This window comes from Pinus tabuliformis, chromosome X (genome assembly GCF_031772625.1).
Source record: "Pinus tabuliformis cultivar Carrire ecotype Pingquan chromosome X, CPIR1, whole genome shotgun sequence".
Taxonomy (NCBI): domain Eukaryota; kingdom Viridiplantae; phylum Streptophyta; class Pinopsida; order Pinales; family Pinaceae; genus Pinus; species Pinus tabuliformis.
In genome coordinates this window covers 1,042,949,435-1,043,021,523 of record NC_142308.1, presented here as the reverse complement: position 1 = coordinate 1,043,021,523, position 72,089 = coordinate 1,042,949,435, and the positions used below count along the sequence as shown (strand labels likewise).

Sequence of the window (72,089 nt, the reverse complement as noted above, 5' to 3'; positions counted from 1 at the left end):
CATGCGGCCCTTCACCAATACATTCGTGGTGGTGTATTTAGATGACATCTTGATCTTTAGCCAGAGTTGGGAAGAACACCTCCACCAGATTTGACAGGCCCTTCAAACCCTTCGACAACACAAGTTGTGTGCTAACTTGGAGAAATGCAACAGTTCCATTTGAACATTAAGTATAAGAAGAGCAGCGCCAATAATGTTTTTGATTGCCTTAGCAGACCACCGATCATGGCGTTGACCACTGTGCTCGACTCCTGTGGGCACGAGACATTGGGGTGGCCTTATGTTTACAAGAGTGATCCAAAATTCGGAAGCATATACAAGAGAATCCTAGAAGGGAAGAAAGTTCCAAATTTTCACCTTCAAGATGCACTATTATGCAACTTGGGACACATGTGTTCCTTCAAGTGAGCGTGCCAAGATGATTTGGGAGGCAGACTACAATTGGGTCGCTAGACATTTCTAAGTATAGAAAATAGTGGCGGAATTGCATAAGTATTTTTATTGGCCGAAGCTTTATCAAGATGTGGGAAGTACATTAGATCCTTCATTGCTTGTGCCATTGCCAAACCAACCATCAAGAAGCAAGACCTGTATACTCCTATACCTACTCCTAGCCGGCCTTGGGAATTTGTCTCCATGTATTATATGTCGGGCATACCTTCTACTAAGCACGACAACGATTTCATTTTCATGGTTGTCGATAGGTTCTTTAAGATGGTCATTATGGCATCCTACAAGAAACGTATCTTAGTAGAGGCCACTGTTAAGCTCTTCTTTGAGTGAGCGTGGGTACACTTTGGGATCCCATGGTCCATTATCTCAAATTGGGACAACAGATTCCTGAGTTCATTTTGGTCAAGTCTCTGGGCGATGCTGGGTACAAAACTCACTAAGTCCACAATTTTCCATCCCCAAAATGATGGCCAAATAGTGGTTGTCAACAGAATGATCGCACATGGGATGAAAGTCTCCCCTATGTCCAACACAGCTACAACAGATCTCTCCACAACTCAATAGGCCATAGCCCCTTTCAGGTAGGGTGAGGATTTCAGTCATTATGCCCCATTGATGTGGCCATATCATTTATAGCCACTCACGTAGATTCAGCTCACGTGCAGTATGAAGCTGAAAGGGCTAACAACTTCATTGAGCGCATTCAACACATCAGCCAATAGGTCCATGATATATTGGACAGATCCAAGGCTAAGTACAAGAAGTCGCATGATGAACATTGAGAGCCACACAAGTTCCAAGTGGGCAACAAAGTTTGGCTTCATTTGCAGAAAGAGAGCCTTGTTGGGTCCCATCGCAAGCTTCACCCACTCCGATATGGGTCATACACCATCACCAAGGCCATCGGTGAAAATTCCTTCAAACTCAGCATCCCACTGTTCCTTGGTCTGCACCCAGTGTTCAATAAGATCGCCTTCAGTCATACTTCCCACCATTGTTGGACACATTTGACATTGCAGAACAACTCACACCAACAGAGCTAAACCCAGACTGCATGGAACATGCCACCACTAATCGGATCGTGGATACACAAATCAAGAGCGCTTTCCAGCAGAAGATCCAACTATATCGGTTTGTCAAAGCTAGCCAACTCCTTCACCAAGTAAAGTGGCTCACCAGGCACCAAGTTAAGGATAAGTTTCCCCATCTCATGGAGGCACTCAATGTAATGGGGACCATTACTTGCAAAGGGGGGAGGAATGATTCAGGTGGATATCGGTGGCCACCTACCTATTCCACTTGGACCCCCAACACTGTCTTTTTCAGTTTTTTGGTTTCCTTAATTGTAGCATAGTTTAATATTTTGGCAGTTTTTCATGTCCTGAACTTTTGGAGCCATTTTGAGGCCCTAAATGGCATCTTTAGGGAAAATGGAGAGACCAAAATTGACCGAAACCTCTGTACTAGTTTATTTTCGGCCTTCTCATCAAGATCTTTGAAACAAGGTATTCTGATAGCCAAATGGAGATCGTATGCCAAAATTATGACCTCGGGAAGTTGATGTACCAATTTACTCAAACGGGGCCACAGTTTTGGTGCTTCATCTTCTAAGGTTAGGATTTTGTATGTTTAGGGTTTTCCATTGTTTCTCAATAATAAATAGGCCTTTGAGCCTCATTGTAGCACGATTCAAAGGCATGTAGCCACCACATCTCTCCTCATAAATAAGCTACCATCGACCGAGCTATCTTGTTTCCATTCTTTTTGTAAGCATAGTTTAGTATTTTTCCATTAATGAAATAAATTGTTTTTCTATCACATTTCTGTGTTTATGATTATATCTGTAAGTTGTTGCGTTCTTGTTTAAGTTTGGATAGTGGTATGAAAGCGGTCTGCTCTTTCTCTGTTTTTCTTTGCATGTCCCCAACTAGGTTAGGATGTTGGGAAGTACATTAGATCGTCCACCGCCTGTGTCATGGGCATACCAACCATAAAGAAGAATGGCTTATATACTCCTCTACCTACTCCTAGCCGGCCTCGAGAATCTATTGCCATGGATTATATGTCAGGACTTCCTTCTGCTAAGCACGACAATGATTGTGTTTTCGTGGTCATCGACAGATTCTCTAAGATGGCCATCATGGTAGCCTACAAGAAGAGTATCTCAGCAGAGGCTACTTCTAACCTCTTCTTTGAGCGAGTATGGGTACACTTTGGGATCCCATAGTCCATTATCTCAAATCGGGACATTAGATTCCTGAGTGCATTGTGGTCAAGTCTCTGGTCGATGATGGATACAAAACTCACTAATTCCATGACTTTCCATCCCTAAACTAATGGCCAAACAAAGGTTGTCAACAAAATGATCATACACATTCTGCGCATGTACAACTCGAAGCATCCATGCACATGGGATGAAAGTCTCCCCTATGTCTAACACAGCTACAAAAGAGCTCTCCACAGCTCAACAAACTACATCCCCTTTCAGGTAGGTCTTAGATTTTAGCCATTATGCCCCATTTATGTGGCGATACCATTTACAGCCACTCAAGTATATTCGACTCACATGCAGTCAGAAGCTGAAAGGGCTAACAAATTCATTGAGCACATTCAACACATTAGCCAATAGGTCCATGATATATTGGACAGATCCAATGTTAAGAACAAGCAGTGCCATGATCAACATCGAGTGGTGCACAAGTTCCAGGTGGGCGACAAAGTTTGGCTTCATTTGCGGAAAGAGCGTCTTGTTGGGCCCCACCGCAAGCTTCACCCACTTCGATATGAGCCATACACCATCACCAAAGTCGTTGCTGACAATGCCTTTGTGCTCAGCATCCCACTGTTCCTTGGTCTGCACCTATTGTTCAATTTAAATCGCATTCAGCCATACTTCCCACCATTATTGGACACATCTGACATTGTAGAACAACTCACACCAACAGTGCTAAACCCAGACTGCATGGAACATGCCACAACTGATCGGATCACGGACACATAGATCAAGGGCACTCGCCAGCAGAATATCCAACAATATCGGGTTGTCAAAGGTGGCCAACTCCTTCACCAAGGCAAGTGGCTCACCGGGGACGAAGTTCAACAGAAGTTTCCCCATCTCATGGAGGCACTCAACACAATGCGGACCATTGCTTCCTAAGGGGGTAGGAATGATCCAGGTGGATATTGGTGGCAACCGACCTATTCCACTTAGACCCCCAATAATATCTCTTTTAGTTTTTTGGTTTCCTTAATTGTAGTACAATTTACTATTTTGGTAGTTTTTCAGGTCCTGAACATCTAGAGCCGTTTTGAGACCATAAATGGTGTTTTTAGGGAAAATGAAGAGATTGAAAACATCCCAAACTCACTCACCAATTTTCTTTTAGCCTTCTTTTTGAGATCTTCGAAACGAGGTATTATGATAGCCAAACGGAGATTGTACGCCAAAGTTACGACCCCAGGAAACTGATGTACCAATTTACCCAAACAGGGCCCACAGGTTTGGCGCTTCATCTCCTAGGGTTAGGTTTTTGGATGTTTAGGTTTTTCCATTATTTTTGAATAATAAATAGGCTTTTGAGCCTCATTGTAACATAGTTCAGAGGCATGTAGCCACCACATCTCTCCTCAGAGATAAGGTACCATCACTGTCCGGAATAGGTATCCAATCTTATGGATTGATGACCTTCTGGACCAACTCAAGGGAGCCAAATATTTTAGAAATATTGACTTGAATTCAGGTTATCTCCAGGTTCCTATCGAACCCTCCGATGTGTGAAAGATTGCCTTCAAATCCAAGGAGGGCCTTTTTGAATGGTTGGACATGCCATTCTGATTGACGAACGCACCTCCAACCTTCATGAGACTGATGGATGACATCTTGCAGTCGGCCCTTCACCAATGAATTCGTGGTGGTGTATTTAGATGACATCTTGATCTTTAGCCAGAGTTGGGAAGAACATCTCCACCATATTCGACAGGTCCTTCAAACCCTTCGACAACACAAGTTATGTGCTAACTTGGAGAAATGCACCTTTGGCCTAACCCAAGTTCAATATCTTGGGTACATCATTGATGAGTAGGGTGTATGATCCAAAATGGATCTAGAATAGACTTCTAAGTCAGAAAATTTTTCTTGGAAAATGAAAGTCAAAGGATGCTCTTGGAAATAGTCTCATTGCATAGATCTCTCCATTCTAAGTCTGATGCAATTTGAATGGACCAAAACGGACTCTGGATGAAGGAGTTATTGTAAAATGAAAATTGCCCAATGTCCTTAGAAAAGGAGGCAATTTCATTAAACTTCAAACTATATTGAAAATGTCGATTTTTGGAATAGGCTCACGGGCCAATCCACAGCTGACACATGGCAGGCCGGGATTGGGCCACTTAGCCCTGTTTGATTGGTCAAGAAGGAAATCGGGCAATATCATACTGCATCGCAAATGTGCCAAAGGGAAGGACTTAACCATAGGCCTTAAGTCCTAGTGGAAAGGATCATGGACATAGATTTTTGAGATAAGTCATACTGCTAACCATACTACATTGCAAATAGCCACCACATATCTCCTCAGAGACAAGTCATACTGCATCGCAAATGTGCCAAAGGGAAAGACTTAACCATACTACATCGCAAATGTGCTTAGTAGAAGGAAGGCTCGACATAGAGTCCATGGTGACAGATTCTCTATGATGGCCATCATGGCGGCCTGCAAGAAGAGTATCTCAGCAGAGGCTACTATTAACCTCTTCTTTGAGCGAGTGTGGGTACACTTTGGGATCCCACAGTCCATTATCTCAAATCGGGACATCGGATTCCTGAGTGAATTTTGGTCAAGAATCTGGTCGATGATGGATACAAAACTCACTAAGTCCATGATTTTCCATCCCTAAACTAATGGCCAAACATAGGTTGTCAACAGAATGATTGTACACATTCTGCACATGTGCAACTCGAAGCATCCACACACATGGGATGAAAGTCTCCCCTATGTCCAACATAACTACAACAAAGCTCTCCATAGCTCAACAGGCCACAACCCCTTTCAGGTAGGGCTCAGATTTAAGCCATTATGCCCCATTGATGTGGCCATACCATTTACAACCACTCAGGTAGATTTGGCTCGCATGCAGTCCGAAGCTGCAAGAGCTAACAAATTCATTGAGCGCATTCAACACGTCTGCCAATAGGTCCATAATATATTGGACAAATCCAATGTTAAGTACAAGTAGCGCCATGATCAACATTGAGTGCCGCATAAGTTCCAGGTGGGTGACAAAGTTTGGATTCATTTGCAGAAAGAGCGCCTTACAAGGGCCCCGCCACAAGCTTTGCCCACTTCGATATGGGCCATACACCATCACTAAAGCTATCGGGTACAATGCCTTCAAGTTCAACATCCCACCATTCCTTGGTCTGCACCCAGTGTTCAATGTATATCGCATTCGGTCATACTTCCCACCATTGTTGGACAAATCTGACATTGCAGAACAACTCACACTAATAGTGCTAAACCCAGATTGCATGGAATAGGCCACCACTGATTGGGCATGGACACACAGATCAAGAGCACTCGCCAGCAGAAGATCCAATAATACCGGGTTGTCAAAGGTGGCCAACTCCTTCACCAAGGAAAGTAGCTCACCAGGGACCAAGTTCAGCAGAAGTTTCCCCATCTCATGGAGGTACTCAATGCAATGCGGACCATTGCTTCCTAAGGGGGAGGAATGATCCAGGTGGCTATTGGTGGCCACCTGCCTATTCCACTTGGAACCCCAACACTGTCTCTTTTAGTTTTTTCATTTTCTTAATTGTAGCATAGTTTACTATTTTTGGCAGTTTTGTGAGTCCTGAACATCCAAAGCTGTTTTGAAACCCTAAATGGTGTTTTTAGGGAAAATAGAGAGACAAAATAAATCCAAAACTTACTTCCCATTTTTTTTGTAGCCTTCTCTTCGATATTTTCGAAACGAGGTATTATGATAGCCAAATGGAGATTGTATGCCAAAGTTACGACCCCAGGAAATTGATATACCAATTTACCCAAACAAGGCCCACAATTTTGGTGCTTCATCTCCTAGGATTAGGTTTTTGGATGTTTAGGGTTTTCCATTATTTCTAAATAATAAATAGGCTTTTGAGCCTCATTGTAACACAGTTCAGAGGCATGTAGTTGCCATATCTCTCCTCAGAGATAAGCTACCATCACTGTCTGGAATAAGTACCCAATCTCGCGGATTGATGACCTTTTGGACCAGCTCAAGGGGGCCAAATATTTCAGCAAGATCGACTTGAAGTCAGTTTATCACCAGGTTCCTATCAAACCCTTCGATGTGTGAAAGATTGCCTTCAAATCCAAGGAGCGCCTTTCGAAGGGTTGGTCATGTCGTTCTGATTGACGAACGCACCTCCAACCTTCAAATGACTGGTGGAAGACATCTTGCGGTTGACCCTTCACCAATGCATTTATGGTGGCGTATTTAGATGACATCTTGATCTTCAACCAGAGTTGGGAAGAACACCTCCACCATATTCGATAGGTCCTTCAAACCCTTCAACAACAAAAGCTGTGTGCTAACTTGGAGAAATGCACTTTTGACCTGACCCAGTTTCAATATCTTGGGTACATCATTTATGAGCAGGGTGTACATGTGGACCCATCCAAGATACAAGTCATTCAAGATTGGCCAACCCCAACCACTCTAATAGAGCTCCGTACCTTTTTGGGTCTTGTGAATTTCTACCACAGGTTCGTGTTGGGGTTTTCTCATATTGCTTGGCCTTTAATTCAAGTCACCAAGGGTGGAGCAAAAGCAAAATTCTTTTGGTCGGAAACCCAGTAGCAAGTGTTCTCCGAGTTGAAGAATCGCCTTTTTTCTGCACTAGTTCTCACATTATCATACCTACAACAACCATTTGAGATTGAGATAGATGCCTTCGACTATGCTATTGGGGTTGTTCTTACTCAACATGGGCATCTAGTGGCTTACCGCAGTGAGACACTTTCAGACACTGTCCGAAAGTACCCCACTTATGACAAAGAAATGTATTCCATTGTGTAGGCCTACCTTTAATGGAAGCATTACATTCTCGGGAAGGAAACAGTCATCCACATAGACCACCGGCCTCTACAATTCATACAAACACAAGGGAAGTTGCAGAACAATTTCCATTAGAAATGGTCCACCTATTTGCAATAGTTTCATTTGAACATTAAGGATAAGAAGGGCAACACCAATAATGTCACTGATTGCCCCAACAGACCACCTGATGTAGGAGCATGAGACTTGGAGGGAAAAGACTTCAAACTTATTCCAAAAATACAAAAAAATATACAAGCAAAGGAGTAGGATCCTTTAGCCATCAATTTCCATGCTTTTCTAGTTAAACATAGAGATAAAATCTAGGAATAAATCATGATGCAATAAATGTTAAATAGTTAATCTATAGTGGAGGTTCTCAACGAGAATACCTCGCTGAATAGATAGGATTAGTTAGCATAGTAGAGGTTCTCGAGGAGGATGTCTCGCAGAACTGGTAGTTGCAATAAATTTAAGCCTCTGTTTTAGGATTTGGTTGTTAACATGAACCAGTATATATGTAATTTGGATGTTATTGTAATGGGATTTGGACCGCATGGTTTTATCGCATATTTCTTAAAGGAAGAGGGTATTTCTTTATTTATCGGTCGATCCTGGAGGTGTGGTGACCTCCAAAACCTTTTTGTGCATCTGAACTGTATTTGCCTATTAAACTAGTATTTATGCGTTTATTCGGCTTCGTTTTTTCTTCTGAGTCTTTATAACAGTGATTCGACCTTGTTTTCCAACTAATACTTTGATTGAAGCCTGTTGGAGTGTGTTTCCTTTATATCGGTGTGCCCGGATTCATTTATATGCATTGTTTAGTTATGCAGGAAAAACTCTAGTTTACACTAGAAACTCGTGAAAAACTTAGTCGGAACCGAGTTCCGAACTTGAAATCCTATTAAGTATGGCCGATACCCTTATCGAGTCCATAACCAATATCGCATCGCAATGTTTGAGCGAAAAGGGACTAGCCCTTCGAAGTGCCGAAGTCCGAAGTGCGGCATTAGGATTCGAAACATTATAAGGGAGGTTTTATAACATATCGGGTCTGTGGGGCTTATCGCATTGCAAGCCTTTAACGGAAGAGCTTAGCGAGTGTGTATTGGAATTTCTGATTGTGATTGTTGATAACACTACAGTGTTATTGCATCAGAAAGGGTCGTTATGTTATTGTCCTGTTCCATGGGAACTGCCGATAGCGATTGCCGATAGTGTTATTCCATTTTATGGAGTAAAGACCCTACCGATAGTGTATTTGTGTATCAATGCTTTCCTTTGGAAAAAAACCCCGCCGATAGTACAATTGCATGTTAACGCATCCCTTTGGGAAAAGCCCGCCGACAGTGTAATTTCATGTGAAATAGCATTATGGCAATAAAACTCCTCGATAGTGCATTTCCATGTATAATCACATTATGGTAGTTTGAAACCGCTGATAGTGTATTTTATACACAATTTCATTCATTCCATTCAAAAACCCCTCCGATAGTGTATTTTGTAATTCTCATGGAATTACAGCTCTGATAGTGGAAGAAAAGGCTATGTTGTGTAAATTGTTCTCGATAACAAGGTTTGGGGTGATTAATGGGAAAAGAGCGGTGATAGTGGCCAAAAAGGGAAGTTTATAAACAGTCAGTGTAGCAATAGATGATTGATACTCCGGTGGAAGAAGAAGAAGGAACTTCGTCAGATTTAGAAGAAATTTTAGCAAGATTTTCAAGATTGTCAATATTGCTTGCACCCAGGCCACCATTAGTGGTATCAGAGCAACCTTTTGACACTGAATTGAATCTTATAAGCAAAAGAAGGAAGGTTAATACAGCTTTCAGAGTTGGAAGAGGACGAGGACGTGATAGAAGAGGACGACCAGTTGCAAATGATGAGGTGATGGAAGCTGTGCAACAGATGTAGGCTAGAATGGAAGCATTAATAGCAAGGAGAAATATAGATGATGGAGATGTTAGTTAGCATAAGGTTGAAGCTGAAGGAGAGGAGGAAACTATAGCAGTTACTCCTGAGATGAGATTCTTCCAGTCAGTGTTGAGATCCACATCTAGACCAAAGACTGAGGTTTCAATATATGAAGGAGGACTGAATCCAGAAGAATTGGTACACTGGATTAATGGCATGGAGAAGTTCTTTGATTATGAAGAAACAGAAGATGAGAAGAAAGTACAGTTTGTTGTCACCAAGCTAAAAGGAAATGCAACACTTTGGCGGGATGGAGTGCAGGCAGAAAGAAAGAGACTTGGCAAGCAACCTATCAAAAATTGGAGTAAGATGCTAGCAAAGCTAAGAGGTAAGTTTCTACCAAGTAATATCAGCAAACCTTGTTTAGAAAGATGCAGAATATTAGACAGAGGTCTATGACAGTGAAAGAATACACAGAGCAATTCTATAAGGTAAGCATAAGGGCTAGACAAACTCAGGATACAGGTGAGAAGGTGGCTATATATGTGAATGGTCTTAGGATGGACATTCAAAATGAGATAAGTATATTGTCTCCTAAAACGGTAGAAGAAGCTTATCAGATGGTACTCAAAGCTGAAGGAAATTCATGAGGAAGCAGTCTGCTAGAGGGAGAGGTACTTTCTAAGGAAAGGGAAGTCAAGGTGGTAGAGGAGGATCTACAACACCTAAAGATGGAGCTAGCAGCAACTCAACTCAACATGCAACCACAGGAGGTGATGCAAGTGGCAGAGGGAGCTTTTCTAGAGGAAGAGGAGGAAGAAGTAAGACATTACAGATGTAACAAACTAGGACACAGAGCTTTTGAGTGCCCAGAGAATACAAGAACAACCCAGAGGAATGCAATTGTTTCTCAAGTTGAGGGAGAAGCAACAAAAAAAACAGTGATAGTAGAAGAAAATATACCAAGGAGAGGAGAATCTTTGGTAATCAATAAATTTTTGCTCAAGCCAGCAAAGGAGATCGTTGAACCATCACAAAGAAAGACTTTGTTCAGAAGAGTGTGTAAGGTTCAAGGGAAACGTTGTGAGATGATCATTGATAGTGGCAACACCAATAATTTGGTCTCTATAGAAGTGGTGGAGAAATTGAAGCTGAAGACAATGAAACATCCAACACCTTACAAGGTATCATGGTTACAAAAGGGACATTAGCTGTTAGTGAATGAACAGTGTGAAGTAGAGTTGCAGTTGGGAAAATATAAGGACAAAATTGTATGTCATGCGATGTGATGCCAATGGATGTGTGTCACATATTTCTTGGAAGACCTTGGCAATATGACAGAAGAGCTATGCATGATGGGAAAAGAAACACCGACAAGTTTGGTAAAGATGGTGTCAGTCATACATCGCTGCCTATGGTAGAAGAAGATGCATCAGGAAAGAAGACTGATCCAAAAACTCTATTACTGGGAGGAAAGGAATACTTGCAGCAGATTGAAGAGAATGATGTAAATTTTGCTGTAATTTGCAAGCCCAAGGTAATAATGACTTCTACTAAAGTTTCCGATTTACCCATTGAAATTCAAGAAATGTTGGACAACTATTGTGATATCATTGTTGATGATTTGCCTAATGGGTTACCACCCATTAGAAGAATTAGCCACCATATATATTTGATTCCTGGAGAAAATCTACCTAATAAAGTAGCTTATAGAATGACTCCCACAGAAAATGAAGAGGTTAGAAAGCAGGTTAAGGAATTGCTTGACAAAGGACTGATCAGAGAAAGTTTGAGTCCTTATGTAGTACCAAAAGTGTTGAGCCCAAATAAAGATGGAGGCTGGAGAATGTGTACTGATTCAAGAGCCATCAATAAAATCACAATCAAGTACAGATTTCCTTTACCTAGAATTGAAGATTTAATGGATTGTTTGAGTGGAGCAAAGTATTTTACAAAACTAGATCTTAAAAGTGGGTATTATCAGATAAGGATAAGAGAAGGGGATGAGTGGAAAACTGCCTTTAAGACAAATGAGGGATTGTATGAGTGGAGAGTAATGCCTTTTGGGTTTTCAAAGGCACCAAGTACGTTTATGAGACTCATGAGTGAAGTTCTTAAAGAGTTTATTAGTAAATTTGTAATAGTATATCTGGATGATTAATTAGTTTATAGCAGGTCTAAGGAGGAGGACATGAGACATCTGAATTATGTCTTACAAAGGTTACAGCAAGAGAAATTATTCTTGAATATGAAGAAGTGTTCATTCATGAAAGAGGAGTTAGTGTATTTGGGTTTTGTTATTTCTGCTAAAGGGCTCAAGATGGATCCAGAGAAGATCAAGGCAACCATGGAGTGGCCTTCACCTAAAAGTGTTTTTGAGGTTAAGACGTTTCCATGGTCTTGCTAGTTTTTATAGGAAATTCATAAGGAATTTTAGTAAGATCAATGCCCCTATTATTGAGACCATAAAGAAGGATAAACAGCCATTTGGATGGACTACTGAAGCGGAAAATAATTTTCAGCTATTGAAGAAGAAAATCACTGAAAAACCTATTTTGGTTCTACCTAATTTTAGTAAGCCTTTCCAAGTGAAGTGTGATGCCAGCAGAGAAGCTATTGGAGGTGTTTTAAGTTAGGAAGACAGACCTATAGCTTATTTTAGTGTAAAGCTGAATGATTCAAAGAAGAAGTATTCTTCTTATGATAAAGAGTTTTATGCATTTGTGCAGTCATTGAAGAAGTGGAGCCATTATCTAATGTCAAAAGAGTTCATACTTTATTCAGATAACCATGCACTACAGTATATTATGCAGTAGTCAAATCTTAGCTAGAAAAATGCTAAATGGGTAGAGTATCTTCAAGGTTTCCATTTTGTCTTGAAGCACATAAATGGCCAATCAAACAAAGTTGCAGATGCCTTAAGTAGGAGAAATGTATTACTTCAAGAGAGTCAAATTCAAGTGTTAGGTTTTGATTTTATTAAAGAATTATATGAGATAGATCCAGATTTTAAAGAGGCATTTGAAGCTTGTAAGAATCTTGTTTTGATGGATAGGAATAAATGGTTGGATTATTTCTTACAATATGGACTGTTGTTTAAGAGGGATTAGCAGTGCATACCAAAATGTTCTATGAGCGAGAACTTAATCAAAGAGAAACACAGTGGTGGACTTGCATGACATTTTGGTATAAAGAAGACTTATGAACAATTGAACAGATTTTATTTCTAGCCAAAAATGAGATCTGAAGTGGAAAAATATGTGAAAACTAGAAAAATCTGTCAATATGGAAAGGGAAGAAGCCAAAAGACAGGTTTGTATGTTCCCTTACCAATTCTAGATAGGCCTTGGGATATGGTAAGTATGGATTTTCTTTTGGGCTTACCAAAGACTCAAAGAGGGAATGATTCAATTTTTGTTGTAGTGGACAGATTTTCAAAAATGGCACATTTTATTCCATGTTATATAACTAGTGATGCTACTCACATTGCTAATTTGTTTTTCAAGGAGATAGTAAGATTGCATGGGTTACCTAAGAGTATTTTCCCAGATAGAGATTCCAAATTTGTTGGACATTTTTGGAGGACACTATGGAAGAATTTGGGAACTAAACTAAGTTTCAGTTCTGCCTATCATCCACAGACTAATGGACAGACTGAAGTAGTGAATAGGAGTTTGGGCAATATTTTAAGGAGTCTTACTATAGAAAATCCAAAACAGTGGGATCAAGTGTTGGCACAAGCTGAATATGCATATAATGACTCACTTAACAGGAGTACAAGATAGAGTCCATTCCATATAGTTTATGGAATGTTGGTGGGCTCCAGTATTGTAGCAATAATGCTACAACTCCTGGAGCTTCCTTCTTTAGTTTTATCAACCCGGTAGTTCGTAACAAACTTGGAAGCGACGGTGCTGTATGCACAAGTACTAGCTCTTGCCGCAGCTGTCACTTGGTCAGCTGGCACAAGTCCGCTAGGGGCTCAAGCCAACTTCTATGAGCTCTTATAAGAAGCTTTTTAACTGATGGACGAAAGCTAATCTCAAAAGAAGCTAATCTACTTGCAGAAAGGAACTGAAAGCCAACAAGAAACGCAAACCCTAGCAAACCCTAATTCTACCAGCTAGTCCCACTGATGTAGAGATGGGAATGAAAACTACTGAAAGCGATGCCATTACTTCTATGAAGGTGAAATGCATGTGTTTAGACTACCTCTATATGAAGAAAACACTTTTTGTGTTTTTGTTTCAATTATTAGAATTATCATGCATGTGCTTTTAACTAGTTTTGTACTTGTGCAGAGGTGGATCAAGGAAGAGGAAGGCTTGAAAAAGGTTGGGAGAGTTCAGATAGGGTCTAAGGGGTCCCTAACACCCTTCCAGAGAGTCTCACAAAGTTTGGTTCCCAAGAAACTGTGTTTATGAGCTTCTACAGGAAGTCTGCAGGGGTTCTACAGGATGTTTCAGAATTTCTACAGGGTGTTCAGTAATTCCTATAGGATGTTCTACAATCAAACTTTGGGTGATGGGTGAGTGGAAGAGGCTGCATGGGTGGATAGGGAGGTAGGAGAGGGGTTTGTAATGCCTTAGTGACTGAGAGATGGGATGATGAGGGGGTGTGCTAAGCTAGTTTGTTTGGAGGAGAGTAGATGGAATGGAAGGCCGAAAAGGGAGGATAATGTGGGCAGTAGTGTAGTTGAGAGACAAGGGGTCTAATTGGGAGATGAGTAACTGGCCTGGGCAAGGTTTAGAAGGATGAGAGGGTGAGGGAGTAGTACTGCATAGTGCAAACTGAATCAAATCATCCACGTCTTGCATATAATCAAAACATTCCTAACTGTTTAATGGAACTAATGAACAACAACATTATTCTTAAGGAAAAACCATGTATGGTACTGAAGCAAAGAACATTCCAAGAGGTCTGAACGCATGGAAAACTTCTACAAATGAAAATATTGCACCACAGATTGCATGAATTTGTAAACCAATGTTTTTGGTGGGTAGCACTGTCTGCAATTCCAGCCCCTAGAAAGAGGTGAAAATGAGTGTGCAGGCAACCCTTTTTTAGAACTCTTATCAACTCCAATCTCTTCACTCTATTCTAAACAGCTGAAGTAATTCTGTCTTATGAGAATGACCTACTTAACCACACCAAGAAATCTAACTCAGCAAACTGCGTTTCAAATGCATGTAAAGAAAACCATAATGTTGAAGGAAAAGCTAACAATACAAAGGAAGGAGGCCTTAGAATCTCAGGTTGGTCCCAACCCCGAGAGCTATGGCTCCTTTTAAAAACTCAGGAATGAGATCAAATAGGACTTCTTTCCATTAAAAAACAATAATCATCAGTCAAATTGCATGCCAATAATTGGCTACAAAAGAGCAAAACCAAACTAGCAGCTCGTAGTGTAGAATGTGCAACAATGTTTCAAAAGTCCCTTTCGAAGGCTAAAGCCTTAGCATTTATACATCACGAGGCCCCAAGCTGGCCTCCTAAATTAGTGGGACTCGGCTGACCAAACTAGGAGTGAACTGCTGCTTCCTCAAAATCCGTTTGGCTGCCTTCTAATCCGGTTGTGGTGGCTGTTAGAGCTTGGAGTTGGGGGTGAAGATCCCGAGGAAGGCCTTTTAATGCTGAACAACCCTCCTACGAATCCTCAACCCCATCTTGGCTGTCTCCTGGTCCTTATCTGCTCGGTTTTGTTCCAATCATGTGTCAAAAAACCTGAAATGAGCACGTGTTAGCCACCTAGGAATAATGACTGCCCTTATTCGTACAAATGACATAAACATACTAAAAAATGATGCATAAGTTATGAAAAATGAAGGATTGAGCAAAGGTAGTTAGGCCAAATGAGCCCAAAATGTTACCAAATTTGGGGCTCATCATCACCCCCTAGCTAAAATGATTGCTCATCCCTGAGCAACTAATCCAGCTCCTCGTCCTTCATTGCTTTCACCGCCACCCTCACATCCCAGGCTTCTGAAGTGGTCTCTTCCTCACTGGCATGGAACCCAACCTTCCTTTCCACCTCCTCCCACTGCTTATGCTCTTCTTTTTCTGTGCTGCCTTCCATCAATCCTAACAGCAGAGGTGGGCTTAGCTTGAGGCGAATCCAACTGGCTTAGAGGTTCTGTATGGACTTTTTGTACAGGGGAACCCATGCTAGAGCTTCCCTCATTCGAGTTGGAGTATGGTATTCTCTGATTTTAAGGCTGTGGGACAATGTGTTCCATCGGCGGGTGCAAGCATGAACACAGTTGTCCCCTAACAGTCGCTCCATATCCTCGAAATGTGCTATCGCCTGTGCCTGCTGATCCATGTATTTCAATAAAGTTTGAGGGTTGGTGGCTAAGTGTTGGTGGGCCGATATCAATGCAGTGGGATCCCCTGGCTCTACTCTAATCAGCAGTGGTTCATGTAATTCTCGGCCCATGACTTCTTTGACCTCTGCTGCCCTCTTTTCATCATGGTTCAACCATGAGGCAAATGCCATCAACTGCATATCCCCTACAACTGTGTTGGGATCCCATGTAGTCACATTTGGAAGGGCCAAATTATGGAGATAGAACTCTGAGAGTTTGGCCTTATCCTTCGATGAACTGCCATTACATAACGTTGTGAACTGCTGGGGGTCTTGGAGTTGGGAGATCTAGTGTTTCCTGTAGAGCGGCCTCAACATCCTGTAGCCGTGCTTTTGAAGCCAACTGGTCCATCCTCTCCTTCCAAGTAGTTATCTTCGGGCTCCCTCGCTCATAAGTGACCGATATCTTTGAGGGGGACCTCTCCCTTGGCGAGGTAGGGGTATCTTCTATAGTAATTGGGCTGCTGGATGGAGGTTGGGGCTTGCTCGTTTTGATTCTCACACTTCTCTTGGCTTTGAAATACATAGGGGTCTCCCTCTTCTGCTTTTCCTTCGGCTTAGGAGGTGTACTGAGGGTGGCCAGCACGACTGCTACCTCCCTTGCAAGAATTTCCGTTGTCTTCTCTTTTGGTTTTCCTTTCTCAGGGCTTCCTGTAGAAGGCCCTGTATCAGCTGATTTATGGCTTCCTGTAGAAGCCATTTTTGGTTTTCCTGTAGAAACAGGTGGCACCGTTTTAGCTTGTTTGGCTGAGGGTGCTTTGCTTTTTAACTTGGTTGAGGTTGCCTTCGAGGTGCCTTTACTGACGTGGACTTGTCCCGTCCTTTCCACCCTACTCTGTAGCCTTTTCTCTCTGGGTGTCAATGTGGATTTGTCACCCTCCTTTTCGGCAACCTGGGGTTTCTCTTGCCTCCCTTTTTGTTCTTTCTTCGGTGCTTTGGCCGCGGGTTCTTGGCCTTTCCCTTTCTTCTCTGTGTGTGCTGAATTCTTCTCCTCGCTGCTAGAGGAGGTGAGCTCCTCGGTCAACATTTTGATATCGCCATCCTTAGTCAGATTTTAGAAGGCTTCCCACGAGAGAGGGACTGTGTAGGTGTGGAGTGCATCCTCCACGAGGAGCTTAATGAGCCCATGATGGGCTACCTGGTCTGGCGTTCCCTCTCGTAATTTTGTGGCACATTCAGTCATGGACTGCAGAAGGAAGTAAGGAATACTTAGCTTGTTTTCTGAAGGTAGGTCCATTTGGTGCCTCAATTCTGTGAGCAGCCGGAAATGGTACCCATATACGATGCTGAATCGTCCTTCGCACGTTATATACTTCATGATTTGGAGGCTGACCTCACTCCAAAGCGGCTGTAGGCTAGCTCTGCGAACCCCATTCTTATCCTCTGAGAATTGCTCCTCTGGTGGAAAGAACTCTTTTTTAGCCTTTTGGCCTAATTTCCTTTCCTCCTTGTCCCATGGTACTCCCATTGGGAGGTCAGTGACCCTGTTGATGAATTGTGGGGTGAGTCTGAGATTCAAACCCCTGAAATTGACAATGGTTAGTGTTTTCGATTTTGGCTTCAAAGCTCGCAGGAACTCCTCTGCCACCTCATCATCATAACCTTGAAGTTTGTCGCAGAACGACATCCATCGCGCACGGGTGAACAATTCTACCACCTCCGGGTTTTCTCGTAGTTTCTTTGAGTCTGTCGGTTCCTTTCTGATGAATCCACCCGGCATGGTGGAAGCCTGCTATGTTAGCCGGAGGTGGCGGGTGCGTATCAAAAGATGGCCTTTCGGATTTCTTTGGGACGGAGCGCAGAACTACACCTCTGTCACGCACACAATTCGTGAATCCTCGGCTATCTACAGGTGAGCTTTGACAGAGCCTTAATTACGACCCGAATCCTATAGAAAACCCCGCATATACTACGACGACACTTTTCATGCAAAAGGAAGATGACGCTTGCAATTGTATGCTTAGACTATAGTTTTACATTTTTGAGGATGTCGACTTCGCCACCCTTCAAACCAATTGCATGGGAGGAACAGGTTCAGTCTTACCTTTTCCAATTCGCCACCTTTAACATGAATAGATCAATTTTCCTCCGTAGCGGCTAGCTTCCTGTAGCGCAGCTTCCTGTAGAAGTCGCGCACAGGTTCCGGAGATCACGGCAGTGGTTCTGCACCTTCTGTGCCACCACCAGACGTCTGAACGAGCCGAGGACTTGGAGTAACGAGCTTCAGAGAAATTCGGACGCTTACTCGACTGCAAAACGGCTGGTGATAAATGAGTGGAGTGACGATCTAGCCGGTGGATTTGAATCCCAGCCGAACTCGTGGCGCGGGGGTGAGCTGTCCCTGCCGGACCGTTGGACGACGTCACCTACTCATTTCACTATAAGTCTCCCTTACTGCCGCATCATTCCCTGCAAATCCACTGCTACCATTTCCGTTATATCGCCGCTTCTCCCCGACTGGACGCTTCTCATGTGTCCATTACCCGTTTTGCTTGCCACGACCAACACTTTCCAAATCTAACTAGACCATCTAACTGGTCGTGGTGGCCAGTTGAATGGCTACCCGACTGCTCAACCCATTCATTTCCACACTTGCAAACATTTCAAAGCATAGTTCATGTAATTTGGACGAAAAAAGGGTGAGGCACTTACCTGTGCGGCCGCGACGTCATTTTCTTGTTGCTGCTTCGTGCACAGGCACGGGGGTTCCTCCTCGCAGACTGCTGTTGGTTGCAACACTTATTACCTGGCTGCGGATGGTGCATGTGCCCGCTCTGTGTTTTGCAGGCGCCTTGATGGTGTGCACTCTAGCTGGATGAACTGCTACGGGATTCCTGTAGGATGTCCTGTAGCAGTTTCTCCTCCTCGGTTGCATGCTGAAACGGTGGAGATGGTGGCATCACGGTCACGATCGCAGGACCCTTGGAAGGCTTTGACAAGTAGTGCATGGTATCCCTGCATCTTCTTTTCCATTTGAGAATCGCTTCTTCTGATAATTTGATGTTCTAATTTGACTGTGCAGGTATCTCCACTGCATGGCAACTGGGGTGGTAGAAGGAGGCGACAACAGTGCGTGATGGAGAAAACATTAGCTTGCATGCCTCCGTGTTGGACCTCGGGCGTTAGATCTCCCCACACAGTCGGTTCTGGGTCGTCCAAAGCTTCTACAGGAAGTTCCTGTAGAAATATAGAACTTCCTGTAGAAAGTCCTATAGCTTCCTATAGGAGGCTAAACTGTGATCAAATCACGCCCAGACCTTGGAAGAGATGAGTGTTTCCGGAGGGAGTGCTGGTGAGGTCGCCTGGTAGCATAGTAGGGACCCTTGTCTTTGAGTTGAGGGGTCTCTTTTCCTGCATGGAATACCTGCAACCTGCATGCATTGCCACATCTTGAACTTGTTTTCCCTGTTTATTTTATTTTTTCTTTTTTGTTTAATTTTTTTTTTTTTGAAAGATAGCAGGGGTGCCTCTATGAGGTTTTCACCCTTACCATCTTCCTTGAGCATCTCAGAGAGGTTTTCACTCAAGGGTATTTTTCAAACATTTCCAGAAAGACAGCAGGGATGGCTCAATGAGGTTTTCGCCCCTACCATCTGCCTTGGGAGCCCCAGAAAGGTTTTCACCAAAGGATCTTTATTATCCTTGGGTACACCCAAAACAGAGGCAGAACCCTTCTCTATGACCAGTACTGATTTTTCCACAGTTTGGATGAATTCTTGCCTTGAAAGAGGTTTCCTGTAGATCTTTAGTCGATGCCCATTGACAAGCATAGGGATGGCCTCCTCATCAATGGTCTGAATAAGAACAGATCCATTGTCATTACATTTTTCCACTGCATATGGTCCCAGCCATCTGGTTCTTAGCTTTCCCTTGAAATCCTTATGCCTGGAGTCATACAACAACGCCCTATCTCCCGGCTGAAATTGCTTGTCATTGAGGTGTTGGTCATGCCACACCTTCCTCTGAAGTTGAACCACTTCTGAGTGGAGAAGGGCCTGCATTCGGTGCTCGTCCAATCCATTCAGCTGCAATAACCTTTCTTGTTGGGCATGGCTGAGATCCAGGTCCAGCTGAGCTGCCATCCTCAAGGTGTTGTATTCGAACTCAATTGATAGCAAAGCTCTCTTCCCATAGACCAGCTCATAAGGTGTGAAGCCGGTTGTGGTCTTCCAAGTGGTGTTGTAAGCCCACGTGGCCTCAACCAGGTGATCTGCCCAATCTTTCCTGCTGCTGCTCACCACCTTAGTCAAGATCCCTTCTAATGCTCTATTGGTGACTTCCACCTGCCCATTTGCTTGAGGATGATAGGGGGTGGAAGTCCTATGCTTGATTTTGTGATGAGCAAGTAATTAAGTTAGAGGTGAACTGGCTTCCTTGATCGGTGACTAGCTCTCTTGGGTAGACAAATTTGTAGAAGATGTTCTCTCTTAAGAACTCGGCCACCTTTTCTTCTGTCGCTGCTTTGATTGCCTTGGTTTCTGCCCACTTTGTCAGGTAGTCTGTGCACACAATGATGTAAGACCTTTGCCTCGAAGGAGGGTTGATTGGACCCACAAAATCCATACCCCACTTCTCAAATGGCTCAAGAGTCACTTGAGGTTGGAGAGGCATTTCATCCCTTGGAGTCAGTTTCCCCATTCTTTGGCATCGGTCACATTGGCTGATATACCTTCTGACATCTTGATGAAGCGTGGGCCAATAGTAGCCTGCCTACAAGATTTTGAAGACAGTCCTTTTGGCTGCAAAATGTCCTCCACAAGGTCCGTCATGACAGGTTAGGAGGATATCAAAGACTTCCTCCTCCCTTACACAACTCCTTAAGATCTGATCAGGGCCAAGCTTGAACAGGTTGCCCCCGATCCAAGTGAATGAGGCACTCTTCCGTATGATCCTGCTCTTTTCTCTGGAGGATAGGTGCGGAGGAAACTGTGCTGAGACAAGGTAGTTTGATATATCAGCAAACCATGGAGAGAGTATCGAAATAGCAAACAGATGTTCATTTGGCATCTGGTCATCCACTGTTCCATCCTCTCCTGTAGATAAATCCAATCTAGACAAAAAGTCAGCAACAACATTTTCTTTACCTGGCTTGTCAACAATAGTCAAATCAAACTGCTACAACAAAAGTAACCATCTAATAATACGAGCATTCACGTCCGGTTTATTCATTAAATATCTAATTGCAGCATGATCAGTATGTACAAATGTTTGATATCCAGTGATATAATGTCGAAATTTGTTCAGTGCATGGACCACGACCAAGAATTCTTTCTCAGTTACAGTGTAATTCAGTTCTGCCTTGGATAAGTTTTTGCTGACAAAGTAGATGGCGTATGGAAGTTTTTGTTCAACTTGTCCTAAGGCTGCCCCTATGGCTTTGTTCGAGGCATCAGTGTGGATGTGGAAAGGTAGGGCCCAGTTTGGACCTCTCAAGATTGGGGTGGACACCAACTTGTCCTTTAATTCATTCAGAGCCTTCTAACAATCGTCAGTCCATTTAAACTCAACATCTTTTGCCAAGATGCCAAACAATGGTGAGGCTAGCTTGCTGAAGTCTTTAATGAATCCCCTATAATACCCTGCTAATCCTAAGAAACTTCGAACATCTCTTACCTTCTGAGGAGGTGGAACCTTCTTGATGAGAGCAATTTTGTTAGGATCCACCTATAACCCTTGGCAAGAAATGGTATGGCCTAGCACGGTCCCTTCAGTCATCATGAATTCACACTTTTCAGGACTAAGGGACAGGTTCATCTCAATGCACTTGGTTAGGACTTTTCTTAGATTGGACAATGCTTCCTGGAAGTTGGACCCATAAGGAGTGAAGTCATCCATATAGATTTCCACCGAATCATGGACCAGCTCAGAAAAGATGCTCAAGACGGCTCTCTGGAAGGTGGCAGGAGCATTGCATAGTCTAAAGGGAAGAACTCGGTAAGCAAAGGTACCCCAAGGACAAGTGAAGGTGGTCTTATCTTGGTCTTCCAGGCTGATTTGGATCTGGTTATACCCGCTAAACCCATCTAGGAAAGAGAAAAACTTCTTCCCTTCCAGGCCATCCAACACTTGATCTATGAAGGGTAGAGGAAAATGGTCTTTCTTGGTGGCCTTTTTCAGTTCTAGGTAGTCCACACAGATCCTCCACTTCCCGTTTTTCTTGGGAACCAACACCAAAGGGGACACCCATTCGCTATCCGAGATGGGGTAAATGAATCCGGCATCCAACAGTTTTTGTAATTCGTCCTTGACGATGTCCTTAAGGGCTGGATTCATTCTCCTTTGGGGTTGCCTAACCAGTTTACAGTCTTCTTTGATGTAGATGTGATGGGTATAGACCGAAGGATGGACTCCTTTCATCTCCTTATAGCTCCAAGCAAAAGCATCTAGATGACTGGCCAACAGACTACACAACTCCTTTTCCTGGGAAGGAGATAAGGAGGAGCTGATCTTTAACGTTCTCTCAGGGCCGAACTCCACATTTTTTACTCTGGGAGTGACAGGGTTGGTCACACAAAGGTCCACTAAGGTGCTAGCTTGGGCATCCTCCACCAATTCCTCTAAGGATAATGCACTAGGAGGTGGATTCTGGATCAAGGTCTCAATCAAATCATCCTCGGTTGGGAGGCCTCCCCTAGTGGTGTCTAGGGTGCACAAAGGTGCTGAGTACACCTCATCCTCTTCTCCTTCCTCCAACCAAAGTGGTAAGTCATGCTCTAATAAGGGTTGGGCAGGAGGGTAAAGGACTAGTTGCTTGGACATAGGACCATTTTTGATGGTCACGTTTCCTGCACGAAAGCTTATGTAAGCATCTGCAGTGGCTAACCAAAGCCTTCCCAAAATAAGGGGGTATCCAGTAAGCTTTGCCTTTGGTTGCAAAACCAAGAAGTCCGCAGGGTACTCCCAAGAGTCAACAGAGACCAAGACATCCTCTACAATCCCTTCGGGAGTCACGGTGGAGCGATCTACTAGTTGTAGGACTGTCGAGGTCTTTCTCAAGGAACCCTGAAGGTTGAGTTTGAGCATGGTATCTCTGGTCATCACATTAATGGCAGCCCCCAGATCAATCAATGTGTGAGGTATGATGGTGCCATTGATGTGAACATCCACTACAGGACTCCCAGGATCCAAATACTTTGGGCAGATGGCCTGCCCCAACATAAGATCAGACAGTTGTCCTATGACGTTGATGGTTGAAGCATCTCTTTTTCGCCTGCCTGGGTGTCTGAAACACTTTTCCTTCACCAGTTTGTTGTATATCGGTACATCTTTGATGGCTTGGAGAAGTGGTATCCTCACACACAACTGTTTTAGTTCTCCCAGAAGCTCATCCTCCTCTGGGTTGGGTTGTGTGGTGGCCGTTAGTCTCTCAGGAAAGGGTGGAATAGCCTTTGGTTCACTTTCTGTTTATCTTCCTTGTCCTCTGGGGGAGGAGGTTGGCGATCTGGAAGAGTCTTTCCAGATCGCAGATTGATCTTCTGGATATCCACAGCATAGGTAGGGCATGATGTTTCCCCAGTATATACCTGCTAGGCCAGTCTGTTGTTGGGGTTCAGGTTCGGTTGAGTAGGCATTTGGGGTTGCCTTGGAGGAGCAAGAGGTAATGGTTGTGGTTGAGCTGGTGGTGGAGGCAAAATGGCGGGAGGAGTATTGTACTGGGGCCTCCACCCTGATTGAGGTGCATTCCACTGAGGTTGTGGCTGGGCATGTGAATGAAATGAAGGAGTAGTGGGCTGAGTATGGTACTGAGGCGGGTAAGACCATGGAGGAGTTATAGACCAGGAAGGATGAACAGGGGGTCCCCAGGAAGGCATAAGAGAAGATTGGTTGGGGCTGTAATAAGCTTGGGATGTCCCTTGCATCCCCTGTTGGTAAGGTCTGGGTCCATGTGGCCTCCTTTAGTTGAGGAAATAGATAGGTTCAGTGGGTGCTTCTGTCCCTTGATACATGGCTTTAAGCCCAGGTAAGGTTGGACATTGGTTTGTGGGGTGGTCCTCCTCACAGACAAAACATACCTCAACTGAATGTAATGGGCACTCGTTCTTAGGGTGTTTCCTTGTACACCTAGGGCAGAAGATAGCCAAAGCCCTCTCAGCTTCCTCCTTCTTCTGTTGGATTCAGAATGTATCAAGTTGCATGGCGATGGTCTGTCTCACCTCACTCTTGAGGTCCTCTAATTGATTTGCAAACTCATGTTTGGAGAAAGGAATACCAGCTGAGAGGAGGTTTCCTCTACCTCTTTTCCGGGCTGCCCTAGAGTGGTTTCTAAACACAGTCTTTATGTCCTCATAAGGTAGTTGGTAAATATCTCCTCCAGCTAGCATGTGAAGGGTATCTAAGAGGTCTTCAGGGACTCCTCGGATCAGGACCAACTTGAGGGATTCAGGGTCAAGTGTGCACCTGGCCCGTTTATAGCTGAGTTGGAACCTTTCCTCGTAATCTTCTAAAGACTCATCATTCCCCATGGTCATCCGAAAGATTTCTCCCTTGGTTTCCTTGGACCTACAATAGTCCCGGTATTTGGTATTGAAAGCTTGCTGCATCTAGGCCCAAGTGGTGATACTGTTCCCAGGTAAGCCCATGAACCAGCGTAGTGCTGCATCCTTAAGGGTAGAGGGGAAGAGTTTCAGTTTTTGCTCATCCTCGGTATAGTCATAGGTTCGAAAAAGGACGACAAACTCAAACAGGAAGGTATCAGGGTCTTCAGTAGTCAGTCCATGGAAGTGAGGTAAAGCGGAGGGGTTGATGTTCTTCATTTTCATGTCTCCATTGGTCTCTCGGATGGGGAAGGCACCTTCAATTCTCTCATCTTCTCCCCTATTGTCAGCCATAGCTTCAGATGGAGTGTTCTCTAACTCTTCTTCTACTATAGGATCTTCATATATCTCAGGAGGTTCACCTATAGGTTCTTCTGGATCACTGTCACCAAAGAAGAGAGAAGGGTGACTCAGTGATGTGGTGGGGGTGTTGGGTAAGAATTTGCCTGTTTTATCTCAATTTCTACGAGGCATGAAATGAAAAGACTTCTGATTGCTTTTGTTTTTTCTACTACCTACAAAGCTAAAATAGATTGAACTGCAACTACTATCTTGCTGAAATGGAAATGCGGAATTGAAATGAAAGCATGAAAGAACTAATCTATTTTGCTCAAATGAAATTGCAGGAATGAAATGTTAGGCTACGCTTGCGGAATTGAAATGCTAATCTACGCTTGCAGAAATGAAATTGCGGAATTGAAATGTTAATCTATGAAAGCAGGAAATGTCTATGCTACTTTTGCAGAAAGGAAATTGCAGAATGGAAATGAAATACTACTTAGCAGAAGGCGAGAGTATGAAAGTAGAAGAAAAGCAACAATCACTAATACTCTGACGCTTCCCCGGCAACGGCGCCAAAAAGATGGTGGGCTCCAGTATTGTAGCAATAATGCTACAACTCCTGGAGCTTCCTTCTTTAGTTTTATCAACCCGGTAGTTCGTAACAAACTTGGAAGCGACGGTGTTGTATGCACAAGTACTAGCTCTTGCCGCAGCTGTCACTTGGTCAGCTGGCACAAGTCCGCTAGGGGCTCAAGCCAACTTCTATGAGCTCTTAGAAGAAGCTTTTTAACTGATGGACGAAAGCTAATCTCAAAAGAAGCTAATCTACTTGCAGAAAGGAACTGAAAGCCAACAAGAAACACAAACCCTAGCAAACCCTAATTCTACCAGCTAGTCCCACTGATGCAGAGATGGGAATGAAAAATACTGAAAGTGATGCCATTACTTCTTTGAAGGTGAAATGCATGTGTTTAGACTACCTCTATCTGAAGAAAACACTTTTTGTATTTTTGTTTCAATTATTAGAATTATCATGCATGTGATTTTAACTAGTTTTTTACTTGTGCAGAGGTGGATCAAGGAAGAGGAAGGCTTGAAAAAGGTTGGGAGAGTTCAGATAGGGTCTAAGGGGTCCCTAACACCCTTCCAGAGAGTCTCACAAAGTTTGGTTCCCAAGAAACCGTGTTTATAAGCTTCTACAGGAAGTCTGCAGGGGTTCTACAGGATGTTTCAGAATTTCTACAGGGTGTTCAGTAATTCCTACAGGATGTTCTACAATCGGACTTTGGGTGATGGGTGAGTGGAAGAGGCTGCATGGGTGGATAGGGAGGTAGGAGAGGGGTTTGTAATGCCTTAATGACTGAGAGATGAGATGATGAGGGGGTGTGCTAAGCTAGTTTGTTTGGAGGAGAGTAGATGGAATGGAAGGCCGAAAAGGGAGGATAATGTGGGCAGTAGTGTAGCTAAGAGACAAGGGGTCTAATTGGGAGACGAGTAACTGGCCTGGGCAAGGTTTAGAAGGATGAGAGGGTGAGGGAGTAGTACTGCACAGTGCAAACTGAATCAAATCATCCACGTCTTGCATATAATCAAAACCATGTATGGTACTGAAGCAAAGAACATTCCAAGAGGTCTGAACGCATGGACAACTTCTACAAACGAAAATATTGCACCACAGATTGCATGAATTTGTAAACCAATGTTTTTGGTGGGTAGCACTGTCTGCAATTCCAGCCCCTAGAAAGAGGTGAAAATGAGTGTGCAGGCAACCCTTTTTTAGAACTTTTATCAACTCCAATCTCTTCACTCTATTCTAAACAGCTGAAGCAATTCTGTCTTATGAGAATGACCTACTTAACCACACCAAGAAATCTAACTCAGCAAACTGCGTTTCAAATGCATGTAAAGAAAACCATAATGCTGAAGGAAAAGATAACAATACAAAGGAAGGAGGCCTTAGACTCTCAGGTTGGGCCCAACCCCGAGAGCTATGGCTCCTTTTAAAAACTCAGGACTGAGATCAAATAGGACTGCTTTCCATTAAAAAACAATAATCATCAGTCAAATAGCATGCCAATAATTGGCTACAAAAGAGCAAAACCAAACTAGCAGCTCGTAGTGTAGAATGTGCAACAATGTTTCAAAAGTCCCTTTCGAAGGCTAAAGCCTTAGCATTTATACATCACGAGGCCCCAAGCTGGCCTCCTAAATTAGTGGGACTCGGTTGACCAAACTAGGAGTGAACTGCTGCTTCCTCAAAATCCGTTTGGCTGCCTTCTAATCCGATTGTGGTGGTTGTTAGAGCTCGGAGTTGCGGGTGAAGATCCCCAGGAAGGCCTTTTAATGTTGGACAACCCTCCTACGAATCCTCAACCCCATCTTGGCTGTCTCCTGGTCCTTATCTGCTCGGTTTTGTTCCAATCATGTGTCAAAAAACATGAAATGAGCACGTGTTAGCCACCTAGGAATAGTGACTGCCCTTATTCGTACAAATGACATAAACATACTAAAAAATGATGCATAAGTTATGAAAAATGAAGGATTGAGCAAAGGTAGTTAGGCCAAATGAGCCCAAAATGTTACCAAATTTGGGGCTCATCAAATGCACCCAAGAGGAGTATCTAAGTTAAGAAACTTGGGAAAAGATGAGATGAGAAGTGCAGAGGGAGAAGATTTTGCTTCAGAAATGTAAGCATTACATGAACAAGTGAAACAACAACTGCAGGATAGCAACATCAGGTACAAAACTAGAGCAGACATGAGAAGAAGAGAGGTGAACTTTGAAGTTGGATATTTGGTTTTAGCACACCTCAGAGAGGAAAGATTTCCAAAGAGGGAGTATAACAAATTAAAGTTCAAGAAAATTCGACCATGCAAAGTGTTAAGGAATTTTTCTGCAAATGCATATGAAATTGAATTACCCCCTGATGTTGGAATATCTCCAATTTTCAATGTTCTTGACCTATACAAGTATGAAGGTGAAACTGCAGATGATACAGAAGAAGATCAAGGGACACAAGAAATTGACTGGATAAAACAGTTACCTATAGCAAAAGCATTATAGCTAGAAAGGATTTTGGACAAGAAAGTGTTTTAGAAAACCAGAGGACATGAGTACTTTCAGTATTTGGTCAAATGGAAGGATCAGCCAATTGCTAAAGCTACTTGGGTAATAGAAAATATGCTACAGAAGCTGGGAAGTTTTGTAGAAGAACTCATGGATAGGAGCCCATGAAGAATTTTGTCCTTAGTAGTCTGATGTAGGAGCATGAGACTTGGAGGAAAGAGACTTCAAACTTATTCCAAAAATACAAAAAAATCTACAAGAAAAAGAGTGGGACACTTTAGCTTTCAATTTCCATGTTTTTCTAGTTAAATATAGAGATAGAATCTAGGAATAAATCATGATGTAATAAATGTTAAATAGTTAAGCTATAATGAAGGTTCTCGAGGAGAATACCTCGCTAAAAAAATAGGATTAGTTAGCATAGTGGAGGTTCTCGAGGAGGATGTCTCGTAGAACTGGTAATTGCATTAAATTTAAGCCTTTGTTTTAAGATTTGATTGTTAACATGAACTAGTATATATGTAATTTGGATGCTATTGTAATGGGATTTGGACCGCATGATTTTATCGCATATTTCTTAAAGGAAGAGGGCATTTCTTTGTGTATTGATCGATCTCGGAGGCATGGTGACCTCTGAAAACCTTTATGTGCATCTAAATTGTATTTGCCTGTTAAACAAGTATTTATGCGTGTATTTGGCTTCATTTTTTCTTCTGAGTCTTTATAACATGGATTCGGCCTTGTTTTCCAACTAATAATTTGATTGAAACCTGTCGAAGTGTGTTTCCTTTATATCGGCGTGCCCGGGTTCCTTTATATGCATTGTTTAGTTCTGCAGGTAAAACTATGGTTTACACTGGAAACTCGTGAAAAACTTAGTCAGAATTTAGTTCCGGACTTGAAATCCTATTAAGTATGGCTGGTACCCTTATCAGGTCCGTAACCAATATTGCATCATAGTGTTTGAGCAGAGAGGTACTAGCCCTTTGAAGTGCTGAAGTCCAAAGTGCGACATTCGGATTTGAAACATTATAAGGGAGGTTTTATAACATATCAGGTTCACGGGGCTTATTGCATCGCAAGACTTTAATGGAAGAGCTTAGCAAGTGTGTACTGGAATCGCCGATTTCAATTTCCAATAACACTACAGTGTTATCGCATTGGAAAGAGCAGTTACATTATTGTCCCGTTCCATGGGAACTGCCAATAGTGATTACCGATAGTGTTATTCCATTTTATGGAGTAAAGGCCTTGCTGATAATGTATTTGTGTATCAACACTTTCCTTTGGAAAAAAACCCCACCGATAGTGCAATTGCATGTTAACACATCCCTTTGGGAAAAGACCGCTGACAGTGTAATTTCATGTGAAATAGCATTACAGAAATAAAACTCCCTGATAGTGCATTTCCATGTATAATCACATTATGGCAGTTTGAAACCACGGATAGTGTACTTTATACACAATTGCGTTCATTCCATTCAAAAATCCCTCCGATAGTGTATTTTGTAATTCTCATGGAATTACAGCTCTAATAGTGGAAGAAAAGGATCCGTTGTGTAAATTGTTCCCGATAACTAGGGTTCGGGAAATTAATGGGAAAAGAGTGGTGATAGTGGCCAAAACGGGAAGTTTATAAACAGCCAATCTAGCAATAGATGATTGATACTCCGGTGGAAGAAGAAGAAGGAACTCCGTCAGATTTAGAAGAAATTGTAGCAGGATTTGCAAGATTGTCAATATCGTCTACACCCAGGCCACCACCACCGGTCATGGCGCTAACCACTGTGCTCGACTCCTGTGGGCACGAGACATTGGGGTGGACACATGTTTACAAGAGCAATCCAGAATTTGACAGCATATAACAGACACTCCTGGAAGGGAAGAAAGTTCCAAATTTTTATCTTTAGGATGCACTGTTATGCCACTTGGGACACATATGTATTCCTTCAAGTGAGCATGCCAAGATGATTTGAGAGGCACACTACAGTCGGGTCACTGGACATTTCGGAGTAGAGATAACAGTGGCGGTATTGTAGAAGTATTTGTATTGCCCGAAACTTCGTCATGATGTTGGGCAGTACATTAGATCCTGCACCATGTGCACCATTTCCAAACCAACCATCAAGAAGCAAGGCCTGTGTACTCCTCTATCTACTCCTAGTTGGCCTTCGGAATGTGTCTCCATGGATTATATGTCGAGCCTTCCTTCTACTAAGCACGACAATGATTGCATTTTCATGGTCATCGACAAATTCTCTAAGATGGCCATCATGGCGCCCTGCAAGAAGGCTATCGCAGTAGAGGCAACTGCTAAGTTCTTCTTTGAGTGAGTGTGGGTACACTTTGGGATCCCACAGTCCATTATCTTAGTTCGGGACAAAAAATTCCTGAGTGAATTTTGGTCATATCTATGGTTGACGCTTGATGCAAAACTCACAAAGTCCACGACCTTCCATCCCCAAACTGATGGCGAACAGAGGTTGTCAAGAGAATGATCAGACACATTCTGCACATGTACAACTAAAAGCATCCACACACATGGGATGAAAGTCTCTCCTATGTCTAACACAGCTACAACACAGCTCTCCACAGCTCAACAGGCCATAACCCCTTTCAGGTAGGGCTATGATTTTAGCCCTTATGCCCCATTGATGTGGCCATACCATTTACAGACACTCAGGTAGATTCGACTCATGTGCAATCCGAAGCTGAAAGAGCTAACAACTTCATTGAGCACATTCAACATGTCCATGGTATATTAGATAGATCTAACGCTAAGTACAAGTAGCACCAAGATCAACATTGAGTGTCACACAAGTTCCAGGTGGGCAACAAAGTTTGGCTTCATTTGAAGAAAGAGTGCCTTGCTGGGCCCCACTGCAAGCTTCGCCGGCTCCGATATGGGCCATAAACCATCACCAAGGTCGTTGGTGACAATGCCTTCAAGCTCAGCATCCCACCGTTCCTTGGTCTGCACCCAGTGTTCAATGTAGATCGCCTTCGGCCATACTTCTCACCATTGTTGGACACATCTGACATTACATAACAACTCACACTAATAGAGCTAAACCCAGACTGCATAGAACAAGCCACCACTAATTGGATCATGGACACACAAATCAAGAGCACTCGCTAGTAGAAGATCCAACTATATTGGGTTTTCAAAGCTGACCAACTCCTTCACCAAGACAAGTGGCTCACCAGGGACTAAGTTCAACAAAAGTTTCTCCATCTCATGGAGGCACTTAATGCAGTGGGGATCATTGCTTCCTAAGGGTGGAGGAATGATCCACATGGATATTGGTGGCCACGGACCTATTCCACTTGGACCCCAAACACTGTCTCTTTTAGTTTTTCGGTTTCCTTAATTGAAACACAATTTACTATTTTTGACATTCTTTCGAGTCCTGAACTTTCAGAGTTATTTTGAGGCCCTAAAGAACGTTTTTAGGGAAAATGGAGAGGCCAAAAATGTCCCAAACCAATATTCCCATTTCCTTTCATCCTTCTCTTCGAGATCTTTGAAACGAGATATTATGATATCCAAACAGAGCTCGTTTGCCAAAGTTATGACCCCAAGAAGTTGATGTACCAATTTACCCAAACGAGGCATGTTAGGGTCTTATAATTTTTATAGGATTACTTGATTATAGCTGATAATTATTATGTTTGAGATGTTGGAAATAATATTTCCTCCTACAAATTATTTCCAAAGCAACACCAAGTACTAAGAGTTAGGGATATTTTTACATATAAATGTTTGGAACAGATCAAACTGCAGGTATTTTCATCGGAAAGAGATCAGAAGAAGTTTTCCAACGTTATATTATTCACTCAAATCCCATTCCTGGATTGAAGGAAAGAGCAAGTTGAAATGTACACCTTATAACATATAAGAAGGCATAAGTGACAAATAATTTATTTTGAATTATTAAAATAAATTCAAAAATAAGTGAATAATTAAAACTTTAAAAATACATGAAAAATTCATTTATTCAAAAGTCCAAAAGTCAAATGGCCCACCCTTGTGAGTTACAGATGTCAACCTCAAGTAATTTTGGACGCCCTTCTCCTAAACCTCTTATTGCCCTACCCCCTTCGAAATCCATTTACTGTTTTGGTTTGGATTTTTTTAGATGGTGGGAATGTATTTGGTAGGCTAAGATGGAAGGAAAAGGAGTTAAAACAATTTTACAGGCACACATAGTAAAATAGTTTATAGCTACACGAAAAATAAATTCATGGGTGCAGGAAAATAAATACATGAGAAAAAATAAGAGGAAGATTTTGCAATAGTATGCTCATGAAAGTAATGTACAGGTGAGGAAGAATAAAGAGCTTCATGTAAACTAGTTTTACATATAAGAGGACAAGTAAAAATGAGTTTTTACATTGCAATAGTATGCTCATGAAAGTAATGTACAGGTGAGGAAGGATAAAGAGCTTCATGTAAACTAGTTTTACACATAAGAGGACAAGTAAAAATGAGTTTTAACATAGAAGCAAAATAATAATTTATAGCTACAGGGAAAAATAAATTCATGGGTGCAGGAAAATAAATACACTAGAAAAAATAAGAGGAATATTTTGCAATAGTATGCAGGAAAATAAATACACTAGAAAAAATAAGAGGAATATTTTGCAATAGTATGCTCGTGAAAGTAATGTACAGGTGAGGAAGAATAAAGAGCTTCATGTAAACTAGTTTTACACTTAAGAGGACAAGTAAAAATGAGTTTTTACATAGAAGCAAAATATTTTTGTTTTACAGGGATAAAAGTGTTTTACCACCTATGGATTTACAAAAAACAACACATGGTTTTGGAAATTGCCCAAATATTTATAGAGTAAAAAGGAAATTTACATGGTTTTTGAAAACAACTCATGGATTTTTGAAATTATAAATCATTCTAATAAATACTTTGAATTAGGAATTTAATTTAAATATTTGGAAATATTAATTTAAATATATTATTTAAATCCAAATATTTTGTGACAAAACAAGTATTTAAAAGATGAAGGATAACACAAGGCACATGACAACAACAAGATAAGCAGACCCAACATTTCAGAACAGAATAAAACAAAAAGAGGGACAACACCCAACAAGACAAACAACATTGCTCATTATGCCCAAAAACAACAGATTGCAAGCAATCAGTAAACCAATTCCAGATTGGAATGCACATTACTTACCGGAGGTTCAGAGTTCCTTGCAAGAAAATTAGAGATATTATCTTATCTTTAGTTTATTATGTAGGATTTCTCCAGAAATAGCCACTGTGGGCAACAATTCACTTTAAAGATTGAACTTAAGATCAGAAATAGTATAGACTTTCTATTACTTAGTTGTATTTTGGGAAATATCTAAAGGTTTTTGGTAGATATTGTTTGTAATAATTTTTATTCAGATTTTCCTGAGATTATTAGAGAATATTTTGAAAATCAATTCCGTTTTTGAGATTTGATATTAGTTTAACAAAATATCTCAAGATATTTTTTAATTATTAGTTTAAATACTTCATTCATTGGAAGTATTGATGGTTGGTACGTGAACATTGTAACTCTTTCTATCAAGCACTGTATTTTCACGATGCTGGAGCACCATTAATGAAAATAATTTTCACAGGATACCTGTGTTATGAAATACTGGTGTTGTTTTTCCTACAGTAGTTTTTCCTACTGTAGTTGTGTTTTCATTGTTATTCTTCTTATGTTATTCATCTGAAATTGGGGATGTGAAAAATAGGATATGTTTTTGAAAACCTTATTTTTTCCTACTGTAGTTTTTCCTACTGTAGTTGTGTTTTCATTGTTATTCTTCTTATGTTATTCATCTGAAATTGGGGATGTGAAAAATAGGATATGTTTTTGAACACCTTATTTGGACTGCGTTTACAATATATATGTTTTCTTCTAAGGTCTGATTGAGAAATTATTAAATGATTTTCAATCCATGATGAAGTGTACCTTTTCTCCATCAACCAACCAACCAACCAAATTCAAAACAAACAACCAAGCTTAATCATAACTATCCTAAAATCAACTTAAAAACCAAGTTAAATCATACAGAGAGAGCCCTCTCTGAAGTTGGCAGGGTTAGATCCCAACTTCAAAAGTGGTTTGATGTTGTCCAATGTATAGTGGCGACCATACTGGGGAGGACATTTTATGTTCCTCAGAAAAGTGTATCAAGTTCTAGTTTTATCTTCCTCAGAAAAGTGTATCAAGTTCTAGATCTGATTGTTGATGGTGAACAATGATCAGACATAAGAAGGCTGAATTATTCACCTAGCGACTCCATGTTCAAAGTATCCAAAGCTTCAAAGTTTTTAGGGTGACTCCACTGTCAAATAATCTAGGTTTTAGAGCATTCATGGTGACTCCACTACACGTTGATGAGATTTCTTTCTAAACAAGATGACAGGGTATTTGGCAAATCTTCTATCTTGTGAATTTTTAAAAGGAATCAGGAATGAGTTAGTAGAATTTCAAATTGATGAAGCTTTTTTAGAATCGAGAAAATATCCTTGTGAAAGTAAAATTAGTTTTCTTGGTTAGTTGCTGAAATATTTGAGAAAGATATTGAACTTTTGGATCTTCGGATTTAGTCCTATAGTTTCCAATATCCTAAAATATTCTTGGAAAATATTCCTTCTCTAAAACAAGAGGAGATTCTATTGCCTTTTGATTTGCATATTGAGAAAAATTTTGTTTTAGAATACGAGACTGAAAATCAAGAGTTGAAATTAGGGTTTAACCTTGAGGATACAATGGATGAGATCATCCATGATCTACTGGTCATTGAAGGGCTGCAAGTTAATTTAGCTAATCATGCCTTTATTGGTGTTGTAGCAGACGACATAGAGGTTCTTTTTAGGTTAAGTGTTCAACCATGTTTTCATTATAAGGACAAGATCCATCTGCACTTACCATTACATATTACAGCCTTGATTTTGGGGGCAAAAAGTAAAGCTATCCATTTGCTTTTGCTAATAGGTAGTAAAACAGTCCACTTGTTTCAGCAACTACTTACTCGCTTCATTGTTATTTTTGTATTATTTGAGTCAGCATGATTTTCAGCAGTGTAGGGTAGTAGTCCACTTGTTTCAGCAACTACTTAGACTCACTTCATTGGAATTTTTGTATTATTTGATTCAGCGTGATTTTCAGCGGTGTAGGGTAGGTAGCAGTGTGTAGATAAGCTTAGTACTTAGAGCATTTTTCCAATCATTCTTTCCAGTTTCAGTTTTAGTTTAGTGTGTTTCAGATTTCAGTTTGTAGAAAAGGTTTAATTTTAGTTTGATATTTTCAGTCACAGAGATTTTATGGCAGAGCACCTTGTAGATTCATGATCAGCCCAATGGATCCAACTAGGAAGTGCCATCCCTAGCTGGAGCCCCTATTAGGGTCCTATAAGTTTTATAGGATTACTCAATTATAACTGATCATTATTATGTTTGAGATGGTGGAAATAATATTTCCTCCTGCAAATTATTCCCAAAGCAACACCAAGTACTAAGAGTTAGAGAGATTTTTGCATATAAATGTTTGTATTAGATCAGACTACATGTATTTTCACCATAAAGAGCTCATAAGCATTTTTCCAATGGTATATTATTCACTCAAATCCGATTCCTGGATCGAAGGAAGGAGCAAAGTGAAGTCTATACCAGAAAGCATATAAAAAGACATAAGTGAGAAATAATTTATTTTAAATTATTAAAATAAATTAAAAAAAAAATGAATAATCAAAAATTTAAAAATACATGAAAAATTCCTTTATTCCAAAGTCCAAAAATCCAAAAATCAAAAGGCCCACCCCGCACTCATGCAATAAGTCCCCATAGTTAAACGCATAGGGATATGTGCATATTATAAATCTATGGTAACAAATAGGTTTCACATTCCCCTAGCCCCTCCAAAATTTAGCCCGAGGGGGTCTGGAAAAGTGGTTTTCAATTTTACTATAAGTTACACATGTCAACCTCATGGGTCTGCAAAAGTGGTTTTCACTTTAACTGGGTCCAGAAAAGTGATTTTCACTTTAACTGTCAACCTCATGTAATTAAGTGGTTTTCACTTTAACTGTCAATGTCAACCGCATGTAATCTCGGAGCCCCTCTCCGTAAACGTCTCACTGCCCCTCGTTCGATTGAAAAATATGGCGGGAATGGATTTCATGAGATTGTGAAACAAATTTTATGTGGATGGGAGGCTGAATGTAATTCAATGCGACTATGAAGTAAATTCTATGTGGATGGGAAGCTAAGTTAAAGAGATCATAAATTCTATGTGGATGGGAGGCTAAGTTAACGAGATCATAAATTCTATGCGGATGGGAGGCTAAGTAGCGAGAAAGTTTGGATGGAAGGCAAATGAGTTAAACAATTTTACAGGCACACAGAGTAAAATAATTTTACAAGAAAAGGAAATTCATGGGTGCAGCAAAATAAATACATGAGACCAAATAAGAGAGATATTTTGCAATAGTATGCTCATGAAAGTAATGTACATGTGAGGAAGGATAAAGCGCTTTCATGTAAACTAGTTTTACACATAAGAGGACAAGTAAAAATGAGTTTTTATAGAGAAGCAAGATATTTTTGTTAATAGGGATAAAAGTGTTTTACCACCCATGGATTTACAAAGAAATACAACACGTGATTTTGGAAATCCATCCAAATATTTACAGGGGTAAAATGAAATTTACAGGGGAAGGTAAAAGGAGAAACATGACATCGTGTTTGAAAACAACGCATGGATTTTTGAAACAGTTTTTATAAATAATTATAATAAAAACTTTGAATTATGAATTTCATCTGAATATTTGGAAATTTTAATGTAAATATATTATTTAAATCCAAATATTTTGTGACAAAACAAAGTATTTAAAAGATGATGGATAAGACAAGAAACATGACAACAACAAAATAAGCAAGGACAACAATGCATATGCAACCCAACATTTCAGAACAGAACGCACTAGAAAGAGGGTCCCAGAAAAAACAAATTTCAAGAAGTTAGTAAACCAATTCGAGATTAGAATGCACATTGCTTGCAGGAAGTTCAGAGTTCCTAGCAGGAAAATTAGAGATATTATCTTATCTTTAGTTTAATATGGAGGATTTCCAATTAGAAACAATTCACTTTAAAGGCTGAACATAAGATCAGAAATAGTATAGACTTCCTATTACTTAGTTGTATTTTGGGAAGTTTTTGGTAGATATTGTTTGTAATAATTTTTATTCAGATTTTCATGAGATTATTAGAGAATATTTTTTAAATCAATTCCTTTTTTGGGATTTGTTATTAGTTTAACAAAAATATGTCAAGATATTTTGTAATTATTAGTTTAAATACTTCATTCATTCAAAGTATTGAGGGTTGGTCCGTGAACATTGTAACTCTTTCTATTAAGCACTGTACCTTTTTCACGCTGCTGGAGCACCATTAATGAAAATAATTTTCACAAGATACTTGTATTATGAAATACTGGTGATGTTTTTCATACTGTAATTGTGTTTTCACTATTATTCTTCTTATGTTATTCATCTGAAATCTAATTGTAAAACAGGATATGTGAAAAATAGGATATGTTTTTGAACACCTTATTTGGACTATGTTTACAATCTGTATGTTTTCTTCTAAAGGTCTTATTGAGAAATTCTTAAATGATTTTCAATCCATGCTGAAGAACACCTTTTCTCCATTCCATAATTTAATTTAAAAGATCCAGTAAATCTAGCTAGCTTGCCCTATGATTACTCCTTTGAAATTTTGATGTAGTATTCCAGTTTTATTTTACTCCATATCCCAATGGAAAGGAAGTGATTTGATCAGATCAACCAACCAACCAACCAACCAAATTCAAACAAACAACCAAGCTTAATCATAACTAGAAACTAGCCTAAAATAAACTTAAAAACCAAGTTAAATCATACACAAAGAGCCCTCTTTATAGCTGGCAGGGTTAGATCCCAACTTCAAAAGTGGTTTGATGTTGTCCAATGTATTTACTCCCACAACCTCAAAAATGCAGAATGATAACAGGGCCCACAATTTTGGAGCTTCATCTCCCAGGGTTAGGTTTTTGGATGCTTAGGGTTTTCCATTGTTTCTCAATAATAAATAAGCCTTTGAACCTCATTGTAACATAGTTCAAAGGCATGTAGCCGCAACATCTCTCCTCAGAGATAAGCTACCATTTCCCGGGCTATCTTATTTCCATTCTGTTTGTAAGCATAGTTCAATATTTTTCCATTAATGAAATGAAGCGTTTTTCTGTTGCATCTCTATGTTTATGATTAGATTTGTAAGTTGTTGCACTCTTGTTTAAGTTTAGATTAGTGGTATAAGAGAGGTCTTCACTTTCTATGTTTTTCTTTGCATGTCCACAACAAGGTCAGGGTAAAAGGAATTAGGGTTTGATCTAGTTGAACCATTGCAAGATAAGTCTCACAAAACCTGACGACCTCCCATGGCGAAAGAAAAGAAAGATGAAGGGGCAGAAGATCCTTTCAAAATGTTGCTCAAAGAAGCTCTCGAGCGACAAAGGGACGTGATGATGGATAAATTTTCCCAGATCCTTTAACGAATACCCACAGGTGATGCATATTCATCCAGCAACAAGTTTGGAGGCGCCACTCCTTTTAAGGTACAAGTTAACTTTGATATTCCCATATTCGAAGGCCTAATAGATGCAGACATCGTAGATAAATGCTTAAATCTATTGGAAGGATATTTTTCAGTTCAAGACTTTTCCAATTGGGAAAAGATTACGTTTGCACTTCTCAAAGCCGCCCCTCATGTCAAGGACTGGTGGGAAACCTACTGTGAACAAAAGGACGAGAGTGAAGCCTCATTGTTGTCAGCTGCATCCACTTGGAATTCTTTCTGAGACACCTTTAAGGAACAAAATTACCTTGTCGAGAGCTATGAAGATAAATACATAAAGTGGACCACGCTACGACAGGGAAGGGACCAAGATGTGCCGGATTTCACAAATACTTTCCATACCCTTCGCACAAATCAAGGATACTGAGCGGCGTTTGGTACTCAAGTACCGTGGTTATATACACAAGTACATCCATGACGAGATGGAGTTCCTAGACATTTCCTCGCTCGGCACGACGTATCGGTACATTGTAAAGATTGAGAAGAAGTTTAAATAGAAGAAGCGGAACTTTGGAGCTGTGAATCGAAAGCAAGGGAAAGGTACCCCCAAACCACAGAACAAGGGACCAAGCGAAGGCAGAGCTACCTAGGACAACTTGCCGAAGCCACAGGCAAAGAAAAACACCATGAAGACGAAGAAGGACACAGAAAAATGGTGTGGGTTCTATAAAAGTTCCACTCACAATATAAGTGAGTGTCGAGCCAAGTAGTCACTCGTGACCAAGTTGAAGGCATCCGAATCAGATGCAGGTTTCGACTTTGAATCAGAACTCGATAAGGGGATTGATAAAGGGAAGTAGATCATTGATGTGAAGCCCAATGCCACCATGGACACCACAAAGATCCGGAAAATTGATCCTGAAGACCCAGAAGAGGTGGAATGCCTCTTCCACTCACACATGTGGGTGAAGTGTTCTCCGATGTAGTTCATTGTCGACAGCGGGAGCCAAAAGAACCTCATTTTAGTAGAAGTCTTGAAGCGACTTGGCCTACATATTACATCACATCCACAACCGTAGGCCATTGGATGGCCTCACCAAGGACGAGATCTTCATGTCAGCCAGGAGTGTCACCTTCCCTATAGAATCAAGCCCTTCACGGGTGAGGTATCATGTGATGTTTCTCCTCTTGAATTTTCTGATGTATTGTTAGGAAAACCATACTTGTGGAAGCGACATGGTGAATATGAGTATGGACCTCGCTATGTGATTATTACTTTGGCTAATAAGTTGTACAGGAGACCAAAGGTAGCCCCACCTACCACCATCTCTTTGATAATTGTAAATAAATGCAGTAAGATTATTTCACAGACCAGGAAATTTGTATTGCTTATGATTCACCCCCCAGCCAAGAAGAAGGTTGTGGCCACGACTTCTAGGCAAGGCTCCTCTACACAGCAGCAACAGATGGACAAGGTCATGGAGGAGTACATATGCATTTTCTCCTCACCCACAGTGGTACCTCTACACTGTCAGGTCAAGCACTCTATCGATCTAACCCTAGGTGTGCCGCTTCCCAATGGACCAATTTATCGATGCTCTATTTTCGAGAATGATCAGATCAAGAGGCAGATTCAGGAACTACTGCAGAAAGGGCACATTAGGGCAAGCTCATCACCCAGTGGTAGCCCGATTTTATTGGTACAAAAGAAGGATGGGACATGGAGACTCTGTATTGACTATCGGGTGCTGAACAAGATCACTGTCTGAAATAGATACCTAATCCTGCGGATTGATGGCCTTCTGAACCAGCTGAAGGGGGCTAAATATTTCACCATGCTTGACTTGAAGTCAGGTTATTACCAAGTACCTACCGAACACCCTAATGTGTGGAAGACCGCCTTCAAATCCAAGGAGGGCCTTTTCAAATGGTTGGTCATGTCGTTCGAATTAATGAATGCCCCTGCAACCTTCATGAGACTGATGGAATACATCTTGTGGCCCTTCACCAATGCATTCATGGTGGTGTATTTAGATGAAATCTTGATCTTTAGCTAGAGTTGGGAAGAACACCTCCACCATATTCAACAGGTCCTTCAAACCCTTTGGCAACACAAGTTGTGTGGTAACTTGGAGAAATGCACCTTTGGCCTGGCCTATGTTCAATATTTGGGGTACATCATTGATGAGCAGGGTGTACTTGTGGACTCATCCAGGATACAATTCATTCAATATTGGTTAGCCCCAACCACTCTAACAGAGCACCACAACTTTTTGGGTCTTGCTAATTTCTACCACATGTTCATGTTGGGGTTCTATCATATCGCTTGGCCTTTAAGTCAAGTCACAAAGGGTGGAGCGAAAGAAAAGTTCCTTTTGTTGGAAACCCAGTAGTGAACGTTCTTTGAGTTTAAGAATTGCCTCTGTTCTGCACCAGTGCTCACATTACCAGTCCTAGAACAACACTTTGAGATTGAGACAGATGCCTCTGACTATGCTATTGGGGCAGTTCTTACTCAACATGGGAATGCATTGGCTTACCACAGTGAGACACTTTCAAACAGAGTCTGAAAGTACCCCACTTATGACAAAGAAATGTATTCCATTATGAAGGCCTATCGTCAATGGAAGCATTACATTCTGGGGAAGGAAATGGTCATCCACATAAACCACAGGCCTCTATAGTTCATACAGACACAAGGGAAGTTGTAGAATCATTTCCATAAGAAATGGGCCACCTATCTACAACAGTTCCATTTGAAAATTAAGTATAAGAAGGGTAGCACCAATAATGTCGATGATTGCCTTAGTAGAAAACCACTCATGGCGCTGAGAACTGAGCTCAACTCCTGTGGGAATGAGACATCGAGGTGGCCACATGTTTATAAGAGCAATCAAAAATTCAACAGCATATACCAGACACTCCTGGAAGGGAAGAAAGTACCAAATTTTCACCTTCAGGATGCACTATTATGCCACTTGGGACACATATGTGTTCCTTCAAGTGAGCGTGCCAAGATGATATGGGAGGCGCACTACAGTTGGGTCACTGGAAATTTCAGAGTAGAGAAAATAGTGGTGATATTGCAGAAGTAATTTTATTGGCCAAAACTTCATTAGGATGTTGGGAAGTACATTAGATCCTGCACCACCTGCACCATTTCCAAACCAATCATCAAGAATCAAGGCCTGTATACTCCTCTACCTATTCCTATCCAACCCTCGGAATCTATCTCCATGGATTATATGTCGAGCCTTCCTTCTACTAATCACATCAATTATTGTGTTTTTGTGGTCGTCGAGAGATTCTCTATGATGACCATCATGGTGGCCTACAAGAAGAGTATCTCAGTAGAGGCCACTACTAATCTCTTCTTTGAGTGAGTGTGGGTACACTTTGGAATCCCACAGTCCATTATCTCAGATTAGGATAGAAAATTCTTGATTTCATTTTGGTCAAGTCTCTAATTGATGCTGGATACAAAACTCACTAAGTCCATGACTTTCCATCCCCAAACTGATGGCCAAACAAAGGTTGTCAACAAAATGATTCTACACATTCTACACATGTACAACTTGAAGCATCCACACATTGGATGAAAGTCTCCCCTATGTCTAACACAGCTACAACATAGCTCTGCATAGCTCAACAAGCCACAACCCCTTTCAGTTAGGGCTGGGATTTCAACCATTATGCCCCATCAATGTGGTCATACCATTTACAACCACTCAGGTAGATTCAACTCATGTATAGTTCGAAGCTGAAAGGTCTAACAACTTCATTGAGCACATTCAACATGTCCGCCAACAGGTCCATGATATATTGGATAGATCCAATGCTAAGTACAAGTAGCGCCATGATCAAAATTGAGTGTCGCATAAGTTCTAGGTGGGCGAAAAAGTTTGGCTTCGTTTGTAGAAAGAGCGCCTTGCTGGGCCACCCAAGCTCAGCATCCCAACATTCTTTGGTCTGCACCCAGTGTTCAATGTAGATCGCCTTTGGCCATACTTCCCATCCTTGTTGGACACATCTGACATTGTAGAACCACTCACACCAACATAGCTAAGCCCAGATTGAATGGAACATGCCACCACTAATCTGATCATGGAAACACGGATCATGAGCACTCGTTAGTAGAATATCCAACTATACTAGGTTGTCAAAGCTGGGAAACTCCTTCACCAAGGAAAGTGGCTCAACAGGGACCAATTTTAGCAGAAGTTTCCCCATATCATGGAGGCACTTCATCTCTTAAGGTTAGGTTTTTGGATGTTTAGGGTTTTCCATTGTTTCTTAATAATAAATAGGCCTTTGAGCTTCATTGTAACATAGTTCATAGGCATTTAGCCACCACATGTCTCCTCATAGATAAGCTACCATCACCTAAGTTATCTTATTTCCATTCTGTTTGTAAGCATATTTCAGTATTTTTCCATTAATGAAATGAAGTGTTTTTATTCTACATCTCTGTGTTTATGATTATATCTGTAAGTTGTTGCATTCCTGTTTAAGATCAGATTAGTGGTATCAAAGCGGTCTTCTCTTTCTCTGTTTTTCTTTGCATGTCCCGATGAGGTCAGGGTATCAAGAATTAGGGCTCAATCTGGTTGAACCATTACAGGATCAGCCTCACAAAACCCGATGGCCTTCCATTGCAGAAGAAAAGAAAGATGAGGGGACAGGAGATCCTTTCAAAATTTTGCTCAAAGAAGCTCTCGAGTGACAGAGGGACACGATGATGGATAAATTTTCCTAGATCCTCTGACGGCTACCCATAGGCAATGCATCTACATCCAGTAGCCACTCTGGAGGTCCCACTCCTTTTAAGGTACAAGTTAACTTCAATATTCCCATATTCAAAGGCCTGATAGATGCAAACGCTGTAGATAAATGGTTAAATGTATTGGAAGGATATTTTTTAGTTCATGACTTTTACAATCAGGAAAAGATTATATTTGCACTTCTCAGAGCCGCCCACAGGTCAAGGACTAGTGGGAAACCTACTGTGAACAATAGGATGAGAGTGAACCATCGTTGTTTTCACTGCACCCACTTGGAATTCTTTTTGAGACACCATCAAGGAACAATATTACCTTGTTGGGAGTTATGAAGATAAATACATAAAGTGGACCATGCTATGGAAGGGAAGGGACCAAGATGTGCCAGAGTTCATAAATACTTTCCATACCCTTCGCACAAAGCTCAATATCAAGGATACTGAGCAAAATTTGGTGCTCAAGTATAGCGACTGTCTACACAAGTACATCTAGGACGAGATGGAGTTCCTAGACATTTCCTCTCTCAACATAGTGTATCAGTACACTGTAAAGATTGAGCATAAGTTTAAACAACAGAAGCAAGACTTTGGAGCTGCGAATCCAAAGCAAGGAAAAGGCACCCCCAAACCACAGAGCAAGGGACCAAGCCAAGGCAGGGCTACCTAGAACAACTCGCCGTAGCCACAAGCAAAGAACAACACCATGAAGACGAAGAAGGACATGAAAAAATGGTGTGAGTTCCATAAGAGCTTCACTCACAATACAAGTGAGTGTCAGGCCAAAAAGTCACTAGTGGTTGAGCTGAAGGCTTCCAAATTAGACACAGGTTCTGACTCTGAATTAGAACTCGATAAGGGGACTGAAAAAGGGAAGAAGACCATTGATGCAGAGACTAGTGCCACCGTGGCCGCCACAAAGATCCAGAAAGTTGAGCCTAAAGACTGAGAGGAGGGGGAATGCCTCTTCCCCTCATAGATGTGGGTGAAGGGTTTGCCGCTGCAGTTCATTGTCGATAGAGGGAGCCAAAAGAACCTCATTGTAGAAGAAGTTGTGAAGCGACTAGACCTAAAGACTACAACACATCCATAGTCGTACACCATTGGGTGGCTTCACCAAGGATGAGATCTTCATGTTAGCCAGCAGTGCCGACTTCCCTATAGAATCAAGGCCTTCATGAATGAGGTATTGTGTGATGTTTCTCCTCTTGAAGTTGTTGATGTATTGTTAGGACAACCATACCTATGGAAGGGACATGTTGTATATGAGTCTAGACCTCACTCTATGCTTATTACTTTTCCTAATAAGTTGTAAGGATATTGGAGGTAGCCCTGCCTACCATAATCTCTTTGATCATTGAAAAGTAATGTAGTCAGATAATTTCCCAGACCATGAACTTCGTTTTCCCTATGATTCACCCCCAAGCCAAGAAGAAGGTTGTGGCCACGACTTCTAGGTAGATCTCCTCTACATAGCAACAACAAATGGACAAGGCCATGGAGGAGTACAGGAACATTTTCTCCTCACCCACAGGGGTACCTCTGCACTGTTGCGTCAAGCACTCCATTGATTTGACCCTAGGTGCGCCGCTTCCCAATGGACTAGTCTATCGACGCTCTATTCTAGAGAACGATGAGATCAAGAGGAAGATTCAAGAACTACTGCATAAAGGGCACATCAAGCCAAGCTCATTACCATGTGGGAGCCCGATTGTATTGGTATAGAAGAAGGATGGGACCTTCGATAACACAAGTTGTGTTCTAACTTGGAGAAATGCACCTTTGGTCTGACCCAGGTTCAATATCTGGGGTACATCATTGATGAGCAGGGTGTACATGTGGACCCATACAAGATACAAGTCATTCAAGATTAGCCAGCCCCAACCACTCTAACAGAGCTCTGAAGCTTTTTCGGTTTTACCAATTTTTACTGCAAGTTCATGTTGGGGTTCTCTCATATCACTTGGCCTTTAAGTCATGTCACCAGGGGCATAGCGAAACCAAAGTTCTTTTGGTCAGAAACCCAACAATGAGCATTCTCCGAGTTGAAGAATCACCTCTGTTCTGCACCATTTCTCACATTACTAGACCTGCAACAACCATTTGAGATTGAGACAAATGCCTCTGTCTATGTTATTGGGGAAGTTCTCACTCAACATGGCCATACAATGACTTACCACAGTGGGACAATTTCAGAAATATTACGAAAGTACCCCATTTATGAAAAATAAATTTATTCCATTATCCAGGCCTATTGTTAATGGGAGCATTACATTCCGGGGAAGGAAACGTTCATCCACACAGACTACCGGCCTCTAAAGTTCATACACACATAAGGGAAGTTGCGAACAATCCCCATAAAAAATGGTCCACCTATCTGCAACAGTTCCATTGAAGCATTAAGTATAAGAAGGGTATCACCAATAATGTCACCGATTTCCTTAATAGACCACCAGTCATGGCATTGACCACTATGCTCGACTCCTGTGGGCACGGGACATCGAGGTGGCCGCATATTTACAAGAGTGATCTAGAATTCAACAACATATACCAGACACTCCTGGAAGGGAATAAAGTTCCAATTTTCACCTTCAGGATGCACTGTTATGCCACTAGGGACACATATGTGTTCCTTCAAGTGATCATGCCAAGATGATTTGGGAGGTGCACTATAGTCAGGTTGCTAGACATTTCGGAGTAGAGAAAACAGTGGCGGTATTGTAGAATTATTTTTATTGGGAAAAACTTCATCGGGATGTTAGGAAGTACATTAGTCCTGCACCACCTGCGCCATTGCCAAACCAACCATTAAGAAACAAGGCCTGTATACTCCTCTACCTAATCCTAGCTGACCTTGGTAATATGTATCCATGGATTATATGTCGGGCCTTCCTTCTACTAAGCATGACACTGATTTTATTTTCGTGGTCGTCGACAGATTCTCTAAGATGACCATCATGGCGGCCTGAAAGAAGAGTATCTCAGCAGAGGCCACTGCTAAGCTCTTCATTGAGCGAGTGTGGGTAGACTTTGGGATCCCACAGCCCATAATCTCAAATTGGGACAACAGATTCCTGAGTGCATTTTGGTCAAGTCTCTGGTCGATGCTGGATACAAAACTCACTAAGTCCACGGCTTTCCATCCCCAAATTGATGGCCAAACAGAGGTTGACAACAAAACGATCGTACACATTATACACATGTACAACTTGAAGAATCCACACTCAAGAGGCCACGATCCCTTTCAGGTAGGGCTGGTATTTCAGCCATTATGCCCTATTAATGTGGCCATACCATTTATAGCCACTCAGGTAGTTTCGGCTCACATGAAGTTCGAAGCTAAAAGGGATAACAACTTCATTGAACACATTCAACACGTCCGCCAAATCGATATCACTCACCAGTAGAAGATCCAAATATCTTGGGTTGTCAAAGCTGGGCAACTCCTTCACCAAGGCAAGTGGCTCACCAGGGGCCAAGTTCAACAGAAGTTTCCCCATCTCATGGAGGCACTCAACACAATGGGGACCATTGCTTCCTAAGGGGGGAGGAATGATCCAGGTGGATATTGGTGGCCACTTGCCTATTCCACTTGGACCCCCAACACTGTCTCTTTCATTTTTTCGGTTTCCTTAATTGTAGCACAATTTACTATTTTTGGCAATTTTTTGGGTCCTGAAGTTCCAGAGAGATTTCGAGGCCCTAAATGGCATTTTTAGGGAAAATGGAGAGACGGAAAACATTCCCAATATACGTGCCCAATTGTTTTTGGCCTTCTCTTAGAGATATTCAAAATAAGCTATTATGATTGCCAAACGGAGACTGTATGCCAAAGCTACAACCCAGGAAGTTGATGTACCAATTTACCCAAACGAGGCCCACAATTTTGGCACTTCATCTCCTAGGGTTAGGTTTTTGGATGTTTATGGTTTTCCATTGTTCCTCAATAATAAATAGGTCTTTGAGCCTCATTGTAACATAGTTCAAAGACATGTAACCACCACATCTCTCCTCAGATATATGCTACCATCACCCGAGCTCATATTTTCATTCTGTTTGTAAGCATATTTCAGTATTTTTCCATTCTACTACATATTTGTGTTTATGATTATATTTGTAAGTTGTTGCGTTCCTGTTTAAATTTGGATTAGTGGTATTATAGTGTTCTGATCTCTCTATTTTTCTTTGCATGTCCTTAACGAGGTTAGGGTATAAGGAATTAGGGCTCAATCTGGTTGAACCATTGTAGGATCAACCTCACAAAACCTGATGACCTCCCATGGCAGATGAAAAGAAATATGAGTGGGCAGGTGATCCTTTCAAAATGTTGCTCGAAGAAGCTCTCAAGCGACAGAGGGACGCGATAATGGATAACTTTTCCCATATCCTGTGACAACTATCCACAGGTGATGCATCTTCATCCAGCAGCCACTTTGGAGGCATCACTCCTTTTAAGGTACATGTTAACTTCGATAATCCAAAATTCGAAGGCCTGGTAGATGTAGACGTCGTAGATAAATGGTTAAATCCATTGGAAGGATATTTTTCAATTCATGACTTTTCCAATCAGGAAAAAATTACATTTTCACTTCTCAAAGATGCCCCACACATCAAGGACTGGTGGGAAACCTAGTGTGAACAAAAGGACGAGAGTGAACCCTCACTGTTTTCAGTTGCACCCACTTGGAATTATTTCCGAGATGTCATCAAGGAACAATATTACCATGTCAGGATCTATGAAGATAAATACATAATATGGACCACACTACGGAAGGGAAGGGATCAAGATGTGTCGGAGTTCACAAATAATTTCCATACCCTTTGCACAAAGCTTGGTATCAAGGATATTGAGTAGCATTTGGTGCTCAAGTACTGCAACTATCTACACAAGTACATCGAGGACGAGATGGAGTTCCTGGACATTTCCTCACTTGGAACAACGTATCGGTACACTGTAAACATTGAGAAGAAGTTAAAAAAAAAGAAGCGGGACTTTGGATCTACGAATCCAAAGCAAGGAAAATGCACCCCCAAACCACAGAACAAGGGATCAAGCCAAGGCGGGGCTACCCAAGAAAACTTGTCGAAGCTGCAAGCAAAGAACAAGACCACGAAGACAAAGAAGGACATGGCAAAATGGTGTGAGTTCCATAAGAGATCCACTCACAATACAAGTGAGTGTCGTGCTAAGTAGTCATTGGTGGCCGACATGAAGGCTTATAAATCAGACGCAGGTTATGACTTGAAATCAAAACTCGATAAGGAGAATGACAAAGGGAAGTAGATCATTGATGTGCAGCCCAGTGCCACCATGGCCACCACAAAGATCTAGAAAGTTGAGCCTCAAGACCCAGAGGAGGGGAAACACCACTTCCACTCACAGATGTGGGTGAAGGGTTATCTGTGCAGTTCATTATCGACAGTGGGAGCCAAAAGAATGTAATTTCAGTAGAAGTCATGAAGAGACTGGGCCTAAAGACTACAACACATCCAAAGTTGTACACCATTGGGTGGCTTCACAACCAGCAGTGTCGCCTTCCCTATAGCATCAAGCCCTTCATGGATGAGGTATTGTGTGACATTGCTTCTCTTGAATTTTTTGATGTATAGTTAGGAAAACATACTTGTGGAAGCGACATGTTGTATATGAGTCTAGACCTCGCTCTATGATTATTACTTTGGTTAATAATTTGTACAGGATATCAGAGGTAGCCCTGCCTACCACCATCTCTTTGATCATTACAAAGCAATGTAGTAAGATCATTTCCCAGACCAGGAAATTCATTTTCCTTATGATTCGCCCCCAAGCCAAGAAGAAGGTGATGGCCACAACTCCTCTGCACAACAACAACAGATGGACGATGTCATGGAGGAGTACAAAGGCATTTTTGCCTCATCCACAGAGGTACCTCTACAATGTCAGGTCAAGCACTCCATCGATCTAACCATGGGTGTGTTGTTGCCTAATCAAATGATCTATCAATGCTCTGATCTAGAGAACGATGAGATCAAGAGGAAAATTCAGGAACTACTGTAGAAAGGGCACATCAAGCCAAGCTCATCACCCTGTGGGAGCTTGATTGTATTGGTACATAAGAAGGATGGGACCTGGAGACTCTGTATTGACTATCGGGCGCTAAACAAGATCAATATCTAGAATAGGTACCCAATCCTAAGGATTGATGACCTTCTAGACTAGCTAAAGGGGGCCAAATATTTCAGCAAGATTGACTTGAAGTCAAGTTATCACCAGGTGCCTATCGAACCCTCTGATGTGTGGAAGATTGCATTCAAATCCAAGGAAGGGCTTTTCGAATGGTAGGTCATGCTATTCAGATTAACGAACACCCCTGCAATGTTCACGAGACTTATGAACGACATCTCGCCGCCCTTCACCAATGTATTTGTGGTGGTGTATTTAGATGACATATTGATCTTCAGTCAGAGTTGGGAAGAACACCTCCACCATATTTGACAGGTCCTTCAAACCCTTCAAAAACACAAGTTGTTTGCTAACTTGGAGAAATGCACCTTTGGCCTAACCCAAGTTCAATATTTGGGGTACATATTTGATGAGAAGGGTGTACATGTGGACCCATCCAAGATACAAGTCATTAAGGATTGGCCAGTCCCAACCACTCTAACAGAGCTCCACATATTTTTGGTTCTTGCCAATTTCTACCACAAGTTCGTGTTGGGGTTCTCTCATATCGCTTGGAATTTAAGTCAAGTCACCAAGGATGGAGTGAAAGAAAAGTTATTTTGGTTGGAAACCTAGTAGTGAGCAATCTTCGAGTTGAAGAATCGTCTCTATTCTACACTAGTGGTCACATTATTAGACCTGCAACAACCATTTGAGATTGAGACAGATGCCTTCGATTATGCTATTGGGGCAGTTCTTACTCAACATGTGCATCTAGTCACTTACCACGGTGAGAACTTTCAGACACAGTTCGAAAGTACCCCACTTATGAAAAATAAATGTATTCCATTGTGTAGGCCTGTTGTTAATGGAAGCATTACATTGTGGAGAAGGAAACGGTCATCCAAACAGACCATCAACCTCTACAGTTCATAGAAACACAAGGGAAGTTGCAGAATGATCGCCATCAGAAATGGTCCAACTATTTGCAATAGTTCCATTTGAACATTAAGTATAAGAAGGGCAGCACCAATAATGTCACTGATTGCCTCAGCAGACCACTAGTCACGGCGCTGACCACTGTGCTTGACTCCTGTGGGCACGAGACATCGAGGTGGCCACATGTTTACAAGAGCGATCTAGAATTCGACAGCGTATACCAGACACTCTTGGAAGGGAAGAAAGTTCCAAATTTTCACCTTCAGGATGCATTGTTATACCACTTAGGACACATGTGTTCTTTCAAGTGAGCGTGCCAAGATGATTTGGGAGGGGCACTACAATCAGATCGCTGGACATTTCGGAGTAGAGAAAATAGTGGGGGTATTGCAGAAGTATTTTTATTGGCCGAAAATTCGTCAAGGTGTTGGGAAGTACATTAGATCCTGCACTGCCAGCGCCATTGCCAAACCTACCATCAAGAAGCAAGGCCTATATACTCCTCTACCCACTCCTATCCAGCCTTGGGAATCTATCTCCATGGATTATATTTCGGGCCTTCCTTCTACTAAGCATGAAAACGATTGTGTTTTCGTGGTCATCGATAGATTCTCTAAGATGGCCATCATGGCGGCCTGCAAGAGGAGTATCTTAGCAGAGACCACTGCTAAGATCTTCTTTGAGTGAGTGTGGGTACACTTTGGGATCCCACAGCCCATTATCTCAAATCGGGATAGTAGATTCTTGAGTTCATTTTGGTCAAGTCTCTGGTCTATGCTGGATACAAAACTCACTAAGTCCACGAATTTCCATTCCCAAACTAATGGCCAAAAAGAGGTTTTCAACAGAATCATCATACACATTTTGCGCATGTACAACTTGAAGTATCCACACACATGGGATGGAAGTCTACCCTATGTCCAACACAACTACAACAAAGTTCTCCACAGCTCAATAGGCCACAACCCCTTTAAGGTAGGGTTGGGATTTTAGCCATTATGCACCATTAATGTGACCATACTATTTACAGCCACGCAGGTAGATTCAGCTAATGTGCAATTCGAAGCTAAAAGGGCTAATAGCTTCATTAAGCGCATTCAACACTTCTACCAACAAGTCCACGATATATTGGACAGATCCAATGCTAAGTACAAGCAGCGCCATGATCAACATCGAGTGCCACACAAGTTCCAGGTGGGTGACAAAGTTTGGCTTAATTTGTAGAGAGAGCACCTTGTTGGGCCCCACCGCAAGCTTCACCCGCTTTATATGGGCCATACACCTTCACTGAGGCAAGTGGCTCACCAGGGACCTAGTTCAACAAACGTTTCCCCATCTCATGGAGGCACTCAATGCAATGGGGACCGTTGCTTCCTAAGGAGGGAGGAATGATCTAGGTGGATATTGGTGGCCACCCCCCTATTCCACTTGGACCCCCAACACTGTCTCTTTCATTTTTTTGGCTCCTGAACTTCCGGAGCCATTTTGAGGCCCTAAAAAGTGTTTTTAGGGGAAACAGAGAGACCTAAAACATCCCATAATGACCCACGCATCTTTATTTAAATTTCTCTTCTAGATCTTCAAAACGAGGTATTGTTATAGCCAAACAGAGATCGTATGCCAAAGTTACAACCCTGGGAAGTTGATGTACCAATTTACCCAAACAAGGCCCACAAGTTTGGCGCTTCATCTACTAGGGTTAGGTTTTTGGATGTTTAGGGTTTTCCATTGCTTCTCAATAATAAATAAGACTTTGAGCCTCATTGTAACATAGTTCAGAGGCATGTAGCCACCAAATCTCTCCTCAGAGATAAGCTATCATTGCCCAAGCTATCTTATTTCCAGTATGTTTGTAAGCATAGTTCAATATTTTTCCATTAATGAAATGAAGTTTTTTTATGCCGCATCTCTTTGTTTATGATTATATTTGTATGTTGTTGCATTCCTTTTTAAGTTCGGATTAGTGGTATCAAAGCGATCTACTCTTTCTCTGTTTTTCTTTGCATGTCCCCAACGAGGTGAGGGTATAAGGAATTAGGGCTCAATCTGGTTGAACCATTGTAGGATCGGCCTCGCAAAACCAATGACCTCCCATCGCAGAAGAAAATAAAGACGAAGGGCAGGAGATCCTTTCAAAATGTTGCTCGAAGAAGCTCTTGAGTGACAGAGGATGCGATGATGGATAACTTTTCTGAGATCCTTCGACGGCTACCCACAGGAAATGCATCTTCATCCAATAGCCACTTTGGAGGTGTCGCTCCTTTTAAGGTACAAGTTAACTTCGATGTTCCCATATTCGAAGGCCAGATAGATGCAAACGTCATATATAAATGGTTAAATATATTGGAAGGATATTTTTCAGTTCATGACTTTTCTAATCGGGAAAAATATTACGTTTTCACTTCTCAAAGCTGCCCCACACGTCAAGGATTGGTGGGAAACCTATTGTGAACAAAAGGATGAGAGCGAACCCTCGCTGTTTTTAGCTGCACCCATCTGGAATTCTTTCCGAGACATCATCAAGGAACAATATTACCCTGTCAGGAGCTATGAAGATAAATACATAATATGGACCACACTATAGTCGGGAAGGGACCAAGATGTGTGGGAGTTCACAAATACTTTCCCTACCATTCGCACAAAGCTTGGTATCAAGGATACTGAGCAAAATTTGGTGGTCAAGTACCACGACTGTCTACACAAGTACATCCAGAACGAGATGGAGTTCCTATACATTTCCTCGCTCAACACGACGTATTGGTATGCTATAAAGATTGAGCAGGAGTTTAAACAAAAGAAGCAGGACTTTGGAGCTACGAATCCAAAGCAAGGAAAAGGTGCCCCCAAACCACAAAACAAGGAACCAAACTAAGGCAGGGCTACCCATGACAACCTGTCGAAGCTGTAACCAAAGAACAACACCACAAAGACAAAGAAGGACATGGGAAAATGGTGTGAGTTGCATAAGAGCTCCACTCACAATAGAAGTGAGTGTTCGGCCAAGAAGTCACTAGTGGTCGAGATGAAGGCTTCCTAATCAGATGCAAGTTTCGACTCTCAATCAGAACTCAATAAGGGTACTAACGAAGGGAAGCAGATCAGTGATGCAGAGCCTAGTGCCACTGTGGGCACCACAAAGATCCAAAAAATTGAGCCTGAAGACCCAAAGGAGGGGAAACACCTCGACCACTCACATATGTGGGTCAAGGGTTCTCCGCTACAATTCATTATTGACAACGGGAGCCAAAAGAACCTCATTTCAACAGAAGTCATGAAGTGACTGGGACTAAATATTACAACACATCCACAACCATACACCAATGGGTGGCTTCACCAAGGACAAGATCTTCGCGTTAGCCAGCATTTTTGACTTCCCTATAGCATCAAGTCCTTCATGGGTGAGGTATTGTGTGACATTGGTCCTCTTGAAGTTTATGATGTATTGTTAGGACAACCATACTTGTGTAAGCAACATGTTGTATATGAGTCTAGACCTCACTCTGTGATTATTACTTTGGCTAATAATTTGTACAAGATACCGGAGGTAGCCCCACCTACTGCCATCTCTTTAATCACTGCAAAGCAATGCAGTAAGATCATTTCCAAGACCAAGGAATTTGTTTTCCTTATGATTCGCCCCCAAGTCAAGAAGACGGTTGTGGCCACGGATTCCAGGCAGGGTTCCTTTGCACAACAACAATAGATGGACTAGTCTCAAATTGCAAAAGGATAAATTTGTCCACTAAAATATTGTTGGAAAAGATTTCTCCATTTAATAAAAAATTATATTCTTTTCTTATGTTGTGACACATTCATTGTGTAGTTTATGTTCAATTTTTTGGTAGATATATATGTTTTCTCTCTTTTTTCTCTCAATATTTATGGTTCCTAGATCTTAGTGCCTAAGATATGATTTATATATAGAGATCATCTAGTCATTATTGAGGCACATGTATTTGGATGTATAAATATATTGGGGTATTTGGAGGAGTTTCTTCTATTATTTGAGTTGTTGTGTAACTCATCTCCCTTATCTATCTTGGAATTTTTCTCCACACTCACTTGTTAGACATAAATTTGGGATTATATAATTTATTAAGGAGATTTAGAAAAAAGGGAAAGGGAAATACTAACAAGGGATGTAGGAAGATGATGAGTAAAGGGAAGAACTTAAAAAGAAAGATGAATATGTAGATTACAAAATCATAATAAAAGACCACTAGTTGAACTCAAGATATTGAAAGAAGAAAATAAACATTTTCAATATCAATAAAAACCAAAGATCTTAAATGGAGAGACTACCAAAATGCACAGAGAATAATTTTGAAGAAAGTTGAGGAATAAATAAATATTGATGAGATAAAATGACAAAAATGTTATCTAGATTAAAAAATTGTCAAATTGTAGGTTCATAAGGGGAAACAAGATAAGACTAAATAAGGTCCGCATAAAATAATTGTAGAAGTTGAAATGGATCTAAAGGATGTACATGTCAAATATGATGGTATTATCTCCAAGGCTATAGTAATAAAAAGCCAAACGAAGAGGATAGAGGATGTTATTGTCTTAAGAAATGAGACAAATGTAATGGGTGTACAAAATCAAAGAAACTAAAATATTTCAAAGACAAAGAATTCGTATCAATAACCTTCTTACCAAAAAATATTTCAAGAAAACTAAAAGATTGGCACCAACATTCTCTAGGAAGATGGAATAACCAACAATCTTCATGGAACATGGTATCACAAAACCCTATCCAATACGATATTATCAAAGATCATCAACTATACCAAATTGAAGAAGTCACAACAATAATGCACGGAATGAAAGAAAATAAGATTACTGAACAATTACATAGGATTAAGAACAAAAATAATCAAGTTTGGATGGATTGACCATCATGGATGGGAACAATAATGTAGAAATATAATAAGATCATATTACCTATTTTCATCACATGTAAGGCCTTTAATTGCAATTTTTTTAGGACAAAGCTTCTTAAAAGACGGTATTATGGTTTAACCCTAGGGGACATATATTGGGTTAAAGGTATATTGTGATAACTTAATTATTTAACTCATAACACTTGGCATGGGAGAACTTTGTATAAAAAGGCTCAAAAATTAAACCAAGGAAATCGCAGCAAAGGGATGTCATAAAGGATGAGTTAATGGAAGAATTAAAAAACAAAGATAAATAAATATGTAGATTAGAAAAGTAGAATAAAAACACTACTTGATGAAGTCAAGAGATGGAAAGAAGAAAATAAGCATTGTCAAAATCAAGGGAAAATAATATATTTTGGATGAAGAGACTATAAAAAATACTTGGAGAAAAAAGTTGTGATAATCACGAGGAATAATTAAACACTAATAAGGTAAAACTAGAAATGCAATCTAGAATTGAAGAAGGTCATTACAATCTAATATATGTGTTCACATTAACTTCAAAAGGATAAATAAGACAAGATTTAAGAAGGTAAATAGAAGATATTTGAAGAAGTTTACCTACAACTAAATGATATACATGCAAATATGATAGTAATATATCTCAAGGTTAAAGCTATCAAAGATACATAAAAGAAAAGAAAATATAGGATTCTTTTGCTTTTGAAATAAAGACAAATATAATGGGTGTGTAGAGTAAAAGTAAACCATCATATGTAAAGTCATATTGACACACTCAGTACCAAAAATACTTTCAATGAAAAACATAAAATAAACATTGACATTATCAAAATTATAGAATAATCAACAATTTTCCTAGACCATAGCATCACAAAACCATTATTCAACCACATATGATGAGAAAGACAATAATGCAACAAAGGATTAATACCAAAGGAAATAGAGTTTGGATGGAATGATCATCTTATATAGGAACAAGAAAGTAATAATATGAGAAAAACATATTACTTGGTTTCATCATCTTCTACAAGGTCTTAATTACAATGCTGTAAGGACAAATTTTTTTAAGGTACTATGGTATGATTCCAAAAAGAAAATATATAAAGTTAACTGTAAATGCTAAGACTTATATCTCAAGAGTAAATGTATATGTAATAGTGGCTGAACTCATAAATGGGCCATTACTAGTAATGTTTCAAAATCAAATAAGTCAGTTTCATTAAATTAGAATACGTTTGGTGTTGCCTCATTCTTTCTCTGTATTAGTGGTGTTTATCAACTTAAATATCAACCCTTTGGAGAAAAAAATGCAGACATTGACGTACACAGGGAATTAAAACCTCTAATATGTCCCATGATAAACTATAAGAATCAACCAGAATAATAACTACAATAGGTAAGCTTTGATCAAAATATTTAATCCCACATGTCTAGGTTCGTCCTGCAGTAATATGACTTTACCGGATTGCACGCATAAAGAGAAAATTACGCATCAATGTCAACTATCGTAAATCATCCTTTTCAGCTTTTCCAATGGTATGATTATCTGCCATGAATATGTATGTATTAGTATGCATTCAAATTTGATGCCCTATGGACTTTGTTATGAAGTAATAGGTAAAGTATGAAATTTAAAGTTAAAATTTGAAGAATTAGGATTAAAAAATTGATAATGTAGAAATTAGTAAATTTTAAAAATAATTTATTAAATTTATAAACTCTAAAAATAAATTATTAAATTTAAAATGAATTATCAAATTTAAAATGAGTAAACTCTAAAAATAAACTATCAAATCTAGAATTCCTAAGGGTTAGTTCAATTGGTCAAATAAGTAGCTTTTCATTTTTTTCGAAATCATAGGGTCAATTTTTCCGGAAGTTCTTGGGCTTAGACCTAGGGTCAATTCTTCCCGAAGCCCTTGAGGTTAGGCCCAACTATTGGCAGCAGGGCTTGATACCCTTGATCAAGCTCAAATATTTTCGTAGCCCTTGAGGTTAGGCCCAACTATTGGCAGCGGGGGTTGATACCCTTGATCAAGCTCAAATATTTTCGTAGACTTAGCGGCCACCCAGCAACCACTGTGTCCAGGGGCTTGATACCCTTGATCAAGCTCAAATATTTTCGTAGACTTAGTGGCCACCCAACAACCACTGTGTCCAGAGACTTGATACCCTTGATCAAGCTCACATATTTTCGTAGACTTAACGGCCACCCAGCAACCACTTTGTCTAGTGAACCACACGGGAAAAAAAAACATCAAAGCCAATCGTAACATACCTGAACCAGAAGAAAGACAAACAAAACTACGGCTCCTCCGAAAATGATGCGTGTGCGAACACTGGAATCACGTCGATTCTTATACCTAAAGATCATGATAGCAGCGGCGGTCATGATCGCAGACTCCCTTGCCCACTTCCCTGTTTCGTTCAATATATTTCTACAGTTATTTTGCATTACTGGTCCATAATTCAAATATGAGCAAATGGGAGAAATCAGAAACCCACCATTCATAAGAGCACATATTAATCCAACGGCAAAGCTGCTGGAAATGGTAAATACCACGGGCACTAGTTCTCCTCTGTACTTCTTTATATAGTAGTAATGTGCAACTGCCAAAGCCGTGAAACATAAATATTAGGTATCATTGGCATTAAATCCCATATACATTGGATTGGGAATGTCAATAATATATAACAAACATAGCAACTTACATATCAAAGGGGCAAATGCATAGTACACATTGAATGCTTCATCAAGCAACCATTGCGAATCTATGAAGTTCGAGAAAGCTGGAACGCGGGCTTGAAGGGCAAGAAAGACATGGATGAAGAAGAGATGCAGAACGAGACTTAGAATAATTAAAACTAATTCGCAGGTTTTAGAGGTTATGACGGCCGCCTCAAACCCGTTAGCAAAGTCCATAATTTCTTCTTTGAGGGATTTAACCGTGGAAGTACCCATCTCCAGGTCCAGAAACTCTTCTTTGAAGCTTTTAACGATTTCCATGGAGCTCTGTTTCTGTCAACACTGTGTCCGATCAAACACTCTTAATCTTTCAGATAAAACGAGTTGAATGGACGATCGATATCAAAGCAGGATAGACTGAGAGAATATATATTTATAGAGAGAGAAGTTGATATTTACCAACGTGGGGATCGATCTTCAATTTGTGGGCTCTTATCAGCGCTTATCAAAATACCTAGGAGTCTTCGGTTATAAGCAAGTTTTATAAAGATTTGGTGACATAATGGAAGTGTACAGGGTCATGGCGTGCGTGACTAAGTTAGCCATGACCTTATTGTTGGTGGGGAAATGATTTATATTAATTTTTTTATTTTTTAAATTTTAATAATTTCAATTTTTTGGATAGATAGTGGGGTGTTTGGTTAAGACATTTTTTGATGTGAAGTTATCTATTCAATTCTTTTTCTGATTCGGGTGATTGGAGAAGATGAAGATGTAATCCTACCAAGTTTACAAAAGGAACAATTTCATTTTTGTAAAAGAAATGAGTGTAGATCTATTTAACTCTAGATCTATCAAGTGCCCATAGAGTGAATCTATCTAGGTGCAAACTTACATTTTTTGATGTGAAGTTATCCATTCAATTCCTTCCCTAATATGAGTGATTGGACACAATGAAAATGTAATCCTACCAAGTTTACAAAAATAACAATTTCATTTTTGTAAAAGAAATGAGTGTAGATCTATTTAACTTTAGATCTATCAAGTGCCCATAGAGTGAATCTATCTAGGTGCAAACTTTTTTTTTTTACGCTTGGAGAGATTTGATCCCTCTTAGAGCTTCACAGATCTTGATATAAGATGGATCTAGGTTGGTTTAATGATTAATAATTATAGTTATTTAATTAATTTTTAATTCTTTTTAAGTCATTTCATTAAATCAATTTTTTTTAATTAATAATTTTTTAGTTTTTATTTTTTTAATGTAATTTGACGAAGTCAAAATGTTTAGATAACATATCATAACAAGATATTACTAAAATGTAATAAAATTAAATTATAAAAATTATAAAATATCTTGATTGTGAAACAAGAAATGGTTTTAGGGCATGTGGTGTTGATAAGCCATGGTATTGGCCCATGTTATTGTAAGAAAGCCTATTTACAAGTTAGTAGTATCATGGTAAAATGGTTATTGTCGCTGATGAGGAAGATATGTCCAACATTTAGGGTGAACCTTCACCCATCTTCTAGTCCCTGAAGATGTGTGAAGGGTTCCCCTGAAACATTACACATAATAATGATTGTAACACAGTTCGTCCTCATCAAAATGAGAGAGATTTTGGGCATATGGTATTGATGAGCCATAATATTGGCCCATGGTATTGTAACAAAGGCTATTTAGCCCACAATAGTGATAAAATATTTTGATTGTGAAATGAGAAAGTTTTTGAGCATGTGGTATTGGTGAGCCATGGTATTAGCCCATGGTATTGTAACAAAGGCTAAATACAACAGTGATAAAATATTTTGATTGTGAAATGAGAAAGTTTTTGGGCATGTGGTATTGATGAGCCATGGTATTGGACCAGGGTATTGTAAAAAAGGCTATTTAGCTGACAACATATATTTTGATTGTGGAATGAGAGAGTTTTTGGGCATGTGGTATTGATGAGCTATGGTATTGGGCCATGGTATTGTAACAAAACTTATTTAGTCTAGATGATGTTGTAATTTAATGTTTAACATTTTGACTAAGTCAAATTACACAAAAATAAAAATAAATTAAATTCAAAAATTAAATTCAAATAAAAAGATTACTATAATGTAGTGTAAACATTTTAACTTAGTCAAAATAAAAACAAAAATAAGGAAATAAAATAACCCTATAAAAATAATATAATAATAAAAATAAAAACCATCTATGGTATTGGCAAATGGTATTGAGAACCCATGGTATTGATCCATGGTATTCATGTGAAATTTAGCTTATTTAAAGGGAAAATTAAACTAGCCTAGATCCATCTTAACTCAGGGACATTGAGAACCCATGATATTGACCCATGGTATTCATGTGGAATTCAACCTATTTAAAGGGGAAATTAAACTAGCCTAGATCCATGTTAACTCAATGGCATTGAGAACCCATGGTATTGACCCATGGTATTCATGTGGAATTTAGCCTATTTAAAGGGGAAATTAAACTAGCCTAGATCCATCTTAACTCCCAATGTTCTCGGGCTCTTCGTAGATCCAGAGTTAAGATGGATGTAGGCTAGTAATGTGACCCATGGTATTGATGAGCCATGGTATTGACCCATGGTATTGTAACAAAGACTATTTATCTATGGTGAAGTGGGCATATGGATCTAGGCTGGTAATATCTATGGTGAAGTGGGGACCAATTGCCATGGATAAAAATATTATTATATTGTAGTTTATGGTAAGTATTAAAAATTTATGTGCTTATTAATTAAATTTAAATATTGTTACAAAATCATTATTTTAATATATAAGGTACAATGGATTTTATTTTAGCTACTACTTATATGTTATATGGAGAAAATCCATGAAATTCTGGTTTTCTAATATGAACAGTGTGAAGAACAATTTTCTTTTCACATAGACATAGAATTTCTCTACTAAATTTTGTAGAAAAACAAGAACAAAAATAAATCACAACCACATAGTAGCAAAGCACAATATTTTTTCTAGTAAACCAAACTAGGAAAACCCAACAATAGATCTATTATGACAACTAAGGTTCATCATTTTGAATGGGAACACTTGCAAGTTTTGAAGTTGAAGTCAGATCTGGCGTTTCTTAAAAGATGCAGAGATTCGTCTATCATCCCGGTCTTTGCCCAGATTAATCATCGCCTCCATACTCCTCAGAACCGTCAGGTCTTTCTAAAGGCTAGTTTAGCTTTACTGAGATCTGAGATTAGAAGGATTATATGTTCCTTGGATCAACTTTCCTAAAATTTGTTGGTTTTACATTTGGAACTTTCGAGCTTGATTTCCGCCAACCTTTGGGCCAGAATTGAAGCGTGTTCAACATTGAAATTCTTGTGTTTGGAAGATCTCCGGAGGAATAAACAAGTGTTTAAATTTCATAGATTGGCCCAAAACTCTTCTGTGTTTAGCGGCCCTTTCGATTCTTTGAATGGATTCTCCCACAATTGACTTTCAGTCGATCAAAGGTCGGTCCTCCAGACTTGGGCTTGCAACCTTTCTGCTCAGCCCACCCACATTCTAATATGACAAGAATATACAATGGTTGCTGAAGAGGCCTGCCCCCTTAATACCATTCATCCGTTCCATGTATTACCTTCAATCGGCAGCCTGATCCCTCATTCAATGTCTAGCTCATCCGCGATGCAGTCTCTCAGCCCTTCGAATGAGCCTTCCATTGAGTCCTATTTCAGGGTTTATATCTCAACTAGATCCTCTATATCGCCATCGTCATGTCGTATGATTGCCCCCGTCATTGAGTCCAATCGCAGGGACATTTCCTCACCTGAATCAAATCCTTGTGCTGGTATGCAATCGTCGTCCCCCGTCAGTGCCCCCATCCCTTCTGGTCTACCTGTTGTCCTCACTAACTCTAGATCAGAGCTTAACGAACATGCCTCACCTTCAGCAGGTGACCTGGTCCCTCTAACGTCGTCCCGCTCGACCATGGTGCAACCACCGCTCTGCCCTTCAGACTGTCGCTCCGTCCAGCCTTCATTCGGGGTTTATGTCTCACCATGCACCTCTTTGACTACAGCGCAGTCTCATCCACTTGCCCTCGTCACTGAGTCCAGCCGCAGAGCTATCCCGTAGACTTTAATTCCATCCCATGGCTCTGTCATGAATTCACATGATGGTTTGTTGTCATCGACTCTGAATCATGACCCCCTCCCTTTTGGTTAGCCCATCCTCCTCACTGAATCCAACAACCTAGTCATACCTAAGCCAGATCTGAAAAATGATTTGGACACAAGTTTGTTGAGCCATTTCAACGGATGTGATAAGGACCGAAAGTTCTATATGGATATTATTAACTATAATCATAAACGAGGTTTTAATAATAATAATAATAGTTTGAATCACAAGAATAAAAATGAAAATAACAATATTAATAAAAATAAAGAATATATGATTTATTATAAGGGTGATTCAGCCAATAAGATTCATAGTAATTACAAGAAATTTAATGATAATAATAATAATTATAATCTTCCTCCTTCCTCTCAGAATAATAAAGTTATCAATCTTTTGAGTTTCTCCTTTCCCCCTCCCGTTTTCAATCTTCTCGGTAAAGGTTTAAATTTTTCCTAACCCCTAAAAAGATCCCGATAGAAGACAATATTTGTGACATTGAATTCGGGATAAAGGGATTACTCCATAATATCAAGGACACTATAAGGCAAGATTGTGCCGTTGTCCTCATGAAGGAAAAACCCCCAGCAACAACATCAGCAAGGATGACTTTGATTCCCTCCGATCCTTAAACCAGAATAAAGATATCATGGTTCTAAAAGTTGACAAAGGAGGAGCTACTGTCATCCTCAACAAAGAGGGTTATCGCTAGAAGATGTTAGATCATTTATGTAACAATGGAAGCTATAAAAATCTCTCCAAGAATCCCCTGAAAAAGATCTCTATGACTGTGGCTCTTGCTATCAAGTCCAGTAGCTCTGTGGGTTCCTTGTGCCATAAACTCATTGAGAGTAGCCCCATCACTCCTAGGATCTATGGGCTTCCAAAGATTCACAAGGAGGGGGCTCCCCTAAGGCCCATTGTCAATACTATCGGTGGTCCTACCTACCTTCTTGCTAAATACCTGGCCTTGAAGCTTAGACCCTTGGTTGGCCTTACGGAGTCCTTCGTTAAAGACTCTGCGTCCTTTGTTGAAGAGCTTAAGGGTATTAAGCTTGACACTAGGGACATTCTTGCGAGTTTCAATGTGGTCTCCGTTTACATTTGTATTCCTACAAAGGAGGTTATGGAGGTTATCAACCGACTCAATACTGCCAGGTTGGTTGAGATATTTCTCACTTACACTTTTTTCAGCTTCAAGGGCGAGTTCTTTGAACAAACCCGTGGTGTTTCCATGGGCTACCCCCCTTTCTCTCGTTGTTGCTAATCTTTTTATGGAAGATTTTGAATCCAAGGATTTGGCCTCAGCCCGGCTCTTGCCTAAGCTGTGGAAGAGATTTGTGGATGACACGAATGCCATCTGGTATCATGACCAAGATGAGTTGGATCTTTTCTTCAAGCATCTTAACACTCAATCCTCCTCCATTAAGAAGTTTTTGGATGCCTTCCTTTCCTCGATGTTCTTATTTCAAATAATAATGACGGTTCCCTCTCCCACCAAGTGTTTCGGAAGAAAACCCATATTGAGCAATATCTTCATGCCAGCTCCCATCATTTCCCTTCTCAAAAGTTTGGCATTCTCAACACTCTTTCTACTCATGTGCTATGAATCTCTGATGAAAAGAGCCTCGATAAAGAGAAATCCCATCTCCTTAATGTCTTTGTTAATAAGGGTTATAGTAGGCACCTTGGTTAGAGGGATTTCCTTAAAGCCAAAAAGAATTCGTTGGTCAAGAAATACCCTAGAGATCGAGCCTCAGGGATCCATCTACCTTTTATCCAAGGGACCACTGATAAGATTGCAAGGATTCTTAAGAAGCATAATGTTCCTTCAACCTTCAAACCTCTTAACACCCTTCGTAAGTCCCTTCGATCGGTGAAGGATCTAATCGACCCTAAGGACATGAAAGGTGTCTATATTATTCCTTGTTCTTGTGGGACCCCCTACGTTGGAGAGACTAGTCGCTCTATTAATTGGAGGATTAATGAGCACTCAACGGACCTAAAACATGGGAGGACCCTGTCTTCTTCTCTTGCAGAGCATGCCGAGAAGACCAAGCATCATGTTTGTATTGAGGAGGCCCGAGTTGTTGCTAAGGTTCCACAGTTTCACCACTAGAAATTTAGAGAAGAAATTGAGATTGAAAAAAGACCAAGCAATCTCAATAGAGATGATGGTTGGAAGATCAGCAGTTGTTGGATCCCTGCCCTCTCTTCCTAGTCGGTTTTCTTTCCCCCTTGTCTTCTGACCTGTATTCTAAATTTATTAGAATGATTATGTATGCATTAGATAGCTTTAAGTTTATATTTAATTAATAATCTCTATTAATAGGTTATACAAACCATTAATAACATTAGGATAATACTATTATTAATTATTAGGTAAGAATAATAATAATATAATAATATAATTTTAAAATTTATAATATTAATATTATAGTTATAGGGATATTAAGGGTAATAAGTACATACTATTATTAATATTAATCACTATTAAACCATTAATATTATAATGTTTAACATAAATATAGTAACTTTTTACTTAATTATCAATATTACCTATAACTATTAGTTTAGTTAAACATTATAATATTAAAAAGAAATATTCATAAAGTTGTTATTTTAACATTCAGAACCCAGAATATATTATAATAATATGTATTAATTCATTCAATAAATTTATCTAATAAAATTATTATAATTAAATAATAGTATTAAATAGAATTTTGGTCCATGTCCTTATCCCTTAATCTAGTCCAATCCAATTGGCTAGTCAAAGTTAGTTGTTACTTGGTCAAATATAGCTATTAGTCTGATCTAATTACCCAGTCCCATATAGCCGTTTCTTAATCAAACTTAGTTGTTGGAAGATATTCTCTCCCTATTTAACATGCAACCATGATCTGATTCTTCAACTCGTCCTGGCGATGAACCACACTCGTTGGTTCGAAATGCATCGACAAATATATCATAATGTGATTTACACCAAAAAATCTTCTCATAAAATGATCTATTACAATATAACTTGTTTCAATCTAAAAGACACACTTGTTGATCCAGGTGGATATTGGTGGCCACCCACCAATTCCACTTGGACCCCCACCATTGTTTCTTTCAGTTTTTCAATTTCCTTAATTGTAGCACAGTTTACTACTTTTAGCAGTTTTTCGGGTCCTAAACCTCCGGAGCCATTTTGAGGCCCTAAATGACATTTTTTGGGAAAACTGAGAGCAACATGGATCTGTGGTCCAATGTTTCTCACTCAAAGGTTGTAGTCCTCAAATAGATCTTTCTAATGAGGTATTGTGCGCATCAAACAAAGATCGTATGCCAAAGTTACGACCCTCGGAAGTTGATGTACAAATTTACCCAAATGGGGCCCATAGTTTGGTGCTTCATCTCCTAGGGTTAGGTTTTTGTATGTTTAGGGTTTTCCATTGTTTCTCAACAATAAATAGGCCTTCAAGTCTCATTGTAACACAGTTCAGAGGCATGTAGCTGCCACATCTCTTCTCAGAGATAAGCTACCATCACCCAAGCTAGTTTATTTCCATTTCTGTTTGTAAGCATATTTTAACACTTTACATTAATGAAATGAAGTGTTTTTTTCTATTGCATCTCTATATTTATGGTCATATCTATAATTTGTTGCATTCCTGTTTAAATATGGATCAGTGGTATCAGAGTGGTCTACTCTTTCTCTATTTTTCTTTGCATATCCCTAATGAGGTCAGGATATAAGGAGTTAGGGCTTGAACTGGTCGAACCTTTCCAAGGCCAACCTCGCAAATCCCAACAGCCTCCCATGGCGGATGAAAAGAAAGATGAGGCCCCTGAGTGACAAAGGAACACGATGATGGACAACTTTGCCCAGATCCTTCAGCAGCTACCTAGGGGCGACACATCTACTTCCAGCAGCTACTCTGGAAGTGCCACACCCTTTAAGGTGCAAGTTAACTTTGACATTGCCATATTTGAGAGCCAGATAGATGTAGACGTTGTAGATAGATGGTTAAATCTGCTAGAAGGGTATTTTTCTGTTCATTATTTTTCCGATCGGGAAAATATCACTTTTGCTCTTCTCAAAGCTACCTCCCATATCAAGAACTGGTGGGAAACCTACTCCGAGTAGAAGGATGAAAGTACAGCCTCACTATTTTCAGCCGCACCCACTTGGAATTCATTCTGGGTTTCCATCAAGGAGCAATACTACCCTATCGGAAGCTATGAGGATAAGTACATAAATTGAACCACGCTGTGGCAGGGAAGGGACCAAGACGTGCTGCAGTTTACCAATATTTTTCATACCCTTTGCTCAAAGTTGGGTATTAAGGATTGTGAGAAACATTTGGTACTCAAATACCATGACTGCCTACACAGGTACATCCAGGATGAGATGGAGTTCCTAGGCATCTCCTCGCTTGGCACGGCATATCGATACACTATCAAGATCAAGCAGAAGTTTAAACAGAAGAAGCGAGACTTTGGATCTGTGAATCCAAAGCAAGGTAAAGGTGCCCCCAAACTGCTGAACAAAGGACAAAGCCAAGGTGGGGTGGCCCAGGACAACCCGCCAAATTCGCAAGCAAATAACAACACCACAAAGCCGTAGGACAACATGGGAAATTGGAGTGAGTTCCATAAGATCTCCACTCACAACACAAGTGAGTGTCACACTAAGTAGTCATTAGTGGTTGAGCCAAATTCTTTAGAATCAGATGCATGTTCCAACTTTGAGTCAGAACCCAACAAGGGGAATGACAAAGGGAAGCAGATTATCGATGCAGAGCCCAACACCATCGTTGCCACCATGAAGATCCAGAAGAAGGAACCCAAAGATCTAGAGGAGGAGGAGCGGCTCTTCCAATCCCAGATGTGGGTAAAGGGTTACCCGCTATAGTTCATTGTCGATAGTGAGAGCCAAAAGAACTTCATTTCGGCAGAGGTCGTGAAGCGGATGGGCTTACCAACCACAACACATCCACAACTATACACCATCGGGTGACTTCACCAAGGATGGGATCTTTGCGTGAGCCAGCAGTGTCGCCTTCCATACAACATCAAGCCCTTCATGGATGAGGTATTATGTGGCATTGCTCCCCTCGATGTTTGTGATGTATTATTAGGCCAACCATAATTGTGGAAGCGACATGTTGTGTATGAGTCAAGGCCTTGTGCTGTTATTATTACTTTGGGAAATAATTTGTACAGGATGCCGGAGGTAGCACCGCTTATCACCATCTCTTTGGTTACTGCAAAACAATGCAGCAAGCTCATTTAGAAAACCGGGAAATTTGTTTTCCTGATGATATTCCCTCAAGGAAAGAAGAAGACAGTGTCCACGACCTCTAGATAGGGCCCCTCTACATGACAAAAATAGATGGACAAGGTCGTGGAGGAGTACGAGGACATCTTCACCTCCCTCGCAGGGGTGCCTTTGCACTGTGAGGTCAAGCACTCCATCGATCTGACCCCAGGTGCACCACTACCCAATGGACCAATCTATCGATGCTCCATTCTAGAGAATGACGAAATCAAGAGGAAGATTTAGGAACTACTGTAGAAAGGTCACATCCAACTGAGTTCATCACCCTGTGGGAACCCGATCATGTTGGTACAGAAGAAGGATGGGACTTGGAGACTCTCTATTGACTATCGGGCACTGAACAAGATCATTGTCCAGAATACATACTCGATCCCATGAATTCATGACCTTTTGGACCAAGTGAAGGGGGAAAAATCTTTCAGCAAGATCGACTTGAAGTTAGGATATCACCAAGTACCAATCAAACCCTCCGATGTGTGGAAGATTGCATTCAAATCCAAGGAGGGCCTTTTCGAATGGTTGGTTATGCCTTTCGGGTTGATGAATGCTTTGGAAACCTTCGTGAGGCTGATAGATGACATCTTGTGGCTATTCACCAACTCATTTGTAGTGGTATACTTGGATGACATCTTGATCTTTAGCCAAAGTTGGGAAGAGCACCTCCATCACATTTGACAGGTTCTCCAAACACTGTGACAACACAAGCTATGTGCCAATTTGGAGAAATTCACTTTTGGCATGACCCAAGTTTAGTATCTGGGATACATTATTGATGAATGGGGTGTGCATGTGGATCCAACCAAGATCCAAGTCATTCAAGATTGGCCAGCTCCAACCACTCTGACAGAGCTTTGCAGCTTTCTGGGTCTTGCCAATTTCTACTGTAGGTTCGTATTTGGGTTCTCTCATATCACTTGGCCCTTGAGTCAAGTCACCAAGGGAGGAGAGAAAGAAAAATTCTTTTGGTCTAAATATCAACAGAAGGAATTCACAGAGTTGAAACATCGCCTCTGCTCATCACCAGTGCTCACATTACCAGACTTGCAACAATGATTTGAGATCAAGACAAATTCCTCTGACTATGCTATTGGGGCGGTCCTTACTCAACACAGGCATCCAGTGGTATATCATAGTGACACACTTTCAGACACATTCTGAAAGTATCCCACTTATGAAAAAGATATGTATTCCATTATGAAGGCTTGCTGACAATGGAAGCATTACATTTTGGGGAAGGAAACGGTCATCCACACAGGCCACCAGCTCCTACAGTTCATACAGATGCAAGGGAAGTTGCAGATAGATCACCATTAGAAGTGGTCCACATACCTGCAATAGTTCCATTTGAATATCAAGTATTAGAAGGGCAACACCAATAATGTTGCAAATTTCCTTAGTCGACCACCGATCATGGCATTAACCATCGTGCTCAATTCTTATGGGCACAAGACTCCTGACTGTCCACTTATCTATAAAAGCGACCCAGAATTCAACCACACATACTAGACACCCTTGGAGGGTTAGCATGTTCCAGATTTTCACCTCTAGGATGCCGTGTTATCCCACCTGGGTCACCTTTGTGTTCCTTCAAGCGAGGGGACCAAGATGATTTGGGAAGTGCACTACAGTCGAGCTACTATCCATTTCGGGGTCGAGAAAACTGTGGCATTATTGCAGGAGTATTTCTATTGGCCAAATCTTCGACATGATGTCAGGAAGTACATCAGATCCTACACTTCTTGCGCCATTTTCAAACCAACCATCAAGAAGCAAGGCCTGTATACTCCGGTGCCTACCCCTAGTTGACCTTGGGAATCCATCTCCATGGATTACATGTCGGGCCTTCCTTCTACTAAGCATGGAAATGATTGTGTTTTTGTGGTCATCGACAGATTCTCGAAGATGGTCATTATGGCGACTTGCAAGAAGAATATTATAGAAGAAGCCACTGCTAAACTCTTCTTTGAACGAGTGTGGGTACACTTTGGGATCCCATAGTCTATCATCTCAGATCGGGATAACAAGTTCCTCAGTACATTTTGGTCCAGCCTCTAGTCAATGATGGACACCAAACTCACTAAGTCCACAACTTTCCATCCCCAAACTGATGGCCAGACAGAGGTTGTCAACAAGATGATCATACACGTTCTACGCATGTACAACTCGAAGCATCCACGCACATGGGATGAGAGCCTCCCCTATGTTCAGCACAGCGATAACTGAGCTCCCCATAGCTCGACTGACCACTACCCTTTTCTGGTGGGCTTGGAATTCTAGCCCCTATGTCCCATTGATGTGGCCATTCCATTTGTAGCTACTCAGGTAGATTCGGTTCATGTCCAGTCCAAAACCGATAAGGCAAACAACTTCATTGAACACATCCAACATATCCACCAGCTAGTCCACGAAATTCTAGAGAAATCAAATGCCAAGTACAAGCAACGACATGATCAACATTGGGTGCCACATAAGTTTCAGGTGGGCAACAAAGTCTAGTTGCATTTGCAAAAGGAACGCCTTACCAGAGCCTATCGAAAACTCAGACCACTCCGATATGGTCCTTACACCATTGCCAAGGCTGTGGGAGACAATGCATTTGAGCTCAACATTCCCCCATTCCTTGGCCTGCACCCAGTGTTCAATGTGGACCGCCTTCAGCCATACTTTCCACCATTACTAGACACATCTGACATTGTAGAACAACTCACACCAATAGAGTTAAATCCAGATTGCATGGAACAAGCTGCAACTAATCGGATCATGGACATGCATATCAAGCACACTCACCAGCAGAAGATCCAACTGTATCGAGTTGTCAAAGAAGGCCAACTCCTTCACTAGGGCAAGTGGTTCACCAGGGACCAAGTTCAACAGAAGTTTCCTCATCTCATGGAGGAACTCAACATAATGGGGGCCATTGCTTCCTAAAGGGGGAGGAATGATCCAAGTGGATATTGGTGGCCACCCACGAATTCCACTTGGACCCCCACCATTTTTTCTTTCAGTTTTTGAGTTTCCTTAATTGTAGCATAGTTAACTATTTTTAGCAGTTTTTTGGGTCTTGAACTTCCGAAGCCGTTTTGAGGCCCTAAATGACATTTTTTAGGAAAATTGGGAGGAGCATGGGTCCATTGTCTAATGTTTCTCACTCAAAAGTTGTAGTCCTTGGATAGATATTTCTAACGAGGTATTGTGCACATCAAACAGAGATCATATGCAAAAGTTACAAAACCGGGAAGTTGATGTACCAGTTTACCCAAACGAGGCCCATAGTTTGGCGCTTCATCTCCTAGGGTTAGGTTTTTGGATGTTTAGGGTTTTCCATTGTTTCTAAACAATAAATAGGTCATCAAGCCTCATTGTAACATAGTTCAGAGGCATGTAGCCACCACATATCTTCTCAGAGATAAGCTACCATCACCCGAGCTAGTTTATTTCCATTTCTGTTTGTAAGCATATTTAAGCACTTTACATCAATGAAATGAAGTGTTATTTCTGTTGCATATATATATTTATGGTCATATCTATAATTTTTTGCAGTCTTGTTTAAATCCTGATCACTCGTTTTTCTTGTTTGATCTAAGCTTGAAGATCCTGCAAGAATTGTTGATCACGTTGCCCTCTTCCCTTGCTTGACCTCTACTCCAAATTCCTATCACAAGAGTAAGGGAAATCTGCCTTCCACCAACTCTCACAAGCCTCAACACACAATTTCCAACCTGTGCTCTCTACTTTCTTGTCTCACCAACTCATGCTCATGGGACAATGATCAAATTGTGCCTTCATCCCCCCTTATAAGAACTTCGATTAGGATAATACAGACAAGTTCTATTTGAGGAAATTCGAACTATTTGATTGACTAGTTAACAAAATCTCACTAGTTGTGATAACTTGTCCTTCCTGGAACAAAAATAAATCACAACCACATAGTAGCAAAGCACAATATTTTTTCTAGTGAACCAAACGAGGAAAACCCAACAATAGATCTATTACAATATAACTTGTTTCAATCTGAAAGATACACTTGTTTTTCTTGCTTGATCTAAGCTTGAAAATCCTATAATAAATGTTGATCATGCTGCCCTCTTCCCTTGCTTGACCTCTTGTTAGGGTCCCACCCTAACCCCTTATTTATGTAGTAGGATCAAGTCATAGTTATAGTTAAGTAAAGACTCAATAAAGCCCATATTAGTAATTGTAAGTGGTTAACTCGGAATTAATGACGGGACCACAGTTAGTTGCAAATGGGCCATGGTATTAGATAGATGGTATTAATAAGAACCATGGTATTAATCCATGGTATTGCATGTATGAGTCATATATAAAGGATAGAGACTCCCTGCGAGGAGCATCGTGTCTTATTTTGTAATTGAGCTCTGCTCTATTGGAGGTTGCCCCCTTGAAGAGGCAAATGAACATTGCTTTCTGAATAATAAAATACTTGCTCTTGTTTCTCACTATTCTATGTTCTGGGTATATTTCTTCACATATTTGAATTCTTGTAATCGTCTTGCAGGTGAAGAGCATAACAAGTGGTATCAGAGCACTTTCTAGGGCAGGTGGGATCTCCATTTCTTAGCAATTTTTTTTTTGGCTAGAGACGTGTTCTGGCGTCTTTAAACCACGGGATCTGTCATTGAGCACATAAACCTGCGGATTTGGGGAGGCATGCACGTAGGAAATACAAGAGGTGGTCACACTTGTTGGACTCCCTTGTAACCCCTATGGGTACCCCTTCGAGTAGTAGCGCATTAGACAAAACCACGCATGGATTGTCTTCCAAGTACCCTCTCGGTATATTGGAAGCCCCCTAGCTCCTTTGAAACCTCGCCATAGATAAACCATCGGT

The 72,089-nt window shown here is 40.6% G+C and overlaps 1 protein-coding gene across 1 annotated transcript; it reads right to left on the bottom strand.

Moving 5' to 3' along the window:
* Nucleotides 1-29,348: 29,348 nt before the first annotated feature.
* On the bottom strand, nt 29,349-58,120 carry LOC149143355 (uncharacterized). Its single transcript, XM_089451783.1, has 4 exons — nt 57,795-58,120; nt 57,588-57,692; nt 57,361-57,500; nt 29,349-29,498 (listed from the first exon to the last, which is right to left on the bottom strand). The coding sequence occupies exons 1-4, from the start codon at nt 58,087-58,089 to the stop codon at nt 29,349-29,351; spliced, it is 690 nt and encodes a 229-aa protein (XP_089307909.1). The 5' UTR covers nt 58,090-58,120.
* Between the last annotated feature and the right edge of the window lie 13,969 nt (nt 58,121-72,089).

Coding starts and splice junctions, on each gene's coding strand:
- LOC149143355 (XM_089451783.1), bottom strand. CDS start 58,089: ATGGAAATCGTTAAAAGCTTCAAAGAAGAGTTTCTGGACCTGGAGATG. Junction 57,501..57,587: donor AATATGTGCTCTTATGAATG/GTGGGTTTCTGA, acceptor TGAACGAAACAG/GGAAGTGGGCAAGGGAGTCT. Junction 29,499..57,360: donor TTGTCTTTCTTCTGGTTCAG/GTATGTTACGAT, acceptor TCGTGCCCACAG/GAGTCGAGCACAGTGGTTAG.